At 39.6% G+C, this 72,089-nt stretch overlaps 3 protein-coding genes and 1 pseudogene across 3 annotated transcripts; 3 read left to right on the top strand and 1 right to left on the bottom strand.

Moving 5' to 3' along the window:
- The first annotated feature begins 26,995 nt into the window (after positions 1 to 26,995).
- On the top strand, positions 26,996 to 33,567 carry LOC102018412 (gastrokine-3-like). The gene is made up of 6 exons (XM_005385655.2): positions 26,996 to 27,035; positions 28,971 to 29,021; positions 29,202 to 29,336; positions 31,002 to 31,109; positions 32,256 to 32,397; positions 33,250 to 33,567. The coding sequence occupies exons 1-6, from the start codon at positions 27,024 to 27,026 to the stop codon at positions 33,342 to 33,344; spliced, it is 543 nt and encodes a 180-aa protein (XP_005385712.1). The 5' UTR covers positions 26,996 to 27,023; the 3' UTR covers positions 33,345 to 33,567.
- Positions 33,568 to 37,312: 3,745 nt separating this feature from the next.
- On the bottom strand, positions 37,313 to 44,075 carry Gkn2 (gastrokine 2). Its single transcript, XM_005385654.2, has 6 exons — positions 44,017 to 44,075; positions 41,797 to 41,850; positions 41,225 to 41,362; positions 39,088 to 39,198; positions 38,290 to 38,446; positions 37,313 to 37,472 (listed from the first exon to the last, which is right to left on the bottom strand). Exons 1-6 carry the CDS (start codon positions 44,026 to 44,028, stop codon positions 37,390 to 37,392), a joined length of 555 nt encoding a protein of 184 aa, XP_005385711.1. The 5' UTR covers positions 44,029 to 44,075; the 3' UTR covers positions 37,313 to 37,389.
- A 20,010-nt stretch (positions 44,076 to 64,085) lies between these two features.
- Gkn1 (gastrokine 1) lies at positions 64,086 to 68,659 on the top strand. The gene is made up of 6 exons (XM_013514599.1): positions 64,086 to 64,283; positions 65,634 to 65,687; positions 65,775 to 65,912; positions 66,930 to 67,040; positions 67,615 to 67,750; positions 68,472 to 68,659. Exons 1-6 carry the CDS (start codon positions 64,272 to 64,274, stop codon positions 68,567 to 68,569), a joined length of 549 nt encoding a protein of 182 aa, XP_013370053.1. The 5' UTR covers positions 64,086 to 64,271; the 3' UTR covers positions 68,570 to 68,659.
- Positions 68,660 to 70,138: 1,479 nt separating this feature from the next.
- LOC102026447 lies at positions 70,139 to 70,800 on the top strand (annotated as a pseudogene).
- The last annotated feature ends 1,289 nt before the right edge of the window (positions 70,801 to 72,089 follow it).

Below are 72,089 nucleotides of genomic sequence, written 5' to 3'. Positions count from 1 at the left end.
TTTTATATAAGTGAGCTCTTTTAATTTTCACAACTCCATGAGACAAATACTACTTTGCACCCAAGGAAACTGAGATTCAAATAAGACAGTAAGATATCCATAGTGAACTATGTGTCTGTGGCAGTAGGACTAGGAATTTAACTCAAGAAGTTGACTTCAGAAGCCAAGGGCTGAGCAGAAAGTGAAAAGACCACTTAGAGACACATAAAAACCAGACTCCTAACTCGCTTTTCATTTAAAGGGTAAAAACTGGAAAACTACTGTTCCAATCTGTTGTTGGTGGCAGAAGTTTAAAGTGTTTGAACTAGTAGGTCAACATGTTAAGGAGGTAGACAGGCTCAAAAGAGAGCTTAAGAGACAAATTGGGTGTTTGTTGACTGAGTGAGAGATATAATTCAAAATATGTTTAAAGCTTAACATTTATGAACATCACTATGTAATTCCCCCATAAAAATTCACTAAAATATAGCAAAAACTTAAAGCAATGCCTTTGGAAACTTAACTAGTCTACACAAGTAGCACCAGAGCCATTTCTGCAGTTATTGAAGTCAATTCTACTTAGTATTTCAGCGATACTGAAGTACAATTGTAAACATCGGTAGTAAAATCAACTGAGCCTGGCGAACCAGAGGAAGGGTGGTAAATATTTCAGCTGCTCAGTACAGAAGTTAAGCAGCCTGGTGAAGAATGTGGGAAAGTGGCTGGTAGCATGGGCCCCATCCTCTCAGGGACTAAGCATGTGGGAAAGAAGGAAGAAGTGTGAAGGATATTGCCAGGACTGGAGTGGGAGGCCTTGGACAAACAGCGCATCTTCCAGGAAGAGCATCAAGATTGGTTCCTGCTCTATGTCCTTTGCTACTTACTACACTTTTCTTGGTAAAGAGTAGGAGACGAATTTCTCCAGAGAAAGGAGTTCCTTCTCCTTTCATTCTGGACTTGCTGTTAAAGATGTTGTTTTCCAGTGTCACCCACTGAAGTGTTTTAGTAAATTGCTGGGCATCTCAAGTTTCTCAGTTGGAGACTATAGTCTGATCTTCACTTTTGATAGGTGGAGGTACAAGTGATAGGACCCAGGGCCTTCATGCTGAATTACATCCCCTCCCTTTTTTCATTTTTCACTGTAGGATACAGTCTTGTTAAATCTCTAAATTGCCCAGGATGAGGTTATATTTGTGACACTCCTGCCTTGGCCTCCCAGAATGCTGGGATTATAAGCATGTGCCACCATTCCTGGCTCAGGCTTTATCTTTTTTAACCACTATTTTCAAAATTGGAATGAGTAGCTCACGCAATATTAGGCATAGTGATACCTAATCTCTCTTTTCTGTACATAAATCTACGAATATTTTAAAGTCCCATCTATGCCCAAATGTAAGGTGGTTCCTCCATTTTTCCATGAAAGACTGAAAAAGGAGATCGACTTGGGGACATCTTATGTATGTGCCTTTTGAGAATGTAGGTGAAACAGCTAAATATTTTCTTATTTTATTTCATTTAAACCATATATATTTCAAATGTTATTAAATACAAATTTATAACTTTTTCTACTATCACATTTCCTTTAAAATTTGTATTCAAGTGGCACGAGCTTGTAATCCCACAACTCTGGGAAGCTGAGTCAGAAGGATCACAAATTTGAGCCCAACCTGGGAAAGTTGGCAACTTAGCAAGACCCTGTCTCAAAATAAAAAAGGAAAAGGCTGAGGATGAGGATGTAGCTCAATATAAAGGTCCTGGGTTTAATCTTTAGTATATGTATATTGCACTCAGGACTTCAAGCAAGTGAGCACTTGAGACGTGTTTGGAACCACTGAGCGAGACTTGCAGGCTTCAGCTTGATCATTTCTCAAACATCTGTAACGTCAACTCTTACTGTAAGGCTGACTCCAAGCACAGGTACACGTTGGAGTACCCTTAGCTGTTAGTTTTCTCAATTGCCCCGAGGCATGTACTTAGGACCTGCCTAAGATCACCACATATTTCATTGCTTTTTAAGGTGATTCTTAATAGGTGTTGTTTGTTTTGCTTTGTTTTCAGGGAATAGGATAACATTCTGTGGTTGAGATGGGAAAGTTATCCCTCCAGGAATAATTATAAAATATGATCTAAATTTCTTTGGCTCTTTTGTTTGCTCTATCGGTTCAAACAAATGAATCTCAATACATATTCATCTGAGGTTGTTGAGACTGTTGCTATCCCCAAGCAATATTTCACTGGTCAAAAGAAACTGAGACACTAATTATAGTAGACTTTGTGAAGCCTCAGATACTGTGTCCATAATTTTTTTTCCTGCAGAACTATGGAGAAAATCCTTGTCTTTGACTTAGGCCTATGCGACAGCTGGTTTCTGAAGAGCTTTGTGCTTTGTGACTCTGCAAGAGGGTTTTCATTGGCACTTACATGCAACACTGGGAAGGCTGGAGGATGCCAGCCCAGGATGGAAGTCTGTCTGCAAGATGAGGTATAAACCTGCAAGATAGCCCTGTGTGTCTGAGACATCGCTTCACAATGTGGAAACCAAGCTTTGCTCCAGTATATGGCCATGGCTCTCTCCCTGGCTGTATTCTGGCAGTGGTGCTAAGATTCCACTGAATATCTCTTTAGAAAGTTACACATTCATTCACCCTTAGAATTTCAAAGCAGTTGACATTTAGACCTCTGAATGGGAATCGTTTCAGAATGGACCATGTATGGGGAAAAATGTGGATGATTCCAGAGAAGGCAAAAATAAGGATGTTAGATTGGAAACTAATTTTAGGCACCCTCCACATGCTCATCCCTGTCACACGCCACTGTATCTCTCCTCTTCCTGAATGGTTCACTCATGAGGCAGGCAGAGCCTGATAGTGCTTGTAGGTGTCCCAATGATGCTCTTCCAGAATGCTTTGGAAGAACTTAGCACTGCCCTTTGGTACTCATGACTTACGAGAACGACTTGTATCATTCCATTGTCCAAAGAACAGTGACAAATATCAGGATTCTGAGATAGCTGCAGATGCAGTTGCCAGCACACATTTTGCAAGCAAACTTACAGGGTGGTGGATTGCAAGGACAGAACTTTGAGGAAAAGTATTTATCACAAGGTGAACTCAAGTTCACACATTGGCGTTTTATCAGCTGGATTGGTTGTCACTGGTTTACCCAGAGGTATCCTACAGGACAGACCTGCCTGGCCCAAAGACAGAGTCATAGATGCAATTGAATTCTGCCTGCAGTGCATTAGTCAGGGCAAGACATAATCATATGTCTTACATCTGTTCTACTGAGGTTTCTTATTGCTATTCGATTTTCCTGAGTTTGTATCTTATCTCTTAGGTAGTTTATGGTTAGATATAAGACTGTTTGAGCCATGCTAGAAAGAAAGGAGGTTAATGTGGAAAAGAGATTCTTATCTAACAGGTTGAAGGTTCTTGGTAAGGATTAATAATGACTGACTAGCTGGGGATATAGCTCAGTGGCACAAATATCTACCTGGCAAGCATAGGGTCCTGAGTTCGATTCCCGTACCCCCTCCAAAATAATGACTGACTAAAGAGGGATTTAATGGAAACTCCATCTTTTCAGAACCAACAGGAGCAAAAGGGTAGCGAAAGGACCTAGTGGGAGAGGTTAGAACATGAGGGAGATTGTTCTGTACCACAGGAATAAAAAAAGCAGCTTTGGGAACTATGGTGTACTTTGTCTTTTTTGAAGTTAACATTAATGGTTCCTTTCTTTGCTGTTCTGGTCTATTTATTAAGCATACACTGTGTGATATACACTCAGATGAAAATTTTGTAGCCTTTACTTTTCTTCAATTTCTTCATTACTTCACCTAAAACAGTATCTAAATCATAACACTTTGCATCACACGGACCGTTTTGTATATCACACAGTGCTTCTGAACCTCAAACGCTGTTTTCTTACCTATAATGACATCAAAATACTACCTACTTTATGGAGTTGCTATGAAACTAAATCACAATGCCGACAAGATATTATAAGCTTAGTACTGGTAAATTTTAAGGATGCACTCTCATAATGTAATGAAAATTATTTTTTTTTCTAGTAGACTGAATCTTGAAATAGCCATTTCTGTATGTCAAAAATGATAGTGTGTTGGTAACTTCCTGTGGATCAGTTTAATAAATGCTTTGTTTGCTAGATGGGTTGATGTTGGTTTGCCATTAGAGTTAAGGAGACTCATTTCTTTATGAATGGAAATAAGGAAAAGAACATGGTGTTCCAAGGCAGGAGGGTCAGGCTTATAAATTTTAAATTTAATTAAGCCAGGATTATATTTCTTTGTCTAACTAAGCACTTAAACTGGGTTTCTCTACATAGGAGATGACTAATAAATATTAGAACTGTAAATCTATGTATAAAATATTTGAACTTTAGGAAATAAGCACTGTTTTTAAAATCATCTCACTTTTGGGCTATAAAATTCTATTTCCATTAAGAGCAGATTGACACAATCATTTAAAAAATGGTACACAATAAATATTTTTAACTTAAGTTGACCACACTCAGTTTGGGACAGATCTACCATACAGGAATGATTTCACTTCAAACCAGTGATTCTGGATGAAAAACAAGGCATGGAGATGGTTGTTAAGGGTAAGGGTTTCAGTAATATCTTTCCTCTTCTCAAAAAATGAAGAGAGACAGGCACTGTGGCATGCACCTGCAGTCCCAGCTACTTAGGAGGCCGAGGTAGGAGAATAATTTAAGTGCAGGAGTTTGAGGCTAGCCTGAGACCCATATGACAATCTCATCTCAAAAAAAAAAAAATCTGAAAATTTCAAAGCTCTCTCTCTGGGCTGGGATGAGAGCACCACGAGAAACTGTAGTCCCCAAATCTAACTCACACATTAAACATCACCGCCAGGTCTAAAATTCACCCACCAGAGATGTAACTTTGGCCCCCGGCTGGAGTCAAGATGGAACAGTTAAGGGGTGATTACCTTGGTGCACAATTGCTGGATGGATTCTCAGACAAACCCAGTAAGAAACAAATTCGATGAATGTAAATGTGAATGTAAAACGTACATTAGGAGAGTGTTTAGAAATCCATCCAGACAGAAAGTGGATCAGTGATTTCCAGGGGAAGGGATGTGGGGAGGTGCTGGCCAAAGAGGAGGGAGGTTTCTTTTGTGGTGATGAAAATACTCTAAAATTAACTTGAGCGATGGTTGCACAAGGCTGTGAATATACTAAAAGTCAATAAATTATGTATTTAAATATTGATTTATATAGTATGTAAATTATATCGCAAGCTTCTAAGAACAAAAAAAGTAAAAAGATGTATTTTTAAAAGATGTAATCTTACCATGCGTTCGGCCTCAGCAAGCTTTTTAGTGTATTGCCTTCTGACATTTTCCATGCAACGGGAGCTGTGTAACAAACTACTTTTCAAACTTAAACATCTAACCTGAATATCTTTTTATCCCTATGTACAATTATATAAATTTTATTAAAATGTTGCATAAGACTCCACAATGCATATACCCAGATTTGCTTAGCCAGTCTTAGTATTAACTATCTCAATTATTTATTTTTGAAACTCTTCTTTGTATCTAAAAAGAGAAAGTTATTTGGGAAAAATCTCTGATAAGCAGAACGAATGAACCTACTACCATTGCCGATGGAACAAGGAAAAGAATTGACTTTTCCCTGCTAACTGCACTGTATAATAGTCAGTGTCTAACATGTACACTCGATCCTCTGTGAGGCCAGAGTGTTTCCACTACACCATACTGACCTCCCACAGCAAATCTTCCATGATGCCATCTTTGCAGTTACCCGGCACAAAAACCCATTTCCCTACCAAATTCTGGTGTTAGTTTCATGGAAGATTGGGCTAAAACAAAATTCTCATTTTTCCACTAATTTTCCTCTAATTGTATTGAGGAATTAGGAGAACGCTATCTGCTAATGCAATTTTCACTAAAAATAGAGTGAGAATAGGTTTAATCCTAGGTTTTAAAAGAGAAGTCACCAATGACACGTTTTTTTTTCCCTCATAGCCTTTGTCATGCACAAAGCACGTGCCTAGTTCTCACACTGGAGCTGCCCCACAGTAGGGCAGTCACTGTGTGGGTGGAGACGCTGAGACTCAGGTGAGTCTTCCTTCCCTAGACAGAGCCAGTAGGCGATACAGCTGGGACAAGCACTCAGATCTTCAGCCACTTAATCCACTAATAAATCATCCGAGTAAGTGAATGGATGCCTGCCAGTGTATTATTTTTGATCAGTGCAAGCTTTCCCTTTCCTCTCCAAGAACAGAAGGCAAGCATCTGGCTCTTTACCTCTGAAAGTCTGCTCCCGTCCACCGCCACTGTTAAGCTGAAGAATCTGGGCTCCTTTGCCTGGTGTCTTTCATGGATGCAAGAGGACACAGTCTGTTCCTTCATTTCCAAAAGGACAGCACTATGTATGAAGTTCATAATGAGTACAAGACATGCTATCAACCTTTAGTTTATTTAAAACTCAGTTGCAGGGGAGGTCAGCTAGAAAGACTAAAGGGACACAGATCGAAAAGGTTAAAAAAGAAAAATGAATTTTAGATGTCTCCTTTTTAAAAATGAGACCTAGTGAAGCAGGACCTCCTAATCCTCTCCGCATTCTTCCTCGTGGCCCATCCCCCATGTGTTGCCCAGGGGAGGATCACACCCTTTCCATCACCGCGAGCCAGCCGCCCTGACACATCCTGGGTTCTGCTTCTCTTTCTAGCCTTTCAGCACCAAATATTGGGCACACATTCCTTTAGAGCCTGCAGCAGCCGCCGCCTCATGCAACCAGCGGCCACTCATTGCAGACACACACCCCAGTCCACCGAGTGCGGTGGGATGGGTTATCGCAGAACAAATTCCTGAGGCAGACACTTCCTCTCCTTATCAGGGAATCAGGGGTTTTTATGAGGCTGGGTGGATGTAAGCCTTTCCAATGCACCAGCCATTCCCACAAGCAGACTTCTCAGCAATGCAACCTGGGAGTGAACTCTCCGTGCTAACAGTGACATTCCCAGAGTGGGAGTCCCGACCCTCTCAGAGCCATTTGGTCATGCATCCGTGCAAAGGCTGCCTACTCTTCTGCACGGACCTAGCTCAGTGGAGGTGATGAACAAGGCCAGTGTTCACACTCAGGGAGGGTGCGGTGGTCAAGGCCATAAACATGCAGAGTGCTGTGGCGATCCTGAGCTGTCTGGTACTCAGGGACCAGGGATTATCCGATTTGAGTGACATTCATGGGCTGAGGAATTTGTCTCATGCCTCACCACCCAACGGGTATGCAGCCAAGATTACAACTCAGAGCTGATTCCCACCTCACACTTCCCAGCATCCTCTCTGTGAATTCAGAGCATGAGGGACAAACCACAGAAAGAGTCTCGCTGTGTGCTCCTGTCATTTCTGGCTCAGGTTCTTACAGCTTATTGGGGCTGTCTTTCAGTCAAGTTGTTCCACTTGGGAGCACCTTTTGATGGAAAACTTTCAGAAGTTTTTCCCCAGATTTAGGCTCTTGAACTGGAAGCCAGTTGACATAATCACCATTAAAAACACTGGACAATATAGTGCTATAGTGGAAAAGATCTCTCTTTTATCTTGCAAAATAAATAAAGAAAGAAAGAGAGAAAGAAAGAGTATGTTCTTTCTAGTCTCTTTCTCTCCCACCCCTAACAATTTGATGGCAATTTCCCTAAATCCACTAGATGGGGCACAGCAAAGCCTGTGCCCGTGCCTGTGCCCGTGTCTGGAGGGTACAGTGACAGTGGAAGCCACGGGCACTCGGAGCAGAGTGTCAGATCCTAGAGGGCGTGCGGGCGCCCTGTGGTGGGGAGAGGACAGCGGCCAAGCCGGCAAGCAGAGAGGACCAGCAAGCAGAGCCTGAGTGTAGTCAGGAGGGTCCACGTAGGGGAAGGAATGCTGGTGGCAACTGTGTTTGGCCGTATGTAGAATGATTAACCAAATATGTAAGTATAGTAAGGACAAGAGCCAAATTGTCTCTGTCAGAAAGGGGAGTTGCAAATATGGAGAGTGAGAAACTAAAGTGGATGCCGGTATTAAATTTAAATTAAGATACATGGACTACAGCTTTCACTATATACAGATGTGGATGATATGTAATAAATTGTTGTGCATCAGTATATTAATATACAGTGGGCACATTCACATCTACATTTATCTCTGTATAGTTCTAAATATAAATGAAAGGATAAACCAGGAGAGGTGGCACACACTGTGATCCCAGGACTTGGGAGGCTGAGGCAGGAAACTTGCTGCCTGTGCTGCATAGTGAGTTCAAGGCCAGCCTGGACTATACAGTGAGATCCTGTCTCAAGAAAAACAAAAGGATGTACTTATGTATATATATTCCCCAGTTCTGTCTACCGAAACCTGAGAGCAGAGACACCCAAACAGAAATGAGCACGTCCAGAACCCATATCTCCACATCTGAACACCATTCAGTAAAACGAACCAGAGCTCCTGGGAGAAATGGCTGATTCCAGGACTGGAGCGAGCAAATGACAAGATAGGCCCAGAAGATCTTGGGCCAAGCAGTAAGGACATAGTCCAAGAATGATGGAGCCTGACGAAAAGATACAGAAGCGAGCATGAAGAACTCCTTCTGATCAAATTGGGGACAATCTGAGCATCAAATAAATAATGGTAGTAATGGATTACAATCCATTAAACAAAACAGGATACCAAGGAAGACTTTATATATACAGATATATAAAATATGTAGAAAGTATAATATTCAAGTGACCCAGATGAGCACCATAAGTAATGGAACAAAACCAAGCACTGCACCTCCTCGAGGAGGCAGTGCGAAGGGCGCAGCACCCCTTCCGGGATACTCCTGCAGTGATGAACCCTACATGGATGACAGTCCGAGCCCAGCCATGAGGGAAGAACAATTTAATCACAGACGAGGGATATTCTACCAAGCAACCAGCGTGTAAGCTCCAAATGTGTTGAGATCATTAAAATGAAAGGCTGAGGAGGCCTTCCACACTGGAAGGACCAAAGGACCAAGAAAACTAAGTGTGATCGTGATTCCGTACTGGACCCTTTTTCTATGAAGGATTTTAATTGTCAATATTTGATTAAGGGCTTAAGGATTATAAAACATCAACTTACCAATATTTATTCTTGTGTTGGTTATGTTATATTTATGAGGAAAAATGTCTGAATTTTTAGGTTGTACAAGTAAGGATTTATGAGTAATAGGTATCAGTGTAGCAATTTACACCTAAATAGGTCAAGAAAGTAAAGCTCTTCCTTCCTTGCCAATTTGTATTAGTTTGTAATTATGTCAACATAAAGTTTACACAACTTAAAACTGGTGCACATTTGTTGACATAATATGCAATATATTCTATTCTTTCTTTATTTGTATTGGCATATGAACACAATGTACCCACCAAATGAGACTACTAAAATGAAATGTTGTTTTCTTGGATAAATATTATGTTATTATTCTGAATAACGAAAACCCCTAACTCATAAATATTCCAGCCTTTACCCTTATAAAAAAGACAGGAAACTGATGGTATTGAGTTGACCAGCATTCTGTTTAATTCTGTTTAATATTTAAAATTGAAACACCAACCGAACTTCTCTACCTCTGTTGTTTAGCCTCTCTTGATTTCAGTAAGCAGGTTGGGATAGGCCTCCTGATCCCAGCTCCCTTGTTAGTAGGGAAGAATGGCGTTGGCCCCTTGGAAATCTTTTCCTAGTGGCAACTGACAATGAAACTGTGTAGAAAGTGTGTGTGAGTGTGTGTGTGCGTGTGTGTGTGTGTGTGTGTGTGTGTGTGTGTGTAGGTATTTATCTAATACATGTACAGGGTAGCAATAGAGGAGGGAGAGCTGGTGTCAGGGCCCAGTAAGGGCAGACACTTGATAATGCCTTCCACTTCTAACATCCTAACCTTCTCAAATTTCTTTTTGGAGCGAGATCTAAATTCCCATGTGCAAGATACAGAGCAGCTCTCAGATCCAAATTCTGAGTTTTATAATGCAGTATTAGAATTTCATAACACTGACATAATACAACTGCAAATAGTGAGTAGTGGAATCAAGGCAGGGGCTGACAGGACTGCATTAGTAGCTGAGGGTTTGGGGTGCAGTGGAGGGTCTATCCGCACCAGGGCTGTCCCTTCTATCTTTCTTGGTTAGGACTTCAGAAGAAGAAAAATGCAGGTGTGAATGAGACAGGTGACTCTAGCTGAACCTTTAAAAGAACTGACCTGGACAAGGAGGTGTAGGCCAGCTCTGCATCAGCCAGGCAGAGGCGAGGGGAGTATTGGAGATGAATGTTTGAAGCTCACAGAGAACGCAGTGTGCAGTGATCTCTAATGCTAGGAGAGTACTGCTGTCAGAAGCTGTATCAGCCCAGGTCCTTCCATCAAGGGTACGGGCATGAGAGGAGGTTTTACAGATGCCCCTCAGACAGCAGCAGTGGATGCTGTGGGGAGTCACAGAGCATGCCTCAATACAAGCAGGCTCTTATGAGCTCTGGAGCTTTTCTGAGGGTCTGAAGCTCGTATTTCTGGGGGGCCAGGACCTCTCAGTCATATATCTGGATCCCTGTTTGGAGTCACTGTAGCAGCTTGTGCCGGAATGGTGCAAATAATTACTGGGAGACGACCACCGAACTGTAATGCATGACAAGTATCAGCCTTATAGCCTTACAGCTGATATTTTCTTTTTAGAGTCATAGCTCAGGTTCAGCTGCTTCCTGCAGGGTGGGAATAAACATCTCTCCAGCTCCCCACCACTACCATACTGGCACAGGGGAATTCAAGTTCTGTGAATTTAAGAGGACAAGATTGGGGTTTTATTCCTGAAATCTTTGCCTACACCTGTGTCTTCAAGAGTCCTACCTATTTTCTCTTCCATCAGAATTAGTGTTTCTGTTTTAATATTTAGATCTTTGATCCATTTTGATTTTCATTTAGTGCATGGTGAGAGACATGGGTCTAGGTAAATGGATATGCCTTGAGATCATACTCTTAAATGAAATAAATCGGACACACAAGCAAAACTTGCATTGTTTCTCTGGCATGAGTTACCAAATGTGTAACTAAGGACCAAAGTGTACAAAAGGTATTGTGAAATAGGAAGAAGTTGTTCAAAAGAAAGGGAAACTGGGGGGTTAGGAAGGAAAGGAAAAGAAAAGAAAACAATAAAAGCAGGATAAAATGGAAACAAAGATTTGTAAATAAGGAAGGGAAGAAGGGTTGAAGGGAGGGGAGGGGCTTCATTGGAAAAAAAGACCATCAGGTTATATCATGTAAGGTACAAATTCCATATGGTGAATGTGATCATTACGTATATCTAAATTGTACCAATAAACATAAGAATTTTAAAAAAGACCAAAGGATCTTTGTAAAGGGCCCTCTGTGTGTGTGTGTGTGTGTGTGTGTGTGTGTGTGCGTGTGTGTGAACATTTGACCTTGTGTGCTGTCCTTCCCTACCCTTGCTGCAGACCTGTCTGAGTCACAGCCCTTCCTTCCCAAAGAATTACCTCAAATGGCCTTATAAGGCAACAGCGAGGCTTCTAACTCCTTTTTTAGGGCTACAGGAAATTGAAAGGGCCCGTACCAAAGCTGTCACACTTCCACGGTGACTCAGCAAGAGTCATTTTGGAAAACAAGCCCCCAGTAGGGTGTTCACTCATGCAGCAGCTGCTTTATATTGTCAAGTGATGCCTGGAGCTGCCTGGAACTGTCTGGAGCTTGTCCCCATCATTCCTGTCCACTCTGTTTGTCCCCTGGGGTCACAGACAATAATTCCCTGGTCTTTAGGGGTCCTTCAGAGGCTTCTTGTGGTGACTCAGAAGCAGGTAAGAGAGGTGTTATGGGCATCTTGTGCCTCAGTCCACCAAACTGTTCTCAGGAGGTAAGGTCAAGCTTTTTGAAGCTCGCCAGGTTCCCACTCAACCCCACTCACCCCACCTCCTTGAAATAGTAACCGTGTTTCTTCCCCTTTTCCCTATCTCTGACTAACAAAATTGATTACTCTAGTGAAAGGGAAGAATTGGAAAGGAAATATGCAGCTGACCATCCAGAAATGAGATGAAGATGAAATGAGAGGTGCAGAGACTTTGAACACAGGGCTGATGGCCCCGCACACATTTTCCTGCCACTTTACATTCCTCTCAGATGGTGTGGAGTGGTGAAATCTTGGCATACGAAGACACAAGCTCTGCTCCATGTATGGCTGCATATCCAGAAGTCATCTTGTGTGGGCTTTACTTTACCATCTACAAAATAGGGAAAGATCACCTTCTTCCCCTACTTCAAGGGAAATCATGTAAATAAAAACTTCTAACTTGTGTACAATAAGGATAAGATATCACCTGCAGTTAACCTCAGTCTGTCCAACGAACTCATTCTTCTTTCCTTTTGTACTTCTTGAGCAGTTCTCTCAAAAGCACTAGAAAGACGTTTCGAGCTTCTTTGCTCCTACACCCACCTAGTGGCCGCTTTGTGAATGGCATGCTACCGTTAGGGGAGGGACCAATTTGACAGGTGATCTGTTAACTCTCCCCCAAGTGAATTAATGAATTCAAGACATTGCCAATCAAAAGTCCTTGAGAAAATGGTTCTAAAATTCAAATGGAAAAATAAATGAGCAAGAATAGATTAAACAAATTTGAAAAGAAACAAAAGCAACTTTAGAAAGCAATAGCTATAAAATTTATGGTGTCAGTTACTCTCACAGATAGGTATAATAACCTCCAATCCCCACTTTCTCTTGGCAATATGACTTTACGATGTCCAATCACCTTTCAAAAGTTAGAGCCAGTATCCAAAAGCAGACGGCGTGATAGCATCCAGTGTGATAATCAAAGGGGTCAATGAGATACACTAGGAAATGCAGAATCACATCTGCACATGTAGGAACTGAGCATGCAATAAGGTGATACTGCAAGTCAGTTGGAAAAAGAATTTAATAAACGTTATTGAAGCAACTAGCATTGAAAACCTAAATCACATGTTTACAAAACTAAATTCTAAGTTAATTATCTAAACTTTCAAAGTACAGCTATATTGTATAAAAGGAAATTATTTTGAGAGTAGTAAAGACTTTGTATCTAATTAAAAGAGAAAAAATAAAAACAAAGATACAGAATTTCAAAATGTGATAATAGGACATTAATAATAGCTAATACATTGTGTATTATCTTAAAAGTAGTTGTTCAGATTACAAGACATAGGCATGAAAAATTGATCAAACAATATAAGCACCAACCTGTCTTTTCAATGAACTAATAGAAATTAGTAGTATAATTGTCCTAGCTATTTTGTGTATATCTGTATCTATATATATTTTCTTTTCCCTTCACTCTTGTCTCCTTTCCCCCATTCCAGTTCTTTCTTTTTGAGAAATTTCTTCTCATTTCACAATGTCTATTGTACATTTTGGATTTTATTTACTTTTTTCAGTTTCTTACACAAGGGAGATAATACAATGTTTACACATGTGAGTCTGATTTATTTCACTTATGAGTATGGTCTCTATTTGCATCCATTTACTTATAAAAGCCTTGAGTTTATCCTTTATAGGTGAGTAGTACACTATCGTATAAAACACCTTTTTATATGATATATATATGTTTTATCGTATAAAACATCCTTTTTTATACGATATATATATGTTTTATCGTATAAAACATCCTTTTTTATGCATTCCTCAGTTAATGGGCATTTGGGCTGTTTCCAAGATTTAGCTGTTATAAATTTTGCAGCTATAAACGTGTGAACATATATCTCTGTGGTATGATGTTTTTAATTTTTCTGGGAAAATACTGGGAAGAGGAAGAGCTAGGGTAAATGGGACCTCCAATCCTAGCTTTTTGAGGAATCTCCAGACTGATTCTGGAGGGTTCCTCTTTTTCCCACAACCGTGCCAGCATTTGTTATTAGTTGATTTCTTGATGATAGCCACTCTTCCTGGGGTGAGATGAAATCTCAGTGTTGTTTTAATTTCTATCTCTTGAATGACCAAAGATGCTGAACATTTTTTCATATATGTATCTGCCACTTGTATTTCATCATCAGAGAAGTGTGTGTTCATCTCAGATGCCCATTTTTGGATTAAGTCTTTGAATTTGGGGGACCTGATTTTTTTCAATACTTTATATGTTCTAGAGTTTGAGAAGTCCTTCATCTGAGAGAAAGTTGGTGAAAATATTTTTTCCCACTCTGTGGGTTTCCTTTTCATTCTGTTTGTGATTTCGTTTGATGTGAAGAGACTTTTTAATAAGATGGAATTTCAACTGTTCATTCTTTGAAGTACTTCCTGGGCAGTTTGGTTTTTGTTCATGAACTCTCTGGCTACTCCTATGTCTTCAAGATTTCTACGTACTTTCTCTTCTTTCTCATTAAAGTTAGTGTTTCTGTTTTAATATTTAGATCTTTAATCCATTTTGACTTTAGTGCGTGGTGATAGGCTTGGGTCTAGTTTTAGTCTTTGGCATGTGGAAAGTAGGTTTTTCCGGCACTATTTATTAAAGAGGCTATCTTTCTTCCAGTGAACATGTTTGGCCCCTTTGTCAAAGATAAGGTGGCTGAGTGTGTTTGTAGTTGTGTATGCATCTTTTAGTCTGTTCCATGGATCCTCTGGTCTGCTTTTTTGCAGTACCATGTTGATTTTATCACAGTAGCTTTGTAGTATAATTTCAAGTCAGGGATTGTGATGCCTCTTGCCTTGTCTTTGTTGCCCAGGATTGCCTTTGCTAGTCTAGGTCTCTTCTGTTTCCAAATGAATTTTAGGATTGTTTTCTCTAGATCTGTGGGGTATGCTAATGGTATTTTGATCAGTTTGTATTAAATCTGTATAACAGTTTTGGGAGTATGGCCATTATCACAATGCTGGGTCTACCTATCCATGAGCGAGGGTTTATCTTTCCATTTTTTTATATCTTTTTCGATCTCCCTTTTCAAAGTACTATAACTTTCAATATATACATTTTTACTTCTATTGTTAGATTGATTCCTAAGTATTTCATTTCTTGAATGCTATTGTGAAAGGTGTGGTTTCCCTTATTTCTCTCTCAATGAGTTTGTTGTTTGTGTACAGAAATGCTATTGATTTTTGAGTGATGACTTTGTATCCAGCTATACTACTGAATTTGATTATTAGGTCTAGAAGTCTTTTGGTGGAGTTTTTGGGGTCTTCTATGTAGAGTGCCATATCATCTGTGAATAATGTTAATTTAACTTCTGCCTTTCCTATCCTTATTCCTCTTATTTCTCTCTTTCTTTTTTAATTGCTCTGGCTAATATTTCCAGAACTATATTTCATAGGAGTGATGATAATGCACATCCTTGTCTTGTTCCTGATTTTAGAGTGAAAGCTTTCAGTTTTTGTCCATTTAGTATGATGTTGGTTGTTGGTTTGTCATAGACGGCTTTTATCAGATTGAGGTAAAGGCCATCTATTCAGATTGTCTGTAGGATTTTTATCATGAATTGGTGCTGGACTTTATCAAAAGCTTCTCTGCATCTATTGAGATGAACAAGTGATGTTTGTCTTTGGCTCTGTTGATATGGTGTACTATGTTTATTGATTTGTGTATGTTGAACCATCCCAAATTTCCTGAGATGAATTCCATTTGGTTATGGTATATAATCTTCTTGATGATTTGCTGCATTCTGTTTAGTATTTTCTGGAGGATTTTTGCATCTGTGTTCATTGGGGAGATTAGCCTGTAGTTCTCTTTTTTGGTTGGGTCCTTCTCTGGTTTTGGTATCAGGGTAATACTTGCCTCCAGGACTGAGTAAGAGAGTATTGCTTCCCTTTCAACTTCATTAAAGAGTTTGAGGAGTATTGGCAGTGAACGCTCTCTAAATGTCTTGTAGAATTCAGCTGTGAATCCATGAGGACCTGCTCATGTCTTTGTTGGTAAGTTTTTAATTACATTTTCAATTTCATTAATTGACATTGGGTTATTCAGAATTTTTATACATTCTTGATTCAGCTTTGATAATTCATACATTTCTGGGAATCTGTCCATTTCTTCTGTGTTTTCCATCCTATACAAGTAAAGATTTTCAAAGTAGATTTTGATGATCTTCTATATTTTCACAGGATCTGTAGTGATTTCATCCTTTTCTTTCCTCATTGCATGAATTTGAGTTTTTACTTTCCTTTTTTGACAAGGTTGGCTAGGGGTTTATCAGTTTTATTTATTATTTCAAAGAACCAACTCTTTGATTCATTAGTTATTTATATTGTCTGCTTAGTCTCAATTGCATTAATTTCTGCTCTGATCTTCCTTTGTATGGGCTTTGGGCTTCACTTGCTCTTCTTTTTCTTGTGTATGCTTTGGGCTTGACTTGCTATTCTTTTTTCCTTTTCTTTTTGAGTTGCAGCATTAGGTTGTTTATTTGTGCTCATTCTGCTTTCCTGATGTCAGAATTCACTGCTATAAATTTCCCTCTGAGGACTGCTTTCATTGACTCCCGCAGGTTCTGGTAAGTTGTATCTGCATTTTTGTTTGATTGTATTGTTTAATTTCTTCTTTAACTTTCTCTGTGACTTATTGGTTGTTCAGGAGGGTGTTATTTAATTTCCATGTGTTAATGGAGTTTTTGCAATTTCTCTTGCCATTAATTTCCAATTTCATTGCACTGTGGTTTTATAATATGCATGGGATATTTTCAATTCCTTTGCATTTACTTAAGCATGTTCTATGGGTTAGTATACAGTCTATTTTAGAGAACATCCCATGTGTAGCTGAAAAGAATATGTATTCTGATATTGTTGGGTGGAACACTCTGTAAAGGTCTGCTAAGTCCATTTGTTCACAAATTTAGTTTAGTTCTGTTATTTCTTTGCAGATTTTTTGTCAAGTTGATCTATCTCTTTGTGACAATGGGATGTTAAATCCCCCATTACAACTGTGTTATTGCTGATTTGATTTTTCATGTTTGTTAATATTTGTGTTCTATAGATATGTGCTCCTGTATTTGGTGCAGATATATTTATGATTGCTATCTCTTCCTCTTGCAGTTTTCCCCTAACCAGTATGTAGTGACCTTCTTTATCTCTTTTGATCATTCTTGGTTTGAAGTTCACATTGTCTGCAAACAGAATAGTTACCCCTGCTTGTTTCTGGGTTCCTGTCACATGGAATATTGTTTTACATCCTTTAACTTTCCATCCATGAATTTCTTTTAAGTTAAATGTGCTTTTTTGTATAGAGCATATTGTTGGATTTTGTTTCTTAAACACTGCCTGTCTGCTTCTTTTGATTAGTGAATTGAGGTTATTTACATTGATGGTTATAACTGATATGTATTGGTTTATTTTTATCATGTTCCAGCTGTTGGTTCCCTACTTTTCTCCTGTTTAATTGCTTGCTCTTCTTGGTGATCCCTTTGTATTATTGTTCTTGAAGTTGTGGTCATTTTTAGCTCTTTCTAGAATACCTTGCAGTACTCTGTAAGGTTGGTTTGGCAGTCATGAATTTCTTCAGTTGTCCTTTGATGTGGAAGTATCTTATTTCTCCATTAATTTTGAAAGATAGTTTTGCAGGGTACATCAATCTGGGTTGGAAGTTGTTTGCTTTCATGATGTGAAATACTTAACTTCAGGCTGTTCTTGACTTGAGGGTTTGTGCTGAGAAGTCAGCTGTGATTCTAATGGGCTTTTCTTTGTAGATGATCTGTTTCTTTTCTCTAACAGCTTTTAATATTCTGCTCTTGTGCTAAATTTCTGGGATCTTGCTTATTATATGTCTGGGTGTAGATTTATTTTTATCATGGGTATTTGGAGTTCCATATGCCTTATTTATCTATATGTAAGATTCTGTTCCCATCCTTGGGAAATTTTCTGCTATTTCTTCTACAAATGATCTTTTTATTTCATTTGTGTTGACTCCTGCCTTTGTTCTATTGGTGTCCTATTGTTTTTCTTTGCATTGTCTTGCAGTTGTTGAGTTGTTATTTCCTGATCCCTTATCTCTAAGAGACTTTTCCTTTCATGATCACTAACTGCAAAGCTATCTTCAAGGCCTGAAAGTCTATCTTCAGTTTCATTCAAGCAGTTTTGCCAGCTTTCAATGGAATTTTTAACTTCCTGGATATCTCTTTGAATCTGTTTCGTGCATTCTATTTCTTTCCTATATTGTTCATTCAAGGTTTCCACCATTTTTCCATGCTCCTTTATCTTTTTTATCTATGTCTTCTCTAGATATCCTGAACAATTGCTTTAATATGACTGTCATTTCTTTTTTACCTGAGAGATTATTTCTGATCTGGTTTCCTCTATAGCCTCATGGAATTGTTTCTTTATTTCAGTTGCTATCATCTGAGAAATTCCAGGTAAGTGTCTTCCAATTTCATCTATGTGGATATCTGCTAGACTTGCTCTGGGTGGGCTGCAGGTCTGAGATTGCATTTTGCTTCATCACTTTATATTTCAAAAGGAAATTATTTTGTTTTCTCTAGTGACCCTTTTGAGTTTTTGTAGTAGGTAGCTATATCCCCAGTACCAAGGCCTCTCTAAGAAAAGTCTGTTCTTCAGGAATATCTCCTCTGTGTAGGAGGCTCTTGATTTGTGTCTCTCCCAAGATCCTACCTTTCCAATTAATTAGAGTTGGATTTTGTTATCTGTTTGGCTCAATTCCCAATCCTTTGGTGTTGGGCTGTGGTGAGGTTATTACCCCAGAGCTTCCCAGTATTGTTACAGAAAGGAGAACAACTGATTATAGCAGATATGACATCCTGGCAAAAGTAGTATAATTTAATAATAAGGAGAGCATCAAGCAGTTTAGAAACTGACAAACTGTGGTAACTATTGATTTTGTACTTTAGACCATAGGAGCAAAGTCTATAGTTATATAATAGAACCAATCATAAATTAAGAGTTTGTATGCAAAGTGTTTCCTTTTGATAGAGTGTTTTTACCTGTGCTGAGAGGGTAGTGTACAAACCGAAGATAACTGAAAAGGAAGTAGAAGCAAGGCTGGAGGACAAAGGATGGTCAGGCAAGGTTTGGGAAACTAGAGAAGAGAGTAGAAAAGAAAGAATGAAGGAGTAATCAAGAGATTGATTGGTCTCTGGGTTTGGGGAATTAGTTTCCTGTAGCTGCAGTTCTCCCCATTTAGAAAAGAGAGAGAAAAAGAAAAAAGAAAGAAAGGAAAAGCAAAAAAGGCAACTGCAAAGAAAGTAAGATAAAAACAAAATTAAATTAAATTTTTAAGAAGGGGTTGGCCCCACCTACCTGTTTCTCTTCTGGGTATCTTTGTCCCTAAGGACAGTGCTGGCTCACCAAACTTACCACATAGTGGCTTGTACTTTAGACTCTCCCATCCCACTAGTCTTTCCTGTCCAACATGTGTGCCCTAGTCAGGGTCTTACTGTGTGGCTGGCTTTCCCAGTTGCCCGGACCCACTGATGTAGGGGGAGGGGGAGGATTCCTCCATCAGGGTTAATTGCTAAGTCCTAGGTTCTTCTCAGCCTGACTGCTGGGTCCCATGGTGACAGTAGTAAAGACATTTCAACAAAATATTTTAATAACCCTAAATAAAATAATTGACATGATTGATTACACTAGAATAGGGAATTTCTGTGCCATAAAAGACTGCAAATAAGTTAATAGATATGAGAAATTGTGACAGGAAAATTTTGCAACATAGTATAAAGACATCCTTATAATTAATTTTTAAATGATTCATTTAAAAAGGAGCAAAATATTAAAAATGAGCAACTCACACAAGAAAAGAAAATGGCCAGTAAAATTCCAAAAAGTTACAAATTTTCACTAGTAATCAAGAAAATACAAAATAAAACATCCATAATGCCCTGATGAAAATGGAAAATGTTTCTAAGACTCTTAGTGAGAGTCTCAGGAAAAGGACACTCTCATTTTCTGCTGAGAGGAATTACTCAGTGAAAACACACTATATCTTTACTATGCAAAATGCAGGAGGATAAAGTAGATCTCACAGTACGACATAGTACAGTCTCTAAGACTGAAAGGCATGTGGAAGCAAAATATATACCATATGATCTTACTTATGTGAAACAGAAATTGCAGGTTTTGTATGGATCTGTAGAAGCACCATATGTGCCTAGGCACACATGCACACAAAAGGTCCTAATATATACCTGCCTAACAGACTATGGTGATCACTAGAGAAGTGATTGAAACTGGGGTACTAGTCAAAAGTGACTTTCCTTATCATTCATGTTTTAATAGGGTGCAATACTTGTGTAATTAGAAATTCAAAGACAAAAACAGTTGATATGACAGCTAATATTTTTTGATGATAGGTATAATAATCTCTAATCTCTACCTGCTCTTGGTAATATGATCTTGAGATGTCTCATCAGCTTTCAAAAGTTAGAGCCAGCAACCAAAGCCAGACAATATGACAACTTGTTACCACTATCCAACTTTGTTCTGATAAATTCTGATAATAACCCTATTAGGTAATACTGGTGGTGTTTCTACAGTGAAGAATGAAGAATCTGGGATTCATACAAGAATTGCAAATTGCAAATGATAGGAAGGAAGGAGAGAAGGAAGGAGAAGAAAGCAAGGAGAAGAAAGGAAGGGAGAAAGGAAGGAACAAAGGAACAAAGGAAGGAAGGAAGGAAGGAAACAAGAATGTCGTATGGAAAAGTAGTTGATTTCATCAATTATTAAAGAAATAAATTTGAAACAAAGGTAAGATATAATGCTCTAACTACTAAATTTCAAAACTAAACATAAAAAGTAACAATTGTTACTATAAAATTTGTATTCCAGTCATACAATATGACTGGAAGTGAAAATTAATGTAATATTTTAGAAAACAGTTTGGCAATATATAACACACCTGTATCAGAATGTGTCTGAATATTTGGACATATATTTTGGGAGTTTATCTTAAAGAAAAATAGTAAATAATAATCCTGTTTTCACACAAGGATGTCATACATGTAATTAGAAAAAGCAACCTTTTCCCTACCAGCATGTGACTGGCTAATTTAAACATACAAAAGTGAAAAAACTCGACACATTCATTTATAAAAATCATGTTAATAGATGAATACCAGGAAAGGTCACATAAAAATAATCATATTATTAGAGAGTCAACTTTAATTTCAAGGTGCTTAGTAACATTTTCATTCTGTTTAAAAATTTATTGGTAGAAGGGGAAAATGTTTTATGTTTTGATTCTGCCTGGCATTCTCTTTCCTTAGGTCCCAATATTTGCCAGGCAATCTCACCACATAATCTGGCACAAAATAATTTACTTTCTGCTCTTGTGGGTCACGATGGCAGCAGGTAACGAAATACCAAGAGCCTTTCAAGACCTCATCATGACCGCTCCTGTGCCACTTGGGGAGGATCCGGGCCGGAATGTCCCTGTCTCTGCCACGCATGTTTGACATTCTTCCCCAGCAGGGCTTGTCTGCTGGCAGCTGAGGCCCTTGACAGTCAGTTAATCTATGGTGGAGTTTAAAGCCAGAGTCAGCAATTGGCTCATTCTGTTATCTAGATTGAGGATTAACACCTCTATTGATCTGATGCACAAAATGGCTCAGAAATCCCCCTTGACAAGTTCTTGCTTTATCAAGAAACCACTTCAGTCTTACCCACTTAGCAAATCAGAGGTGTCCCTCTATATACTGAAATCAGGTAGATCCAGATTCTGCCCCTCTGCTGAACCTCAAGATACAAGGCAGAATAACTAATCTCATTTGTACCCCTTCCCAGGGCCCCAGGGGTTGGGATGGATCTGACCTATTCCAAAGCCTCTTCTCAGACAAACCTGGTTTCTCTCTCTCCCCCTTATTGCATATTAGGTCCTGATTGTTATCCTCTCTCATGGCACTCTTTTCTTTTTGTGAAGGCTCTTTTGAAAAATTTACTCTTTAACTCACAATTATTTATTATATCCCAGGTATATGCACTGTGTTATAAATTGGGATTAAGCAAGAAGCAAAGTAGACAAAGTTCTCATCTTCATGGAGATTATATCCTAGAGTAAAGTAAAGCACATAGTATGTTTGGCTGTGATCAGATGGATTGAAAGATTAAAACAAAGAACAAGGATAGAAATGTCAAGAGTGATAGGGAAGTTTGCAGTTTATTTATATAGAGTGACCAGAGAAGGCCTGATTGAGGTCACAGTTCAAAGGAGTAAAGCATAAGGATTCCTGAATGGGAATGTTCCAGACAGAGGGAACAGACTATGCAAAGGCCCTGAGGAAAAAGTTTAGAAGTGAAGGTGATTGGCAGGGGGTTGAAGGCAGAGAGGTAGTAGGCTCTGATCCCAGAAGGTTTGCATGTACTGTAGCACATGTGCCTGTATGTTGAGCACGATGAAATGCTGGAGCTGGATTTGAGTCAGAAAAGCGACACAGCCAGCCTTCTGCTTTAACTGGGGCCCTCTACTAACACCTTCCCAAACATTCTCAGTAAGAGATGGGGATGGGTGAAACAAGGGCAGTAATAGTGGAGTTCATTCTAACATTTCCTCTTGGTCCCTTCAAAACTGCTTACAAGTCGAATAGATTACACATTCAGGACAAGTTCAATGTCTCATTTCACCCAGTTGCCAGAAAGTTCTTCAGAGAAAAGACTTGGTCTCATTCATGTTTCAGACTCCCACAGCAGTCAGGGTCTAATTTGGAAAAGACACTCTGGGGATGTTTCTTCACTGAGTGAATCAGTGAGTTTAGTGACTCGAACACTTTAACATCTCACTCCTCATCTGGGCCAAGTCCACACCTCCACAGCCATATTTTAAATTTCCTGTATTAGGAAAATGCAAATCAAAGCCACAGTGAGATACTATCTCATACCCACTCAGATGCCTACAGTGAAAAATAACAAGAAATGGTAAGGATGTGGAGAAATAAAGCCCTTACATGCTGGTGGGAATGTAAAATCATTCAGCACCCGTGGAAAATAATTTGGTAGTTTCTCAAAGAGTTAAGTATAAAATTATAAAAATATAAAATTACTATATCGCTCAATGATCCCATTCCTTGAAATATACATACAGGAAATACTAGCTATAAAAAGAAATGAAGATATTACAGTATGGATGAACTTTGAAAATATGCTGAGTGAAAGTAAAGGATGCATATTACATGATTCCATTTGTATGAACTACCTAGAAGAGCGAAGTCCTTACGGATTGCACAGGATGGAAAGCTTGGGAAACATTGTAAGCGAAAGCATTTCTGGGAGGAACTGGACAGATCCTGCCTCAGGATGTGCACGAATTGCTTCATGCACAGGTGTTACAGTGAAATAACATACCTGGCGGTGAAGTCTAGGAATCCAGACTTCCTTTGAAGTAAGATTCATCCAAGTGATTGGAATATTGACCCTAACCCAGCCTGATGGAGATGCTGTGAGGGAGCTGGAGACGAGGGCCTTACCCTGCCTTGGTCTCCTCATTTCTGTCCATGCGTTATTACCTGTCAGTACACATGCCACCCTACTACCCAAACCCAGGTCTTCACTACCTTCTCGGAAATAGCAGTTTTACCAAAGTTACAATTCTCAGAGGCCAAAATGTACTGCAACAATAACTACAGGTAAGATTGTGTCATCTCATGAGTCAGATTTTCCAAGAACCTACTTTAATCAGCTTGCTGTCTGGCACATTACTGAAAGTTAGCCAAATGGGTAAAATTTTACCAAATTCTTGACTCAAGTTAAGTCTTTTTGGATGCATTCATACAGGCAGGGGCTCAAAATGCTAATCACATCTCTTTGTAAAGAAAAATGACCTGGTCTTGAAGTTTTCCTTGAATAAAAAGTCTGATAATAATCACATAAAGCTGTGTAAATGAAGATGTCAGTTGCCTAACAAGATAGGGTACGATAAGAACTCGGATTGCCCATTTACCTGGAATGGATTTTAGGAAGGAATGGGGGAAGCAAGCAAGATAAAGAGATGAGTAACTCTCATGGGCTACAGCAATATAGAGTTTGCTAGAATACTTGCTCAATGGGGCCTTATGTGGGAAAATATTAAGGTGTATTGTCCCAGAATGACAAAAGAAAGGACATCTGGGAAAACTGAGCCAGAAATGAAAGAGATAATACAAGCACAGAAGGGTCTGGGCCATTAGGGACTTGAAAAATAGGGTTTAGGTTACTGAACGTATATACGAGTGAAGGAGGTACAGAAAGCTGAGAGGATTAGATCAGAGGGGTAGAGAGGCAACCACAGGAAACAGGTGGGTATAATCGTGACTGAATATAGGAATCACTACAAAGCAACTGGCATACCATGAAGGCCAGATACACTGCATATCAAACACAGTGGAAAGAACTAATTAAAAAAATGATCAAATAAAACAAGATGGAGAGATTGTTGTTGGGTCATAAAAACATCATTGGCTTATTGATTTACATTTTGTACTTGCTTAGAGATCAGAGAAGCGGTATAGATAAATAAAGCATGAACAAAGCCTCACTAATTAAAGAAAAATCCTCAAGTCTGATACCCACTAAATTCTGCATAGGTGAAAAGATTAGTCAAGCATAAGTACGATTACAAGGATGAATACAGATGTCTGGATGCTAGAATGAAAGTAGTCATGTAAAATAAAAATGAGGAAGTCTCTGGTTGGTTGCAGGCAGTAAATTCATTAAGGAGGAAATCAAAGCACATATAACAAACACCAGGCAGGACAAGAAACCACAGCAAAGGCGTCTTGCTCCTGCCAAAGTTTCCAGGATGCAAGATAAAAGGTAAATGGCTCTGCAGAGGGCCAGCTTCCACATTTCTTGTTCTTCACATCTCTCCCTGAAAGCCAAGGACAAAAATATTGATGCCTATCTGTTAGCCTTGCAATTGAACTTATAATTGGAGCTTATAAAGAGGATCATTTTTTTGGTCAAGAGTGTTATTCTGTTAAGAGTTTGTCTTCTTCATTCATTTTATCATTAAATGTTTGATTCCATTATTTGCCGTTCAGTTCAAAACATTTACTGCATACTCCTTACCGGACATTGAGCTACAGCAGAAAACAAAAGTGCAGCCTCTAACCTCATGGAGTTTACAGTTAAGGAACATAAATATGCAGTTTAAGGGCCTCGTCACAGAACTATTGAAATAAATGTAGGAGAAATATAAACAGCAAAAGTAAGGTACAAGCAGGTAAGCGTGATTTTTCCAAAGCAGAGATCATATTTTGATGGGGATGAAGGAAGTCTACAAAGAGGATACTGATTAAATTAGGCTTGAAGAAGGGATTGGAGGAAAAAGTAAGAGAGCCAGATTTGATCGTGGTCCCCGTATGCATGGAGACACTAGCAAAATTAGTCACTCAAGATAGTTATCCAAAAAACAACAACAGATGGAGACTTTTGTTCCCCAGGATGCTTCTCTTTTAATCTACAGCTTCAAGTTGATGATCTCTGAAGGGTAGCACATTTGGGGGGAAAACATATGGTTGGAGCACTAGAAGTCCATAGACCTGAGTTCAAATTTCAGCTCTGCACTGGCAGATCTGGTTAGCGTACAGGTGTGAGCTGGACTTTGAAATGCAGAATTAATCTGTTGACTGAATTTCCTCATCTGTAGGCGTCGTTATCAATCACTGTTGCTCCAACTCACACAGCTTGTCATAAGGGGCGAGTGAAATCACACTAGCAGGGTTGTTTGTGAGTGCTAAGCTGCTTAATAAATATACATAGTTAACGTTTACTTGGGGTTTTCAGCCAATCACAATCCTTCCTGTTTTCTCTCCTAGTGATTTCTGCAGTTTTCATTAGAGGGGTTGTAATACATTTAAATAAATATCCCATCTTGTTTTCAAATCTGATGGCCCTATAAACCTCCCTGCAAATGCACTGGGATTCAAAATAAAGGGCTAAGTGTTATTTCCTCCCCACTGACTCTGCCTATTTAGAGACAAAGCCTGCTATTTGTTCATTTCTGAAATCCATTTGCTTAGTTCATTTTATTTACTTATGTAGTCAGTGATAACTTAGGGATGTGGTCTGTGCCTGCTGTTTCTGAAATATCGAGAACAATGGAGACATGAGTAAAATATTCTGTGAACCCTAGGTGACCTGAGAGTGTCCAAACTCCATCTCTTTGATGTTGCATTGGTCAATTTTCATTTAAGTGCTGTCAGTCCTGGGCTGCCTGCCTTCCCTCTTGGATCAATCCAGGGCCCAGCCCCCCTTGTAGAGTTTTTCTCTCACAAGAAATATCTACTTGGTTTTTGCCTTATGGAATTGATCCAGGTAGCTGGGTTACCAAGAGTCAGAACTTGGGAAAATTATACATGAAAAGGCCCAAATCAGTGCCCAAGTTATTATATGAAGACATAGTTCCCCTATGTCTCAGGGGCTCCAGGGCTGGTGAAAAGATCTTTTATGGGGGGAAAAAAAAGGATCTTGAAGTGAAACAAAGCTACATAGTAGGAACAGAATTCCAGACTATCAGGAAATTCAACCAGAGGTGGCCATTTGGAGAGGTGAAACAAGGTCAGCTAGGTGGGTGGGCAAAGGGCACTACAGAGCCAGCCGCGTGGTTTCGGTTTTGGATGAGAGTTGGACCAGACTGCTTTTCAGTCAGTCTAATCTTGTTCGATCTGTCTCTTTGGACTTCATGAGGTTTCTCCCAACCACCTTCACAGTGAGAAAAAAAAGACTTTTCTGAAATTAAAAAAGTAGAAACACTGAGTTCATTGACTGTGTTTCAGGGCCATTCTGTGGGATCTACTGTTGCAAGTCTTACCTTGGAGGCTGAGGTCATGGATATGCCAGCCTACAAAGACTCCTTCATACCCTGTGTTTGCCTTGGAACCAGTAGGAATATCAGGAGAAAAGGGAAATGTACTCAGATGTAGTTAAAGAAAAGTGATAACTGTAATTACACAAGCTTTACTTTTTTTCTCCCCTGACTAATATCTGGCTCATGGTTAACTGCTCCCAGAGCCCTTATCATGGCAATAACTAAATGGTCTGAGACTATATAAACCAGATTTAGAAAGCAAATGAGACATAGCAAACCCTATTATGCATGCAGTTGCGTAAGGTCTGTGAGAGAGACACCATGAACCACCTTGTAAGTATATTTTCTCATTTCAAATGTAGGTGCTTATGTTCCCAGAGCCAAAATAGCCATGGAGAAGTTCTTTTTCCCATCCATGGACACTTTGGATTAAACCCAAATAGAATTTTTAAATCTTAAATCTTATTTTGGCATATCATCTTTCTGTTGGCAAGTCTCTGTTTTGAAATATCTGAATGAAGGGCCTTCTTCTAAGAACTAATAACTAACTTGTTAAAGATCAAGAATCTTTGGGTGTTAAGTAGATACTCGTATTTTGGTCCACCTTCTGTTTTTTTTTACTTTTTAATAGGTAGCTCTTCACAAATTTGCATGTCATCCTTGCATAGGGGCCATGATAATCTCTGTACCATTCCTATTTTAGTGGTGTTTATGTTATTTACAAATCACCAGGAAAGAAAAGCTCTGGATATATTTCATATGCGGCAACAACTTCAATAGTTTAACAAGACAGTGTAGCCCTCGCATCTCACGTATCTTGTCGGCTGACCTCACCCCACTATACTTATTATTCATCAAGCAGCTGTTTCATTTCCCTTTGAAGAGGTATTTCACTTTTTATTATTGGAACTGCATGTAGAATATTGCATGGATGGTGTAGGGATGGGGCAAAGGGATGGTCCTGTCAATTCCAGCTGATGGTGTGAACTCTGGATCTGGGGGAGCCTTAAGCCCTGTAGATAATAATCTATTAGATGTGAGCAAGAGTTGATTGCTGAACTTTCTTACCCTAGCCTTTTTCTACCCTCACTAATTACTTCTTTTATTCTCTGATGCCAGACATTCCCTCAGCAGGCAGGGCAGGACACACTGGAAAAAAATGATTAAGCACAAATATTTTAATAGTTAACATTAACATACAATCTATTTCAAAAGGAGGTATAAAGTGGTCTATGGCCTTTTATTCTGAGGCAAGGAGGGAAGAATGAACGGAAAGGAAATCAGTTTCCAGAGGGGTGGTGGGTGGACAGAAGAAGTGCAGGGCAGCCAGGTGATTTGGAGTCTGGGTGAAGAGTTGGACCAGAGGAGCTGCCCCAGAAGGAGAGAGGAAGGTAGAGAAAACAAGACTGAGAATCTGGATTATAAGCGCGATTACGGTTTAGTCTAGTATGGTCCTGCCTGTGTGAAGATCACGTGGTGGTAGGGTTGCCTGAGATTTCGTCCAGGGATTAGCAGCAGAAGCAAGAAAGGTGTCCTTGGGTGCGTGGTTCACTTTTCCCCTGAGTAGTCTGCGTGTCTCATTCAGACGCACTGAACCACAGACTCCTGCTGTACAGTCAGACCCCATGGGCAAGAGAGATGGTGAAGATCACAAAGACGGTGAATGTTTAAATTTTTAAAATTTATTAAAGTAAAAGACACATTGCATTAATTCCCCTCAAAATACTCCCCCTGGCTTTGAACACACCCATCACTCTTGCCACTCTCTGACGAGTTCTGGAAGCTTTCTTCTGTGAGTGTCTTACTGTTGTGGCTGTCTCGATGACCCACAGCGGTCACCATGCTTCCCTTTCCTGGTCATTTTGACTTTGAGGAAGAAACAGAAGTTTCACAATGCCGGGTACAGTGACTAAGGTAGACGAGGATACACCATGACGTTTTTATGAGCTTTTCTATTGAATGGCACTTGGTGGCAGTGTTCATTGTATTTCTCATCATACCTCACAGATATGAAAGAGGACTTCCAGAACTGCTTCAGGAAATAGCAAGAACAATGGGATAAGTAAGTTTGAAAGGAGAAAAGTATTTGGTGGGGGCAGTTAATGGCAATATGTCTTTTACTTTAAAAACAATTTTAATTTAAATATTTACCATCTGTTTAGGTCACTTCTTGTATTAATCATTGTAAGAAAGCTCTGATAGGGCTTTAGGATTCTAAGCTCATCTGAGGCAAAAGAAAAAGGCCACTAACATGTGTTTCCATTTCAGATTACAATTTCCATCCTAGTGCTCTCCCTGTCTCCATCTCTGGCTCTGACGGTGAGTAGGGTGGAGAGGGTACCATCTGTCTAGACCTCTTCAAGCACAAGTATTCCAATGATGATAATCAGGCATGGCGCCCCTCAAATTTCCTGCAAGCATCCCTAAACCTGCAGGGTATGGACAAAGTACAGATTCTGAACTTTCAGATTTCCTCATTGTTGTTTGGTTTTCCCCCAGAGCACCAATGACAGCTATCTTCTGGATGGATCTGTTGGAACTCAAGTCATCCATGTCAATGCCTTCCGAGGTATGGTCAGCATCCGAGACAGCAATGTTTTGAGTGAATGGGATGGAATCTTGGACTACAAGAATGTAAGATGTGGGATACTGGACATGTTAATTACTATGCCAAATAAAGCTTTATCTGCTCCAAAATATAGCAGAGAGACGAGAATGCCATCTGCTTTGACCTTCTCTAGGTCTAGGCCATCAGTGGGAATGAGTTTCATAGGTAAGGGACCAAGCTTACCTGCAGCTAACTTCTTCCTGGGCCAGAGAATGTAGGAAGAGCTTCGCTGGTCCATGAGGATCCTGCATCCTTTTGTGTTCCTATGAGATGTTCACTTCACATGACCACTGAAGGCCTCAGTATAGAGAAAGTCATTTAAGGAGCCCCCGTGTCTTTTTTGTTGTTGTTGTTCTTTTTTTTTTTTTGTCTTTTTGAGACAGGGTCTCACTATGCAGTTCAGGCTGGTCTTAAGCTCATTTTGTAGCCCAGGCTGGCCTTGAACTCACAACGATCCTTCCGCCTTGGCCTCCTGAGTGCTGGGATTACAGGCATGTGCCATCATGCCCAGCTTTCTCCATTTCTTAGAAGAAAGATATGCCGTCGAAGTCATTTTGTCTCCATTCCAGATCTCAATGTTTATTTCAAAAGAAGAATAACATATTTTCATTTTTCAAAATCTGGCTGCAACTTGCCCATCTCTAAGTAGAAAGATGTAGCAGAAAGGTGCAAGATTAGAGGGTGGCCTTGGCCTCCACCATGCACTTTGCGGGCCTCAGTCACCCCATCTGAGAAACAGCACCCACTGCTACCTTGCTCACCTGGCCACCCAGCGGCCCTACCAGCCAGCCCCGCCCAACCACCTCGATCACTTCTGGCTGCAGGGAACATGTCAGGTGGCCAGCAATGCTCACATACAGTTCCTCTGCACTCTCCCCTGCGCCAGCCATGCTGTCGTCCCCGGACATCTCCCTTGCTCTTCACCTCACCCGCTCCCGACGTCCTCAGTGACACGTGTGCCCGGTTCCCCCTCAAGGGCACACAGTCCAGTGATTTCTAATTCTGTTGTGGGCCTGCACTTTTCTTCAACAAAATATCCCACAGTAGTCCACGAGGAGGAGCATAAGAACTCGGAACATTTCCTGGAGGACTGATTTGTGCAGCTGTGCCTGACACTCAAACTGAGGGAGGCCAAATGACAGGCTCAGGGCCCCATGCAGGGGGCGCCTAGGGCTGACCCCAGCCTGGAATCTGCACATTCTAAGAGAATGCTGCAACTTGCACAACACCCTCAGGAGCAGCTGGCATCTCATCTCAGCCTCTCACCCGCAGGACAGCTCCGGGGGAGGGAGGGCTGCTTTCTTGCTGTACAGATGAAGCAGCTGAAGATGCGGGTGGAGCACTGAGAGCCCTGATAGCTGCTGAGCAACAGAACAAAAACTTAAACTCAGCCTTGTTACTGGAGCTAAGTCCCTGCCCTCCAGTCACACCTGTTCCCAGGCAGAATACCCGGGGAATTCTGGGGAGTGAACTCTCTCTAGCAAGAGTATAGGGGACAATGACATGGGGCCCTGGGGAGCCACAGCAGTATACAATGCCAGTCCTGACGATCACCTTTGCTCTGGTGTCCAGGGCAACACACGTCACAGTAGGAAGAAAGCAAGGTGCTAGCGTCTAGGGACAGCGGGTATCCCGTAATACCGAGACTAACTGAAGGCAGGTCTCTGTTGTTTCTGTTGTGTTGCTTTAAGGCCCTCTTGGCAGCTAAGCTATTTAGCAAGATGGCCTGCGTCCTGGCCAAGATGGACCAAGAGGTCTTCCCAAGTTTGGATGACATTAAGAAGGCCATAGTCAAGCAGGTAAGTGAGACCAGCTCATTCTGCTGGTGATTTCTAACTGGCATCCACCCTCTGAGCACAGTGCTTTGCGCGTGGAAGGGGGGTACTTAGTTCATGCTCATCCTCTTTTTTTGAGACTGCGTCTTGCTGTGTAGTCTAGGGTGGCCTTAAACTTGTTATATAGCCCAGGCTGGCCTTGAACTCATAGCGATCCTCCTGTCTCAGCCTCCTGAGCGCTGGGGTTACAGGCGTGCACCACCACAGCAGCCAGCTCATCCCCATTCCTAATGCCTATAAAATCACACCACTGTGCAAAGGACAGAGGCAGTGCAGGGAATGCTGAGTCCAGCCAAAGTTGCCTTCAGATCAAATCATAATTTGGTCAATGAAAAGTCCATGCAATGACCATGTTCTGAAGTGTTCCTTAAGGGTTCAAGCCGCATGTCAGTGAGTGTAAGTTGTTGACTATAAATGGTAGAGGCTAGAGTCAGTTCATGCAGTATTCATATCCCTGAACTTTCTGTCTTTTCCCGCCCACAACCATACACCACTACACACACACACACATACACTGTGTTTAATGGAAAATAAGCCCAGGACCATGGATGCTCTTTGTTCGCCTCTTAGAGGACAAAGGGAATTGCTGCTAACAGCAAGTTAAAAACCAGCAGCAGCTCCTTGGCAAATTGCTGAAATCTCTGTCATTTGCTTAAATAACCTACACAGAGCTTTTAGATAATACATGTCTATGGCAGGAGGCTTTGCTGACTCTTGGAGAAAAGCAAAATTTTTACTTCGAGTCACATATAAATAAAGCAACTTACTAATTTTTAAAGAGCAAAGTGCCCCATTTGTCTGAATTAACAAGAGAAAGCATAAATAGTTTTTAAACTATTCCACATTATCCGAATGAAGGGAAGACAAGAAAGGAACACACAGATTATAGTTTTTTCTGGGGGAATGCTGCCCTCTTGTGGCTAGGTAGGAGCTTACACTTAGCAAAAATCCCAGGCCAAGTTTGGATTCATCACTAGTTTTGACAATTGAATCACCCACAACCGCTGTTGCCAGGTGCCCAAGGCTCAGGACCAAGGAGTCCATTTCTCCCTCTTCCTCTTTCTTGTGCCATGTCTTTATCTCACCATTTTAAATAACACCTCTTCCTAGGCTTCCACCCATTACCCCTCCACCCACGGCCTGACCTACACTGTTCTACCCAGCCGGGTTAAGAACCTAGCCCAGTACGGGACGCTCATCAAGGACATGTGCAGAGCGTTCCCCACCTACTTTGCCCAGCAGCAAAAGGAAGGTATGTTATCAGTTTATCTAGGAAACCAAGACCATGGGGACTCAAAAGGTGTAGTGGGAGTTGTCGGTCATTGACAAATTTTAATGAGAGTTAATTCTGCTTCTGTGTTATTGGCATAAGAATAGCCCAGCCTATGGTGTATTGCCCCTGCTGGCAGAGATGATTTCTTGACACCGGAGCTCCTTGAATAGGGAGCAGTTCACTGTATCAGAAGGTCAAAGCCTGTCATCTCGTCCGAGAGGTCTGACTGTCGGTGGATGCCCTCACCCGACTCAAGGCTTCATTATCCGCTGCCTAAGCAGCACAGTGCCCACATCCCACCGCTAGAGAGAGGCTTTGGGGTCCTCAGTCCTTCTTGCTCTCAAGCTTCTTGTGGGGAGGCAAGACCCCAATATTTATAGAACACTCTAAGAAAGGGGCATCTCAGTGGCTGGCACCCTGGCTTGGGATGAGGTGGGTATCAGTCGAGATCAGCTCGGAAAGATGGCGAGATCTGCCTACTTTCCAGAAGTAGTCAGTAAGGTCTCTCCCTCAGGATGGCCAGTCATTTGTGCCTTCATATGAGTGTGCCAACAGACAGGGCTTCTTTGTAGCAGGAGGAAAGCACAGAGAGCTTGAGGGGCTGTGGGATTATGGAGTATAATCAAGGATCAGTAAAAGCAATAGAAGAAGAGGGTGTGCAGCTACTTATTCCCAGGACTGGCAGGAGGGGTGGAGAAGGGAAGCTTTCATTTCAACCTCACTGTCTCTTGCTAGCTGAGCTCTCCTGAGCCCACATCTAACTTAGGTGCAACTTATAATGTATCTGCTCTGCTTTGCAGTCTTAAATTGATCTTTTTGCCAACTTCACAGGTACTGCCCTGGCGATTGACCCTAATTCCTGTTTCGAAGTCCAGCTTCTGTCCTTCTTGGGACTCTCCATCTGTGGTGAGATCCCTGGGCTCTGAGCCTGCAGGTCAGCCATGTGAAGAGAGGACCAGCCTGCCCTGGGCCGCTGACCAGAGGTCGGTGTCCAGGGACCCAGCCTGATCTCTGCCTGTGAGAAGCTGTTTGTGTCAGTTCTCTCCCTCTGCCTTTCCACCCAGTGCCAGTCTCTGTAATCTCAGCTCATGAGTGCACTTTCTCCCTGTAGGTTACCATAATAAAGCTTCTTTCATTACTGGTCTAGCAGACGGGCTCTCCCGGCCTGCACTGTTCTTCCTCAGCAATGCACATCCAGGATGTCACACACAGGCACGGCAGAAGGCCCAGCTCCTTCGACTCTCCTCTCCAACAGTTTCCTTTGGGATGTCCCCTGAGGAATCCCTGGGAATTTGGGGCAGTAAACAGACACCAGGCACAGCAGACGGGACTCTGCAGTCCAAGGCTGTGACTTTGCCTCCTGAAAACTGGAGCCAAAATTCCAAAAGACCTATTCTCTGGTGGTCCAGCCTGTACCATGAGTGTCTCTAAACAAGACCCAACAGAGCCTTTTGGAACTGATCTAATGCCTCACACAATACCTCCTGGAGCAGTTGTCTCCATCACAGATTAAAATAGGACCTGAATGTTTAGCTCTCCTTCTTTAACTGCTTCACTTTAAGGGGGAAGTCGTGTTCCCTTCACTAACCCTCCCTTGCTAGACAGTTACCTCAGCCCACTGATATAGGGGAAAGAAACTCCCTACCCGCTAGATGTCTGTACAAGTTCTTGTTCTCTAAAATTGAAGGATGAACTCTAGGAACAACAGAGGTTAACAGCAGAATCTATTTATTGGGGAAAGAAAGCTATATTTATTGGGGGGAAATGCTTTTGTCTAAGAAAGACAGATGGGGTCCCTATTGGGCTGCAGAGAACTCCACTTTTCGAGGGAATTTTATAGGGCAAATCACAAGATGAGGCGGGTCCAAGGTGGGGAAAATTACTATCAACTAATAAGATTACAAGCATAATCATTAGGTAACATTGATCCAGTGGGAAATCAGAGGGTGGGCAGGAACAAAATGATAGTCAAACAATGAGATTATGGGTATAATTGCTCAGGTAGTATTGATTGAATGGGGGTCAAATGGATAAGCAAGTCACATAGCAAGCGAGCAAGCGGGAGTGGAAAAGAACAGGGGCTTTTCCTGGAGGGGTTGGGTCAGGGGCTTCTCCGGCTTTCCCAAGGTGATCATACACACCGAGAATATCAGTCACTGCTACTATGGGGGTGTGTTCCTTTCATCTTTTGTCTTGAAGTCTGGTCCTCAATGGATGCACCTTCCCCACTGTTGCAGTGTGTCCCATCCTCTGCACTGACTCCCCTCCCTCGAGGGCCTAGCTCTATTTGTTTGCCTATATTTCTATCTAGCCTAGCTGTTTCTCATACTATCCTTACTAGGTCTGCTTCTCAGCTGCCCCAGGGACAAGCTGGCTGGCCCCAGTTCAAGTCTCTAGCTTGGGTTGGGGAGGCGCACTCACCTGGCCTAGGTAGCAGCCACCCAAGTGTCTACTCCCTGCATGAGCAGAAGCAGTACCCTTTGCTCTGCTTGGGATGTTCTCCTGTCCTTGTTCTGCTGCCTGCCTGGACTGGAGAGCACCCTGCAGCTTAGCCTGCATCTCAGAACTCGGTGTGGCTGAGCTGCGCACTCAGGCAGCCCCAGCCACCCATCGCAAGTGGAGCTGTGTCTGGCCTCCTTGGTCCTGAGGAAGGACCGCAGCCCAGGGTGTCCTGACCTGCATCCAGGTGCCATGAAGCCAGAGCACAGGACTTTCAAGGCTGCTCTAGGCTATAACAATCACCAGTGAGTTTACTTCCCGGAGCTCTGAATTTTATTTTGTTGTGTTTTAAATCTTAAAAATACATCAACATTTTTATTGAAGCATAACAGGCAATGAAGTGCAGACTTTAAGGGCACAGCTCAATACATTGTGCAAATATGCCCCTTGGCGTCATCATGCAATGAAGACGGAGAACACTGCCAACACCCCAGAGACTTCCTTCATGCCACTGCCCAGCTAAATTCCACCCACACCTCAGACCAAGGGGGTGGAGGGGGCAGTGGAGGAGCCCGGTGAAGGGCTCTCAGTGTTGACCCAGTCACCCACTTAGGTCGAGTATTTGGTTCTATATTTTCCAATCCTGGGATCTCTGCTTCAAGAAATTATATTTACATCTGCCTGAGGTGAACAAATGTGAAAGTGACAAGGCACTCTCTGTGAGGAGTAAAACTTCAGAGGAAGCAAGAAACCATCTAAGCCCTCACCGGGCTTCCTGTATAAGTCTGTCTAGCACATTCATCTTCTGGATCATCACGTGCTCTCTTCAGCCAGGTAGCTCCCTGCCATTCTCCCAGAGTCCTGGGTGTGTTGTGTCGGACCATCTTGCTCCTCCTTCCTCACTGCTTAAGGAACTCTGGTCTACAGGTTGAGCACTCCATAAAGTAATAGACTTGATACCTACTTCCCTTGGGCCCTAAGAAAGCGCTAATTATGAGTATATATATATATAACAAAGCCCCTACCTTTTTCAAGCCTCCATTTGAACACATTCCATTTAGACATACACCTGGTATGTGCCACTTTTACAACAGGACTGATATATGAAAAGGATAACTACAAGTTCCAAAGGAGATGGCCAATCATAACACTCTTTCCTGTACCTCATCCCACCCAGAATGTGCCCATTGTGAGCCAATTAGTGTCACCTTGAGTTATTTTTAGGTTAAAAGTAGTTTGAAATAGAAGCAAAAGGGTTCCTTCCTCTCTGGCAATGCAACTGGGAAGAAGAGGACTTTGCGGTTGGCAGTCATGCTGGTGATCTTGTCAGGAAGAAAACCAGTGTAAGATACTGCAGCTGACATGTGGGAAGGAGAATTGAAATACAGGGAAAGACAGTCTGGCTATCATCAAGCACCTAGTTCTAGCTACCTGCAATTTTTCCTTCCAGAGCCAGTTATATGAGATGACAAACTCTCCCTCAGCTCCAGCAAATCTGAGTTGGGTTCCATCACTTGCAAATACCAAGGTCCCATCTAAAGTATTCTACCACTGACTTGGAAATTTACTATACCCTCCTTTCTATTGTAATGAATTATTTTTATATAAATGCATTGTTTCCCTAACAAGAAAATAAATTTCTTCACTGAGTTAGCTTTCTCCCAGCACACCTATCCCATGGCTAAGCACATGACAAGTGCTTAGATGCCAAACAAGTAGATGTACAGTATTAGGAATGGAAGTAGTCAGTGGCACATAGAAAGCCTTGTTAAAGCAGTGCCCCTTTGTTCTGAACTTGCACTGAGCTGGCTAGACTACACGAGACCCAGCTATTTGATCTGGGAATGTGCCCACATGGTGCAATTTGTTTGAAATTTTGGAAATCATTTTCCTGCTGTGTATTGGCTCGGCATTCCCAGTTGGGTTTTCATTCCTGTTAGGATTTTCAGGCCATCTTTTCCTGAGAGTTCTGTGTTCCTTTTTCCTCTTCTGCTCACTCTAGTTCAGCACATAACAGTGTTCATTAAGTTTGAGTCTCTTGCTTTGATGAGTTAGAAGATGCTTCCTAAGCAGCACATGAATGGACCTCAAAGCTGAGACCTTGTTAGAGGGGATATTTTCCTTCACTGTAACAGTCAGGCTGTTTCCAGGTCCCTGTCTGTCACTGGTCAAGGTCATGGCTTCCTGAGCCCCACAGATGGGAAGCTGGTCTGGCAGGCAGATGCCAACAGAGATAGGGATTCACGTCCTGCTGCTTTGGATGCATGTGACCAACTATATTATCTGGAAGCGTTCACACAGTGTGCCCCTTATTTGAAATCCGGCACTTTTTTCTTCTAGACATCACTTGGTTTCCCTTTGCTTCTTAAGAAAATAATAAACACCCAGATATCTGTAAATATAGCATTCATGTTTTATTACTGAAGCTCACAACTTGATGGGATATTGTGTAAGATTTAATCTGGCTTCTCAATGGAAGCCAAAGGTATATATTTAAAAAAAAAAAATGAAACCAGTAGGCTGACCATCATCCTAAATGTGAAAATCTGCACAGATGGAAATTCCCAAGATGCCCAGGAGCCCAGCCTTTGCACAGCCTCCAGCACCAACATCATCTGGAATGAGGAAAAAATGTTAAATAAAGGACATTAAAAATATATTCAGATGCAACAAACGAATGCTTTTGGCACCTCTCTCGCATAAGGGTTATACTTGTAACTTCATGCTACCCAAACTTTTAGCTATACTTACATGGCAGAGAATAACAGCATACGGATTTAAGTAAGGTTAATAATTCCTGGAAGTGTTGGTAGGTCGATTTTAGTTGACTCGGTGACATCTTGTGCTGATGGTATACTTTTAATCCTTTATAAGTGCTGATGAGTGCTTAAATTGTTTTTCTGAGCAGCACTAAAAGTAATAAATGCAAATCCTTCTCTTCTCTACCTACCTTCCACCACTCCAGACAATTCTCTTTGTCATATTCATTAGAAACTTTGTACAAAACCTAGTAATGACTGCAGAGCTCTGTTACCTGGGTGAAACAGAGCTTTTATTCCCTGTCAGCACTCTGCCTGCTCTTTCCTGGGCCAATTCTACTTCTGATCCTGAGGGCATTTCACCGTGACTTCCTTATCATCTCCAAAAGATGCTGTTCTAAGGGCTCAGAAGACTTTCTTTTTATGTGAAATTCTTACGTGGGAAAAGAATCCATGGTTTTCCTCTACACCCAGAAATCCTTTCCCATCCTGCACTTTGTTTTTATTTGTCTAATTCTCCACTAGACTATGTGTTCCATGGAAGCAGAGTTTTATTCCTTTCTGTATTCCACCCATTTAGCACAATTTCCACACATACTAGGGAAACTGAGTTGAGTCATGTTTTCACTTATGTGTAATCTAGCAGAAAAGATACAGTGAAAGAATGACTTACGTGACTTTTCAACCACTTTCCCCTCATACAAAGGGATGTGCTTGCAGAGGTTCTCGATAGGTGACCCGAACAGGAACCAGTCCACTTTGGTGATCAGAGACTTCAGCGGGTTGTACCTAACCCAGGTGTACTTGTCAGAGGCCATGGTGTTCAAAGTCTAATCAGTGTAACAGAGAATGACAGCATTGAATTAGTCGGCGGATTTTGTGTACTTTTTTCTAAAACAGGGCTACTTTTCCCTTTCACACTACTAAACAGAGGTTTAGGGATCTCAAAACAGCCCCTCCTTCTGACCAATCTGTCCGCAGGGAAGCCTTTATTATCAGAGAAGCCTTTATTATTTTATTCCTGGGGGCAATGAAACCCAGAGAAAGTAAATCTCATGCCAAACATGACTCAAATGGGAAGTTGTGAGGGAAGCTGAATCCTAGGTGTCTATTCTCGGTGCAGCGTTTGTGTATTCTCACTCTGTTGTATGGTTGCTTTGCGTCTATGTGTCACTGAGTATTATAGCTTGACTCATTTATCTCCTAATCACTATTTCTTACAGCCTCGCTCTGAGAAGAGAAGCTGATCAGTTCTTTCTATGACACTGGAATTTATCATAAGTTCATGATTTAGAACTGTATGGTGGAAATCAAGCCAAGATGTACCACTCAAAAGAAAAAGGGGGAGACACTTTGATAAGCTGATTACTATACACAATGTTTTTCCTCACTCTCTTCCTTTCTCCACAGGCATCAGACTTGCATGGCTCAAGAACAAAGATTTTTTTTTTTAAGGATGCTTCATAATTACCTGCCTCTCATAGATGTACCGTTGGAGTGTGTCCAGAGCAGGGATGGGCTGATGGTCCATCTTTATAATGTAGCAGGCTTTCTGGGAAAGCACTCTGGATGCGATGTATCCCTGAGCATTAAAAGCACAGTTACAGTTCTTTCCCAGTGTCCTGGATTCTAAACTTGATGAGCATGTCTGGGTCTTAGAGGAAAGGCTTGAACATGCACTGTGAGTAGATGTTATCATTCTTCAGTCTGCAGTCAACTCTGTCCATTAAGCTGCTTCGGCATACCATGTCTGTTTGCATTGTATTTGTCATTCCTACTCCTTTGAATTGGGCAAACCCACAACTTGTGCTTATCCTTCATGTGATGGAATCAGAGTCTGAGGTCTGGGGTTTGAAAGACTGGAAGAAAGCAGCTCTCTGTCTCTTTTGATTGATTTTTTTCTGCTTTTTCCCAGTGAAAAGTAACATACAACACTCTTTAGGACAGTGCTGACCAATATCATGGTTTCTAACCACATGAAACTATGTGTGTTTGTTAGTATGTTTTCATTCTTTTATCTTTAAAACAAAAAAGAAATTGACATTCAAATTAGATAAAATTTAAAATGTACTTTTTCCATCACACATTTTGAAAACTCAGTGGCATGGGCTTCTCACTGGAAAATGCAGATACTGTATGTGTATACACCACACGTCACAGTCTGTTGGGCAGCGTTGCTGTAGAGGTGTCCCCTGCATACCTACACTTCTCTCACCCCCATATGTGCATGCTCTATCTATTCCCTCCTCCTTTACCATCTTCTACCCTTCTCTTGCTTTCTCATCCTTTCACCACCTCAAACCCAAGTAGGCTACAGAGGGATCAGTGGGAAGCAGGTGGGATTAGAAAAGCATTGAATGGTTAGGGATGTCAAAGCCAGAAAGGTCCTAAAGCCATCAAATTTTTAACCTGGGTAAAAATTTTCTCTGCAGAGTTTTAAATAATGATATATCCCCATTAGATTGTACACAACTGAAGTCCTTATAGTTCCTATAGTCCTTATAGTTTCTAGCTTTCTGAAATTTCTAAAAATTTCTAGCTTCTGAAACTTACAAATATACTGAGTTGGCTAAATCTGAGGATAGCAGAAGGGGCTTACACAAGATCGTCACCATTCTTTTCCTAAATCTACTTTGAGGATCTCCATGACATTTGGTTAAAAGCAGTTTCAGTACCAGTTCCTTTTGGATTGTATCATTTAAATATCTATGCTTTAGAATGTGCCTTGAAACTTCCAACACCAATGAGAAGGAAGCAGGTGAGGAAGTCTGTAGAGGGAAAGAAGAAAACCATGGGTAAAGGTCCAATGAGTCTGGCTGCGACCCACTTAGATTCACGGGGCCCATAGCTAGGCCAAAGCAGATTCATAATTAGTATTTGTGAGACAAATGGAAAACTAATAAATGAAGGAATGAAAAAATAAACTGTCAGAGCAAGTTTCTGCAACTTCTTGTTAATATGAATAACTAAAACTTGGAAATTACTTCTTCCAGGTAATATTACCTATATAATAGAACTAAGTGTATCAGCCGAGTGTGGTGGTACACGCCTGTAATCCCAACACTCGGAAGGCTGAGGCAGGAGGATCCTTGCGAGTTCAAGGCCTGCCTGGGCTACATAAGTGAGTTCAAGGCCAGCCTGAACTGTACAGCAAGACCCTGTCTCAAAAAGACAAAAAAAAAGAACTAAATGTGTCTAGTTGCTCTGGATCTCTGCATTTTTTGTGATTTTCTGTGATTATTCTTTTTCTTCATAATATTTTGATTTAGAAGTGTTGATTTATTCATTTATTTCTTTATTTGAGAAATAGGAGACTCTAAGTGCCAGGCATGGCTCTGATCATTCTTCTTCCTGAGCCTACAATGGGACAATGGCACCTCTCTTCCAATTTCCACCTGAAAAGGTCAAGTAAATGCATATTTTTCCTATCACATTTATTTCTTACAAATGCTTTTGCTTGTTCATTAGTCAGTTCTTTTTTATTACTGAAAGAGAGAAGAAGCAAAATTGAGAAAATTCTTAAGGAATTGCAAAGATAGATCTTAGAATTTAAGTATGTAGTAGGTGCATATCCCTCTGCCCTCTATAAAAGTCTCCTTGCTGCTTACATGTTTATAGTCAAAAACCGTGGTAGAAGAGCATGACCCCGCATGGATGTTAACAGTTGCGATATTTTTTTCATTGTCAACTTCCACTGTCTGCTGCACATGACCGCCATTGCTGCTTGGGCTGAAGAGGTTAAAAACCTAGAAATATAACAAAGACACAATGAGTTTTCCACAAATCCCATTCATTTGAAAGGCAGCTCTTTCAGCAAAACAAAGCTCACTAATTATTATGAACAAGTAACGGAAGGCCGCAGCTTCTCCACAGGGATCCCAGGTCCAAACCCATGTTCAGATAAGAAGCCAAAGCTTTTCTCCATAGTTTACCATATTACACAAGGGAGAAGCATTGATATCCCAGGAGAAGTAAGACTGACCTCATTTTAAGGCAATGGGTTGCATTTATAAAGATGTTGTGGTTAGACTGAAATATAACCGCCTCATCCTCCTCATCATTTTATTATTAGCTATTTCTGGGGTTCCATCCCAAATAGGGTTTATGGACTCTCTACTGTCCTACAGATTATTTTTTATCTTCCTTTTCTTTTCCCATTGTTTCTAAGGAACCAGCTCACCTCGGATCCATGCAATTGTGTCCCAAAGCTGGCCAGCGCCACCAGAAATGCCACCTGAAAAACAGACCAGTCACATCCATTCTTTCTGGTTAGTCACTGAGGGTGAGAACAGGAGACACTGGTGCGTGGTCGTGTGTGATTAGCAGCCCATTTCTGACTTTGAAAGCACACACATGTTTGCTTATGGAACAGGTATTTATCGAGTTCAAGCCATTTGTCAGACACACGGCTCCACTCTGCCACCCATGTTGCCAGTTGTTCCAACATCACTACCATCCAGACAGCAAGAAAACTTACAGCCGATGAGCAGAGGAGGACTCATTTTACCCTAGGAATACCCTGCTAGGATTCACACAGGCTTTAGAATACAGAAGAAGAGAAACCGTGTCCCCTAGAGAAAAAGAAAAGAAAATCTCCAATTCCTTGATACTGGCGAAGTAGACTAGACCCACAGTAATTATATGAGTGATAAAGACAGTGAATTTCTAAGAGAAACTATGAAAATAGGATGCTTGGGAGCATGGTTAACTTTTGAGGCTGAAGTCAAGGAAAAGCCCCATATCCTGCTATAATGCAGGCCTTAGTGATACTGTCAGGCAAGTGCTGGGCCAGCAGGACATGCACTTGACATGCAGGTAGTTCTGATATTTTCCTGTGGGTATGTAAGAATCTGACCCAGCCTGCTGCCCCAGTTTTTTGTCCTCTCTCCTGAACATCATAAAGAACTCTGCTATCACTGAAAGCTGGTAGAGGGCATCAGGGACAGGGCAGACACTTTTAAGAACTCTCAGTGAGACTTTTCTACTTCCTCTTTCACCCTACTCCTAGTTTTTCTCTTCTGTTAATGTGAGTAACTAAAACTTAGAAATTACTTCTTCTAAGTCATATTGCCTATATAATAGAACTAAGTGTGCCTGAGGATGCAGCATCTAACAAAGGTAGATATCCAGCCTGCCCACTGGCACACGGGCACACCTTCCTCTCTCAGGCCAGCTCTAGGAACCTCTAGGGCTCCTGTGTACTCCAATTAATGGATCTAGAATAGAGGTTTGAACAAGACGATAGCCTTAATCATATTGCGAGAGAGAGCTCAGGTAGTGTCCTCTGTCCCAAAACAACCTCTCATTCAGCACCATGATTCATACACCATGGGTAAAAATTTGTACTTTAAGGTAGGGCCTTCTCCTGGAAAATCAAAAGACCCATGGGAAAGGAAACTATTGAGGCGGACATCCTTTCTGACTATGACAGGAGGTACTTAGCATTTTGTTTTCTCCCTTAGCAACTGAATGAAAATAAGGGATAGAGAATTGGGGGAAGGGATTCCATTCTGGATCAGAACATGGTCCACTGTCCATTGGGCATTGCAGTGTGGAATGATGTCTGGGATCCGCCGGAAGACTAGAACAATAATGGAAAGAATGCTTGCCTTAAGGGAGAATTTAGACATCATGGGTAGCTACTGAAGGCACTACAGCTGCTTAAATTTTGTCCAATTACTCCTGTAAGGATCTAAAATAGATAAATTAGGGGCTGGGGATTTAGCTCAGCGGCAAAAGCGCCTGCCTGGCATGCGCAAGGTCGTGAGTTCAGTTCCCGGTACTGGAGAAAAACAAACAAAAAATAAAAATAAAAAAAAATAAAAAAAATAAAATAGATAAATTATATCCTAAATTCTCCATTTACAGGCTTGGGAAAAGTACATTCTTCTGTGCCTCAGTCTGCTTGTCTGTGAAATGAGTACAATTCTACTTGATTTACAAGGTTGGTGCGGTGGACAAATGAGGTCACTCAAGAGAAAGGCTTAGCCTATGGTTTAATATGCATCTGGGCAAACATAGCTGCTATTATTACTGCTACATATGTTATTATCTTTAAATTACCACTTTTTTTCTCTTTCATATAGTAAAAGTAGTTGCTCTAAAGTGCCTACACACTCCCCAAAACTCCTAAGGAAGTATTAAATATCCTCCAAAGCAAATCTTCTTCATATTTTCAACATTGTGTCTTACTTTTTTAGTAAACGTTTAAAAGAAGACAATGGATACACAAATATCTGACTTAATACTCATTACTATCCCTGACAAAGATAGTATATAGGAGCTCAGAAGCAAGCACAGTGTTTATCGAAGACCCCTGAAATCCATGGCATTCTGGATATGATCATTTTTTTGCAAGTAGCCACCACATAAGTACCAAGAATTATGAATAAATACTCACAAGGATTTTCATTTTGCCTGAAGGGAAGACTGTGCTGGAGCAAGTGAAGCAGCCTATTGCAACTTCTACCCTTTATATTGGTTTTAAGATGTAGAAATCTCTTTTCCTGGTGATCATACAGGAAAAGACCATGTCCATATCTCTGACACACCCTAGTAAATTCCTTTATCAGGATTGGGAGTCAGCCACATCCACTATATCAATAAAGTTCATAAGTCAGTAATGAAAATTCCACACTTGGTCACTCTGTAAATATTCTCTGCTTATCTTTTCTGTGCTGAACTTGTGAGTTCAGTTTTTACCCTTTAAAAGTATTACAAGATGCTTCTCTTACAGATATGTTTCCTATCCACATGTGAGGATATATTCCTGGAATCTCCTTCTGAAAGTTTAGTTCTTCCTTAAGCTTTGAGTTGTTCCTCTAAGCAGTCTCTTTTCATCATCATCCTGCTTGTTGAATTTGTCCCCTGCAGGAAGGACAGGAAATTCAGAGTTAAGGAGGATGGCTGGGAGCCCTGCTTTGAGAATGAGCATCCTTGTGGTTTTATTTCTTCCTTTTAGAGGTGGTGCCAATGTCCGGAGAAACATGAGAAACAAGGCTCAGAAAGCTCTCTGCCCATTCCAGGGGCAGCCAAATGTTTACCTTGAGCTTTGTCCAGAATCCCATGAAAACAGTGACTCATATATTTCTAGTTGAGGACACTGAGAAATTTTCAGATTTTGAAAGGGGAGAGAGACAGAGGGAGAGAGAGAGAAAGAAAGAGAGAGAGAGAGAGAATTTTTAATTTCTGAGTTTTAATGCCACAGTTAGAAACGGCTAGCTAGCATAACGTAAGGAAATTTTTAAATGCAACTATAAATTGCAAAATTGTAAAATTTTGAGAATAAACACCATACACAAAGAGATAATATACTTAATGTCCTTGTTCTACAGCTGAAACAACTTCCTAACTAGCAACTTTCTTTTAAATGGGGGATTTTAAAAAGTGGATATGTGGACAATTTGGAGGTTTACTTAGTTAAGTGGAATTCCCCTCCCACGACTGTTCATCTGGGTTGGATGTAAGCTGTGCTGCTTTTTTCAGTCGTGAGATCCCTGTAGCAGACAGGTTTGTGGTTTCATAGTATATTTGCAAATATTCTTCCATTTCTGGCTCCAGAGACCAAACAGCAAGCTGGCAAGGCCCTCGGATATTAATACTGATGGAATACTACGCCTCTACTTTTCTCCTATCTCCAGTAAGTCTGAGTCTATAAGATGTAGTGATGATAATAATTTAGCATTTATGGAGCATGTAATATGTCTGTACATTTTCTAAATACTTTGCATATATTTATTCACTTGATCCTTGTAACCCTATGATTCCTTCTACCCTGTTCCATTTTAGAGAGAGGAAAAAACCAAAGCGCAGGACTCCCTAGAGTCACATAACTTCTTAGGGGAGGAGTTGACATTTGAACTCAGCTGACTTCATTTTCCACCCTCTTAACAACAAAAAATACATCTGCTTGGGTTAGTTGCAAGGTAAGTGTCACATCTTGGCTTCCTAAATTGGAAGCACTAGCAAAGAATCTTCTTCTTCCAGAAGGCTCCTGGCCTGAAAGATAAACTTGAAAGTAATCAGAGCTATCCACAACTCAAGAATGTAAATTTCAACAGGTGGAATGAGAAGTTATGTTTGTCAAAGTTTTTACAAACAAAATTCATGCCTAAACTGCCCCACTCCCTGCTGAGGGGGTGAAATTGCTGAGTGTGCCCACACGGTGGGTCTTCAATGCAGTAGGTCTGAGAAGGGGCACAGGCATGTGAACTTCTAAAACTTTCATGGGTTATGCTGATTCAAATAGCTCTTTCAAATCCCATCTAGCTCCCCATAAGGAAACTGAGACTCAAACAGATTAGGAACTTGCCTGGTGAGTGATCAGTTAGTGGAAAAATGAGGCTATGTCCATGCTTCTGGCTTTGGATCTCCTAGTCTTTACTACCTAACGCATTGAAACTTTTGAAATAATACTTAAATGAATGAAGGAATCTGTATTTACTTATGGACTATATGACCATTACTTTGCCGATATAAACAATACTAACACAGATTGTTTTGCACCTGTTCATATGTCCTGGAGTGTATGTCCTGCTTGGATTACAGTGAATACATGAAGCAAAGAATTTTCCAAAAGAACTGACCCAAATTACACTTGCTCTGGTATCACTAATTCACACATCTTGCAAAGACTTGTTTTCAGATTTATTATCTTTTGATGAGCATAAAATAATATCCATCATGGTGCTAACTTATACCTACCCGATGGTATTGGAATTAATATCTTCATATAGCTTTGACCATTTGGGTTTCCTGTTCTCTAATTTTCTGGCTTTTGCCCTTTGTTCATATTTCTAATTTATGTTTATTTTTAATTGCTATACAGGAGTTCTTTTATATTATGAATTAGTATTGTTTAACAGAGAATGTCCTAGTCTATAACTTGTCTTGTTACTTTGTTCATCATGTGATTTGCTATACAGAAGCTTTGAATTTTAATGTCAAAATGAGTAATATTTTCTTGTATAATTTGTGCATTTAGTCTTGCTTATGAAATATTTCCAAGGTCTTTAATGTATTTTCCTACATTTTTCTCAGTCTTTTCACATTTAATTTCACTACTATTTTTGACTACTGTGTTAGGTTGCAATTTTTTTCCCATTTGGGTATCCAGTTTTCCCAGCATTTATTATTAAATAGTTTAGCCTTTTCCACCAACTTATAAAGGTATATATGCATACTAGCTTGATCATTGTTTCACTATTTTATTAGTATATTTATTTATCTAAATGATAGTGTTTCCCGGTCTTAACCCATTTATGTACAGTGTTCCATTTTTTGAACGCCCATAGCAATGAAACATAATAAAAGAGTTTCTTTTTGAATTCTTGTTCCTTGAATTTTTCTACATTATGTATTTCTTGAAAAAAAATTGGAAAATTGCAACTTTCAGCGTAACTGGGTTAGTTCCACTGTTTCTGCACATAAGTTTTAATGTATTTAATATCTGGTAGGTCAAATCTTCCAGACTGGTTATTTTTTAAAAATTGTCTCTGCCATTCTTATGAGTTTTCTCCATCGTTTTCCATTCCATTAATTTCTACTCTGCTTCCTTCAGAATTACTGTTATTTTTCTAACTTGTTGAATATTCATTTGTGTTAAATCTCTTTTGCTATTTTAAGGAAACTATTCAGAAATGTACACTTACCTCGATATATATTTTATGTGAATCCCATGACTATTTTATCAGTTCTTAATAGTTCATAATTTCCACTATGATTTTATGTTTAACCCACCAATTGTCAAAGAAAATCTTTTTCAGTTTTTTTGAGTAAAATTTTTCTGTTTTCTTTTCTCACTTCTTTCTCCCCCACCTCTCTCTCTCTCTGCCTCACTCGCTCTTGCTCTCACTCTCCTCTCTCATTCTTCTTTTCCAACCCTCTTTTTATTTGCCAAACGTGTATCTGCATGCACTTTAATATATCACCATTTTTAAAATAAAATTAGTACATGTTCTCTCCAAGAGAATTTTTTCTGGAAATTGTTATTGCTTTTAACAATTTCATTCAGTTCTTCAGGATTACCTTGAACTCATCCTTGCTTTTTACCTCTGCAATGTTTTTCTTCCCAGACCACCAGCCCAAATGCTATTCCTTGATCCCTCCACTGCACACTCCCTATTGTAGTAACTTTTATTAGTGAGAATGTTAGCAGTAGATTCTACAACAAGGAGTGCCCAAATCTCTGTGATTTGACAAAGTAAACTTGTACCCTTCATTCACATAAGTGTAAATGATGTTAATGATAGGTAGATCACCTACGTTGATTTTACTACTTTCCTACAAAGTAAATTTCATTTTCTTTCTTATGTGGCTTCCTCATCTTCAGTATGTGGCTTCATGGCTACTCTGGCATTGTCCAGATGACAGAAGAAGACCAACAGCGTGGAGAAAATATATCTGTTCTTGATGTCTTCAGACTGAGTGTGAACACCTCTGCTCATTGTTCTTTGGTACAGAGCAGTCATGTGGCCCCATCTAGATGTGAGGGCAATGGAGCTTATCTCTGTGCCTAAAAAGAAACCAGTCCATATCAAAATACCAACATTGTGTTCCTGCTTTGTAGCATCCCATTATTTCAACCTCAACATTACTATCAGTCCATGACTTGAAAGCATCATATTGTTAACATTTTGTTTTGTTTTGTTTTCCTGTACCAGGAATCGAATTCACGATGTCGTGCTTGCCAGGCAGGCGCTGTGCCACTGAGCCAAATCCCCAGCCCCCAACATTTCTTTTCATTCACAGACTTCTCAAAACTACCCATCAAGTATAAGATAAAATTGAAAACGTTGAGCTTGGCATTTAACTCACTCTACGGTTTTGTCCCGGAGGAACTTCCCTAAGCAGTATGAGAGAAGGTGCTGTATTTTGGATCCTGAATGTCCCATCAAGGCCCATGAGCAGAAGGGTTGGCCCCAGCATACTGTGCTATCCGGAGGTTGTGTACTCTTTAGGAGGTGGGGCCTAATGGAAGGAAGTTACGTCTTGGTGGGGGCTGCCCTTGTGGGGGATACTGAGACCCTGCCTCCTTCCTCTCTCACTCTCTTTGCTCTTTGGCCATCATGAGTTGAACAGGCTTCCTCCAACATGCTCTCCCTCTGTGGCAGGCAGCGCCACCACAGGTTCAAAGCAATAAAACCAAGTGACCATTGACTAAAATCTTGGGAACCATGAGCCAAAACAAACCTTTCCTCCTTCAACTTGAATGTACCTATTTCTTCACAGTAAAAGAAAGTTGACTAACACAGAAGAAAATATTCTAAAGGAGGAAAGAAAAAGTGACTGTAGAGGTAGAAAGAGGTTCATGTACAGGTACTAAATTGCCATGAAGGACACTCACGCCCTTCCCATTGAACTTTCCTGCATGTTCTAAACTCCTCACTTTCATCATGTTATTCTCCTTTCATAGTCCCGCTATCATTTTGCCTTTCTTCCTCTTCTTCTCTCCTTGCCTCCTTTATTACCTTTCTTCTTCCTGTTCCCAATGACTGCCTGCCTTATGCAAATCATTGAGAAAATATTCTGAGAAAGGTAAAAAAATAGAGGAGAGACACTGAATCTCTGCTTTCAAGGAATCTGCTGCCTATTCTAAAACACAAAAACTATTGAAAGGTAGTAAATATGATGTAGCAGGAGAGAGGCACAAGTAGGGTTATATGATAACCTAAAATACAAAATATACTGAACACCTCTGTCACTGATAAACAGCAACATATTGATAGTCTCATTGTTTTCCATATTATAAAAAACAGTAACTCGTTTTCCCTAATGACCCTAAATTCTACTTCTGAATTATGCCAATTACTAATTACCATTATGCCAGTTACCTGGGTCCCCTGCTCTGCCAAAGTTCTACTCTGAGATGGTGAATCATCCTACAAATTTATCACCATGTCATTTTTCTGCCATACCTCAAGCAAGAGCTCAAAAACTGCTAAGATCCTAACTGTATCTTGAGATATGGATATAGTTATTTGAGAAAAGCTTATGTAAATTTTACTATAACCAAATTAAGCTCCAAATCAATTTTTTAAAAAATCAAATTTTATCATGTGCAGGTACAAATTCCCTATAATGAAAGTGATTATTATCTATACCTAAAATGTACCAGTAAGCTTCATTAATAAAAACACTGCAAAAAAATAGTGTACATGATGTAAAAAAAATCCATTTTTAAAATCTGAAAGAAAATACAAGTAAACTTTGATCTGATTTTGTCAATGCAAAGGACTAAGCCTGAATGTTTTGGAATAAATCATAAGAAACAGAAGCTTAACTCCATGAAACATAAATGATCATTAATTGTTTTTTAAAGGGAAATTTTAAAAGCAAATTTCAAATCGAGGTAAATTATCTTTATTCCCTGTGAAAAACACAGGTAGTATTTTCAATTTATAAAAAGTTTTTTAAAATTCCCAAGGAAATAATTGATGCTTAATTTTTTGAATGGGTGAAGAACCTGATTCAAAAGAGAGAACAATAACAGGAGAATGGCTGCAGATATAGCTCAGTGTCATAAGCATCTGCCTCGCAAGCATAAGGTCCCAAGCTTGATTCCCAGTATCAAAAAGAAAAAAAGGAGATCATGGAGAGGTAGGACTCAAGGAACACCACACCTAGTTCTGAACTCCCAATTCCCTAATTTTTCTCTATGTGCACCAGCATCCTCAGCTGGAAACAAAAGCTAACAGAGCTCCTCCACAGAGTATCTTTGTGAACATTGATGAGTTTGTATACATAAAACACTTAGAATAGTTGCTAACACAGAAGAAGCTGTTGATGAGATTTATCTGATATTATTATCACTTTTTACTAGGCATAAAACATGTCTAGCCTAATAAAATTATTAGAGAACTAATAATTGTTAGAGAACTACTAAATTAAATTGAAATAAATCTAAGATAATTCTTCCTTTATTTTTTTAATCACTTAAAATAATCTAGGGGCTGAAGAGGATATCACAGTGGAATTAGAAAATATTTTGAATTTAACAAAATATTTTGAATTTAAGTGTTAGCCTATGGAATACACCAATATATAAAAGTACAACATAGTATTTGTATGATGTAGATGCTTTTAGAGAAAAATTCTAATGTTAAATGCTTATATTAGGAGAAAAGATCTCAAATAAGTGAATTAAATGACTACTTTAAGAAATTTGTAAATAAATATCAAATTAATTCCAAATGAAGCACACAGTAACACATAATAAAGCTGCAAACAGGAACCAATGGAATTGAAAATAGAAAAGAGTAAATCAATGAAAAAATGATTTATTGAAATGGTTAGTCAAATTGGTAAATCTTCAGCCAAACTGTACAAAAAAATAAAAGAATAAAATCATTCATATCAACAATACAAAGGGAATACCACTATTCATATCCAACAAAAGGATAATAAGGAAATTATAGTTTTATGTACATAAACTCAATAATCAAGATAAATTACCAAGCTTCTCAAAAGATACAGTCTATCAGACTTCACCTAAAAGGAAATAAATAACTTGAGTGGCTCTAAATTAAATTTTAAAATTTATAGATAGAAACCCCACAAAGGAAACTCCAATCCTTGTAAACAAATGGCTTCATAGATAAATTCTATGAAACATACAAGGAAGAAATACCAGTTTTATGCTAATTCTTCTAAAATGCAGGACAGGAGAGAACAATCCTAAATTCATTGTTGAGGCTGGTATTACTGTGATACCAAAACTAGATAAAGATAACACGAGAAAAAAAAACTAAAGAATATAAGTAAAAAGAACCTTCAAAAGTGTTAGTGTATGGAATACATCAATATATAAAAATAAGAATACATCATGACCAAGTGAAGTTTTTCCTAGAATATGAGATTTGTTCAATACTTAAAAATCGACAAATATATGCCAACTGAAGAGAAAAGCCATGTGATCATCCTGATAGAATGAGTTTGACAAAATTCATCATACACTGATATAACAACTCTCAGAAAAATAGGAAAAGAAAGAGTTTCCTCATCCTGATAAAAGGGAATCTATGAAAATCCTTCTGCTAGTGTTGTATCTTAAAATTCACAAAAAACTAATACTTGGACTTATCTTTTGATCTTCTGAAGATCTTATCAAGAATGTGAAAATAAAAGCCACAGACCGGGAGAAAATATTTGCAAAATAGGTATCTGATAAAGAACTGATATCTAGAATATGTTAATAAATCTCAAATTGCGTAACAAGAAAACACAAATTTTAAAGCAAGCAAAAGATCTGAAAAGAGGATTTATCAAATAAGGTATGCATATAGCAAATAGGTACATAAAAAGATTTTCAGCCTTATTGTTAATTAGGGAAATACATATTAAAATTATGATGTGATACCACTCTGCAGTCATTAGAATAGCTAAAAAAACAACCAAAATTTTTAAATGGAAAATTCCAATTGCTATCAAAAAGGAAGGAACTGGGACAATCATACATTGCAATGGAGATGCAAGATGGCAAAAATGTTTTAGAAAAGTTTGGCGACTTCTCAAGGGTTTATATGTAATTACTATATGACTTGATAATTCCACTCCTAGGTATTTACCCAAGGGAAATGAAAATATATGTCCACATTAAATACTGTATGTGAATATTTGTAATAAATTTCTTTATAATCATCAAAAGTGGAAAACAACTCAAATGCCTTTCAACTGGTGAATCAACAGATAAATTGTAATACCTTCATGTAATAGAATGCAATGTGGCAATAAAAACAAACAGCCCAATAAAAAAGGATACTACAAAAATACTCATAAAAATGAGTATTTTATGAGTATGAGGATACTCATAAAAATCTCAAATGTATTATGCTGGAATGAAGCCTCTGGCACTCATACACAAATGGTAAATACAATACAACCCCTAATTGGATTTACATAACATAATATGTCATGCAAGAGACCTATATACCTCCATTTCTCTCCTTCATTACATCATGTGCAGCTTTCAATAAAAAATTACAAGGCATGGTAGAGGGCAAGAAGGAAAACAGAATTTGAAGAGACAAATTAAGCACCAAGATTGGACTCATGTGTCACAGATATTGGAATTATAAGATAGGGAATTTAATATAACTATGACTACAATAGTAAGAGCTCTAACGTAAAAGGTAGACAGCATGAAAGTAAAGATGGGTAGTGTAAGAAGAGTAATGATGACCCTAAGAAATAATCAAAAGAAAATGCTAGAAACCCAAAACACTAATGGAAGTGAAGAATGCCTTGATGAATTTGTTAATAGACTAGCCACAGAAGAGGAAAGAATTACTAAATTTGAAGATATGTCCTGAACTGAAATACAAAGAGAAAAAGATAAAACATAGTATACAAGAACTCTGAACATTTTTAAAGTGTCAGATATGCACAACTGGAATACCAGAAGGAGCATAAAGAAACAGGGACAGAAGTATTTGATCAAATAATGACAAATTATTTCCCCAAATTAATAGGAGTCACCCAACTGTGGTGCCAGAAAATTATACAAAACCACACAAGATAAATACCAAAAAATCTATATCTAGGGATGTTATATTCAAGTTAAAAAAAAAAAAAGACAAGGTGAAATCTTGAAAGATGGTAGAAGTGGGTAATCATGCCAATAGAGGAAAAAGGATAAGAATTACAGTGTATTTTTTTCCGAAATTATGCAAGAAAAAGAAGATGGAGTGAAATATTTAAACTGTTAAAAGAAAATAAACTACCAACCAAGAAATCTGCATCCTGCAAAATTACCTTTCAAAACTGACAGACAAATAAACACTTTCTCAGAAAATCAAAATGAGAATTTACCACCGGCAAATCACCCATGCAAAAAATGTTAAAAGAACGTAGATCTTCAGGTAGAAGGAAAACATAAAGGTCAGAAACTCAGAACTATATGAAGAAAGAAAAACATGAAAGAAGGGATTAAAGAAAGTATTTTCATTGTTCTTCATTGATAAATATCCAAAGTAACAGTAACTATGTGCAGTGAGATTATAATGTATGATAAGAACAAATGAAAAATCAGAAAGAAATTGGGGATATTCTGCCTTTGAAGAAGTAGTGCTACTTAAAGGCAAATCTAGATTAGTTGTAAATGTATACTGAAGACTCAGCAATCACTAAAACACTTTTTAAAAACATGTAGGGCTGGGGTTGTAGCTCAGGGGCACAGTGCCTGCCTGGCAAGTGCAAGGTCCTCAGTTCGATTCCTGGTACCAATAAATAAATAAAAACACAAATATACAAAGTCTATTTGAGAGGCTAAGAGAGGGGAGAAAATGGAATTACATAAATAGCTCAATTAAAAATAAAGAAGGTTAAAATAGAAGATACAGACCCAAAAAGCACAGGGAATAAAAAGGTTACAGAGATATGAATCCAAAAATATCAATAAACACTTTAACTGTGCATGCTCTAAATATACCAACAAAAACAAACAGATTTTCAGAGTGGGTTAAAAAAGTAAGATTCTACTATATTTGATTCTACTGTAATAAGCCTGCTCTAAATATAAAGACATAAGTAAGTTAAAAGTGCTCTAGGAGACTGAGGCAGGATGCTTGCTGCTTCAAGCCTAGCCTGGGCAATTGAGCAATTTAATGACACCCTGTCTCAAAATTCTAAAGAAATTTAAATGAGTTGGGGCTGAAATCTGGGGCAAAGATCCTGGGTTCATTCCCCAATACCACAAAAATATAAACAGTAATGTAGGGAGTGAAGAGAAATTTACTGCCTAACGCCAATCACAAGAAAGCTACAGCAGTTGTATTAATTTCAGACTGAGCAGACTTCAGATTAAGGGAAATTATCAGTGATAAAAATAACTTACATAATTATAAAAGGACCAATTATCCCAGAAGATATAGTAATCTTTAACATTTACACAACTAACAATAAGTGAGGCAAAAATAATAAAGTCAGATAATCTCTAAATGCTGTGAATTTTTTTTTTTGTACCAGGAATCAAACTCAGGACCTTACGCTTGCCAGGCAGGCGCTTGTGCCACTGAGCTATATCCCCGGCCCCTAGTGCTATGAATTTAAAACTGTTCTAGAAAATAAAACGTATTTTTTTAAAAAATTCATGAAACTGCAAAGAAAAATAGACACTCTTTTATAGCTGGAGACATAAGTGCTCATGTTTTGGTCAGTAATAATTAAGTAGAGAGAAAATCTATAAGGATATAGTTAAATGAACAACACTATCAATAAATTGGATATAACTGACATTTACTGAATATTTCATTCAACAATGCAGGTTTTTCTCTTCTATAAAACATTTACCAACATGAAGTTGTGGGCCACAAAACATGCCTTACCAAAATTATAAGAATAAAAATCATACATAGTATATTCTCAGACCACAATGAATTAAATTATGAATCACATAAAGATAACTGGAAAATCCCAAAATATTTGGAGACTGAACATACCTCTAAATAATATGTGGACCAAAGTCTTACCAGGAATTAAAAAGAAATATGCTAATCCATATGTCATGGCATGTGCCTATAATTCTAGTACTCCTGAGGTGAATATTTCTGGATAGTAAAATGATATGTATTAGTTATTCCTTTATAATTTTTGATGATTTCTACAACTTCCTGTGAATTATTTTTATTACCAGAAAAAAGTTCTAGATTTTTTTAAAATGACATTGTAAGGGCAATGGGGAGCAATTGCACACGGTAAGAGAAGAGTGGGTGAAGAATCAGCTTGCAGATCACTGAGGTACCTATCGTATGGAATCATAGCTACAAATGTCATTAAATAAATTGAAATTATAGGAAAGTCAACATGTTTGAGAGTGGTTGGAAATGGTTTGGTTCAAAGTCTATTTGAATCTGAGACACGGTTACTAAGTACAGCAAATAAACACAGTAAACTAAAGCCTGCAGCTTGGTGGTGTTGGATCTGTTTAGGATGGCTCGAGTGTCCAGAATAAGAATACAGTGGATGAAAGGGGAAGTTCAAGAATACAATCCAACCCCAACATTGAAGGTACAGAAAAGACACAACTGATTGCCTGAAGGATGGTAGAAGGCATGGATGAAGTAAAAATGAGACAAAGGATGTCACTAAAGTTAAGGGACGGGATAACTTCAAATCATAAAAGTGTCAAATAGTACACAGAAGCCAAGACAGATTAGTATTGAGAAGAGCAACACACAGTGATTCCAGAGTTAGGCTCCCCATCTCACGCACTTTCAGCCCCACCACTATGCATTAGCCTTCATTTATCCTGAAGCCAGACTGCGCTGAGCTGAGCTGTGACTGGTAGGTGAGGAAGTGGAATCAGAAAATTCACGATTCTTTTCAGATGTAGAGAGGGCAGAAAGTATCCGCTCCTGATTATGAGGAAGGTAGAATGGAGGGAAATAGTCTACATTTGTTTTTGCTCTGTCTTGATAATATTGGGAATATCTGACGATACAAAGCAAAATGAAAGAGTAAAACAACAGGAAAAGACTGAAGCTTGTGAGAAAGAACAGCCATACGGTGGAGGAAGGTAGAAATCAGAGATAGAGTTGTTAAGAACATACCCCTTCAGGATGGGAGTGAAGGAAGATAAAGCAAAGGTAGATTGGAATATGGAGGAACGAGAGTTTAGGAAGCATGGTTCTCCCTCTCTCTGTTTCTGTGTCTGTCTGTCTGTCTGTCTGTCTGTCTGTCTCTCTCTCTTTCAAGGTACTAGAAAATTAAGGGTAGACGTGACATAGAGAATTGTATAGACTGGCAATGATTTGAACAGTCATTGAAAGGAAGAGGAAAGACATTGACTACAATTAAGAAAAGCAGAATTGCATGGTCTAAGAAGTAGCTTTGAGTTTAAAATTTTATCACTGGCCATTAGAGAAATGCAAATTAAAACAACACCAACATACCATCTTACTCCAGAAAAAAGGTCCATCATCAAGAAATCAAACAACAAACGCTGGTGAGGCTGCAGGGGGGAAGGAACTTGTCCACATTGTTGGTGGAAATGTAAACTAGTATAACCACGATGGAGATTTCTCAAAATTAGTTTTTTGAAAAATCTCCATAGTGGTTATACTAGTTTATACTAATGCCATAGAAATTCCATTTTACCCAGCTATTCCCCTTCTAGATATCTTCCTAAAAAGAGCAATACATGCTTACCCATGTTTTCAGAAGAATTTATAATAGCTAAATCTTGCAAATGCCCTATATGCCCATCAACAAATGAATAGATAAAGAAAATATGGTATTTATACACAATAGTGTACTACTCTGCCTTAAAGAAGGATAAAATTGAGGCCTTCCCAGGTAAATAGATGCACCTTGGGATCATAATGTTAAGCGAAGTATATCAGACACATGAGTTTAAATATTACATGGTTTCTCTTTATGAGAAACACACAATATAAATAAAAAGCAAAATAAAAGATAATAGGAAGCAGGGAGATCTTTTTCAAGTGAGATGGGGAAATAAGAAACGGAAAGAATTGGAGGGAAAATGGATGAAAAAAGAAAATTGAAGAATAAAGTGGAAAAAAGAAAATTGAATAAAGCTTTGCAAATGGGAAGGAGAACAAGAGTTGGAGAGAGTAGGGAGGGATGGGAGAGGAGGGGAAGGGGACAAAAAGAATTAAGATGCGTTGTGCACATTACCAGCTGCCCACAATAAATGCGGTCATAATGTACTTCAAACATGTACTACTAAAAAGGTCTTTTGTATTTTAACTCCCACGTAGAAGAAAGAAGGAGAAATTCTGGGAAATTGTTAGGTGTCTTCTAGATTTGAGGAGAATGGCCAATATTATGGACCTCACTTGTATTTGAATTTCTGTTGGAGTCATCTTTTATTGCACCAAAGTCGCTGGCAAGAAGCATGCCAGATACACAGGCGTAAGGGAGGCAGGAGGAAGCTCAGCCCGGTAGATACCCAGGGAGGCCACCGTACATCCTCTGTGTACAGTCTATCTATTTTTAAGGTGAATCATGAAATCCTAACACCAAAGGGTATTTACATTTCTAAAACATACATACTTGTTTATGTACCTCCCTTTATATGTGCCTGATGATCTCGTAGAAGACTAACTCAAACTTCAAGGTGTGTAAATTATGAAAAGATAAATGAAATTGCTTTCTCAGAGAAACACCCATGGCCACCAACTTAAATATTAATCTACAGGGAGGAGCTCCAGGGTACTGGAACACATGGGTGTGGAAAAAAGGAAGGTGCTCTCAGACATGCACGGAAGGATTGCGCCAAAGAGGAAGGACAGATCCAAGGAGCTATTTGGAGAAGATTAAAATCTCTATAATAGCTCCAGTTCAGTGTGTAGCAAACTGTGGGCTCTTGATACATTGGATAATTCTGACTCAATTTTTCTCTATCTCATTATGATTAAATGAGATATTTCATGACCATAAAGTTGAATCTGAGAGAATTGGGAATGCTATAAAGAAGTCTCCCCGTAGCCACTGGACCCCCAATTTGCACCACCTGACTCTGCTGCATCCCTTAGGCTGGAGGAGCACCACCCCCCATATATCTGTCTGCCCCTCAGTGCTCAGCCAACGCTGCCTAAAGGCACTGCAGCCTAGAGGGGTCATGTTATTCTGAAAATTCATCTGTACTGTGCATGTGGAGTGCTGCAAGGTAGAAAGAAAACAGCACAGGTACCAAATTATGTGAACTCATCCTTCTAGTCTGCCTGCCACGTGACCTTGGACAAGTTACAAAGCCCCTCAGGACCACATCTTCTTCTCACTTTGCTTTGCTTGCCAAACTGTTCATGTGTCTTGCATCCCATCAGGCCCTTTATGTAATTTGGGGAGCCCAGCACATAATGCAAATATTGGACTCCTTGTTCAAAGAGCAGGGAAAGCCCTTGTCCTTTCACCCATGGATCTCCAATCTGTGATTATGTTTATGATTTGTTCATTAATGTCACATTCCCTGGGGCACAGGATGTTTGCAAGGTATGCGCAGACCCACAAAGACATCTGAGACGCCATGTAGCACGCAGGTCATGTGTTCAGTCCTGGTCCTTCCTGTGCAGAGCATGGGCCCTTGAGGACTGCCCTGATCACATGCCCACAAAGCCAGCACTGACTTGGAGTATAAGCGCTGACTATGCTACCTCTTTAAGTCTTCCGTAGCACTTGTGTTTAATGCGGTGTTGCATTAGTTGCAGCATGGTGAATTGCTATTAATTGATTTGTTCCCAAATGAGAAAATGAACATGGAGTTGCAGGCCCAGAGACCCACTGCTGACCTGCAAATGAAAAAAAATTTTTCCTGGTTTGGATTTGGTTTTTATTCAAATCCAGTGGGACCTCTGAAGAAAAAGAACACTCCAGCATGTATCCCCGTAGATACATGTTAGGATGCATATCCAGGAACTGGAGAGCAATGTGGGTAAGAAGAGAGCATAACTAAATAATCATGGGTGCTCAAAATTCCCTGAGGCAACTCTGGAGATCCAGTGTCTTCTTCTGAGGACGTGTTCTTTCAGAAGTGAAAGGAGTACACATATGTGTATGTGCCCTATTTGAGATGCAGAAAAGGAAACCAGTTTCGATCAGCCACCCTGCAGAACACTTAGTGATTCACTAAACCAAACTTCGTTGCTCAGTGGCTTTTTCCTTTGGTCTCTTCTTCTAGCCAAGCTGTGGAAACCAGTGTTGTGCAGGGGCTGCTGAGTTCTCACTAGACCCCGGCTCCATCACGGCTCTGCCCAATCTATCACCCTAGTTCTAGCCATCTGAAATTGGAATCTCATGTTTGATTTAGCAGGTTGGGCTTTTCCAAGTCTGAAGGCCAAGACTGAGTGAGCACACTTTAATCATGAGTGTTTTACATCCTTGCAACTAAACTGCTTCAAGAAGAGCGGTGAACAGGGCATAATGATATTATTTCTCACTTACACAGGAGGTAACTATACCGCACCATCTGACTATCACTTTATAATTCCTATTCCTCTTACGGGTGCATTGTCTCCAAATCCTTTACAGAAGTACGTAACTAGGTTTGACTGTTCTTCGTGATCATGAAAAATGAAGTCACTGATCAATGTTCTCTTTATCTCTATTTTCATATATTTTCTACAAATGATGAAATTACTCAGGGGACTTTCTGTTAGCAAAGTTTTTCCCACTCCTATTTACAACACTGCAGCAGTCCAGATAACATCTAATTTGACGCATGATCTAACATTGCTAGCCTCTACAGGCTCGCACAGTTTTGGCAAGAACAACTGCACAGACTTATATAGCGGCAACAGAAAGGCAGAATTGTATGTATTCTGCAAGGCCCTGGTCCCAGAGGGAACAGCAAAAATGAAAAGCTCAGTGAATGCCTTTTGAAAAAGTTCCTTCAACTTTCTTGTAATTTGAAAAGAATTTCTCTCCTATACAAAAACAATTGTGTCATAAGTTTGGGTTTTCTGGAATCTGACGCCAACAATGATTATTAAAATATCAATTTATGTGTTCTTATAGCTATTTTTTAGATGTGACATTCCTCACCACAAGTACATAAGGGGGACTTGAGACAAATACAAGGAGTGACCAAAATATATGATGAATGTTTAAATTTTTAAAAGTATATTACAAACACGTTGCCATCAATCCCCCTCAAAACACTCCTATCTCACTTCAAACACTTATCCCATCATTATTGCCACTTTTTGAAGCACTTCTGGAAGTCCTCTTTCATGAGTGTCTTTAGAAGGTATGATCACAGATATGGCAAATGCTGCTGCAAAGTACCCTGCAATGAAAGGCAGGCTCATTTAACCATTACATTGTGTCTTCATCCACCTTCTTGGCTGGATCTGGCACTGTGTGACTTCCAGCTCTTCCTGAAAGTCAGAATGACCGTGAAAGGTAAATGGTTTGAATCAGTTTAGCATATGGAGTTCCAAGACAGACCCTTAAGGAGAAAAGACTTCCAAGTAAGTGAGTTCCAAGTGAGGGGGGATATTTTGAGGGGGAATTAATGACGTTGTGTCTTTCACTGTAATAATTTTTAAAAATTTAAACAGTCATTGTATTTTTCAATATACCATTACTAGAAGCACCAGGGCTGTAGCCACAGGAGCTTTCAATAGATTCTTAGCTATTGTTGAGTAAACAAAGACACAGAAAGGGGCAGAAGTTTTCGCAGAGAGGAAATGGGTTCAGACTTCACAATGAACCACCTGACTTGGGACCAAAACAAAAGCCATCAAACTGGGACACAGACTATTCAAAAAAACTAGCAGTAAAAGCAGGGAGACTAAGACAGAATGTCTGCATGAAGGGACATATCCACACAAAAATAGTATAAGGACTAGCAGGTTAAAAACAACTAAGCCCTAAATATCAAAGAATAGGACAGCAATTCAAGGGAAGATGAGATTGCTAAAGGCTGGATAGGTGTCAGCGACTGCTAAATCAGCCCGTTAGCGGGCATGTACAACAGTGGGAATGTGGAATGGGAACATTTAAGATAGAAATGTGTCCTTCAGGTGAACATTCCCTTCCACTAAGTGGGAAAAAAATAATACGAAAAGCCTGCTTTCTGGAGGAAAGCTCTGAACCTCTCTCCAAATCCATATTGTACATGGAGGGCATCTCATTTATTCCAAGCAAAGGGAGTCTTCACTCAGCCTGACACAACAGGGCGTGGTGTAAATGGGAATCATGGGTGTGTGTGCACTGTGAGATAAAATGATGACAGCATCTGGTTTTGACATGGCCCAGCTTTAACCTCTGTGGGCAGGGTAAAGTCTATTTACCTATGGGCTGGCTGGGCTCACACTAAACCCCACTATCACCTGAGATCCCTGCATGTGTCACCGTGCCATTGTGGGGCAGCACATCTCCTCCCGGCACCAAAAACCAGAAGTGGGTACATACAATGCACTTTGTATCCTCTAGGTTGGTCATCTTATTTTATGCAGTTTAAAATTTTTAAAGGGACATAGTGAGTATCACAGATGGAGCAACCTAATCTAGCGCCTATGGAGATGACAAAAACCATAGACCTGTTCTGTCTTCCTCTCAGGAAAAGGCATGAAACCAATGAAATTTAGTTCTCAGGGCAAGAAGGAGAAAGAGACTTGCTCATGTTTTTGGCCTTGGATGAGACCAAGATTTAGGCGAGGGTTGACCAGAGAGAGGGAGAGACACAGAAAGAGAGACAGACAGACAGACAGACAGAGAAGAGTGACAAAGACAATGACAGAGACAGACAGAGAGATAGATAGAGGGAGAACACAGCACAAAACTCAGGGGATGAATGCCTTTTGATTTTGAACTATTGAAATGATAATAATGTTGTATAAAGGAAACAATTCTTCTCTTTTTTATCTATAGGAAATCTAAAGCTTCAAGGGGAAAAAGCTGACTCCCTGAGAGAAAGAAATACAGATTAGGTCTCTTGACTCCTACATCGAACCAGTAGGTCCCAAAATGAACTTTCAAATCCAAGCTTCAACCTCAGAGGCAGCATGATTGCTGCTTCCCCAAGGATGGTCTCATTAAGCATGGTAACAGGTGTTATAAAAATAAATATAAGAAAACAGAACATAACCATGTTTTGTCATCAGTTAACTTTACAAGAATCTGGGTGCCACAGTGCGGCATGGATTTCTCCTCTGTAGAATCCTTCGCATGCTTGATATGTGGATATAAATTGTCCATCTCCAGAGAAACCCTGCCTGTCTGCATGCTGTCATCTCCATTGTGAACCATCTACCAAACTGCATTTCATGCATCCACTGTCCATAGAACACGCCACCCTCCACAGTAAGGTACGATGGATGAACATGTGCTGAGTATTGCACCATACACCAAGATGACCACTCAAGGCTGAGTCTGAAGGCAGAGCCTGTGCTCTCCACTCTGTGACTTGTAGTGATGAAACATTTTCTAAAGCAGATGAAGACTTCCTCACACCTGTTGGCCCACTACTCCAGGCCTATTGGCCTTCTGCAGCCAAAGAGTGAGTTTCAAAGGTATTGGTAGATATGTTAAAAATGCAAGTGGTATCTTACTGTAGCTGCCTTTAATTCACTCATACCAACATTTTGGAAGAGATGATACTGTCATCTCTTCTTGATACTGTCAGGAGTGGGACACATGCCTTTAATTCCAGCACTAGGAAAGCTGAGGCAAGAAGATCACAAGTTTGAGGACAGCTTGAGCTACATATCAAGACTCTGTCTCCAAAACAGTGTTGCTACTGGTCCAACATTTATAACCATGTAATTTCTTATTTAGAATCCCTTCCATCACAGGAGCACAACTGCACACAAGAAGGCTTCCAAAGGGAAAATTTGTAGATAAACAAGTAAAGATAAAGTTTTCTTCTTTAGTAAGTTTGACTCACCAGCTTCAGTTTGTAGGAAAGGGCAGAAAAAATAATGATGTTTACCTCTAAGACTATCTAGAGCTTTTATCTGTTTGCCCCAAGTGACAGTTTCTACTCCCTCCCTCTAATGAAAATTTTATTATTTTAATGTACTTTTTCAAAATTAAGGAACTTGGAACCAAATAAAAACTGTTCTTTATACCTTCAATGGTGAAGTGTGTTCATCTGGGAAATGGAGAAGTGTTAGATGTAGCAGTATCTGAAATATGAACAGCAATTTACCAATTAAAGACGGGCAAGGGGGTGGCCCTCCAGGGTCAGAACAGAGCATGTGCGAAGTCAGACAGGTGTAAAATGTACTGGATACTCTAGGAATAAGGGAACTGGTGCAGCAGCAACACAAGCGCATGCTACAAAGGACAGAAACCACTTGAGAAGCCAGAACACCCATTATAAAGGACCCTGGGTGCCTTTCCAATGAGTGAACTTTGTCCTGAGGGCACCAGTGAAAGTTCCTAAGCATAGCACAGCTGTGTTTATTGATATAATGTGCTTTAGAAAGACAATCTTAGAGAAAATGCACTGAAATCTCAGAGCCCTGACCACAGTGATCAATTACACAATTGCGGTGAGAGTCCAGTGAGGGGAGCCTGTGGCCAGCCCATAGCAGAAAGGCATTTCTGAGATGTAATGACAAGGTTTGGTACTAACTGGATTTGGGGGTGGGAAGAAACTGCTGACAGCAGCCCCCCAGTTTTCTAACCCAATATGTGACGCTATCATTGAGAGGCCTCAGGAATGCAGAAAACAGGATAGATTTGGGGCGAGTCACTCATAAAACCTCTCTACCCTGAGTAAAGCCATTACCATGGGATCAGGAAAGGTAAGACAAGGACATTGTTTCCACATTCCTACAAAGCTGCTATCTTGAAAGTGAGATACACATACAGTTCTTCATCGATGTGCTTGTTTGGTTTTAAGGATTATGCTTTTTCCAAATCTGAGCAATGTCAGTGTGTGAAATACCCACACCTATAGCCTCAACTGGACCAGAAGTTATCACACATCATGAGTTTGCTGTGATACATTCAGCAACACCGAGTGATGAGTCAGATCAGCTCCATGTCAAAGTGCTTTGTTAACCAGGCATCCAAAAGCTTCCCGGTGCTTGGCACAGATTCGGGAAGGGAAGAAAGATAAGTCTTTGACTCCACCCAAGCACACCTGTTTTAAGTAAAGCTGGACAGGTACAAATATGAGAAGTCTGCTCGTCCAGATCCATACCTGCCTGCTCCTCTTCTCTGCTCCTCTGCATTCCTGAAGACATGAAGGCCACAGTAAGTACATTTCTAACTTTGAACTTAGTATCACATAAGTGGAGACTGTTACTATCCAGAGATACTGCTTCTTATGGCAATGTCACCATAATGTAAAAATTTGAAAAAAAAATCTCTTTCCTTTTTACAGAATCTGGCATTTATAAGCATCTCTACACAGAAAGGTATCCTAGGGGGATCCGACAGATATCTGAGCATCTTACACCAAGCTATCTTTAATAAAATTACTTCCCACATCACTTGATTCAGCTGTCTATACAGGGCAAGAGACTCTAACCCCTAGAATGTGCTTGATATTTCCTCACTCTTGAATTCCTCTTTTTGCCAAAAATCCTGATCTTGTTCAGGCCAGATAAAAAGCTGATTATCACAACCTGTCGGTGAGAGATTATGTGTCACAGTCTTTGCTTGAAATGGGTGATCAGGTAAGCAAGGTTGGCCTCAGGCCCTGGCTGTGGCATTTCTTTTGGAAAGCCTCTGAGGTATACAGCTGCTGCAGCGTCTCAAATGCAGGTCCACACAGAGGCCTGAGTGCAGGGGTGGACCCCCTATCCAGCCAGTGGTGCTGGAAATGGAGCTTTTTATAACAGGATGCAAAGGGACTACAATCAGATGAATATTTTTGTGTTTCAGTGTGCTACACTTTGTAATATCTACAGCTAACCCTGCCTTATAATGGGGTTTCAAGTGTAAAATAACTATCTGGAAATAATAGCAGGAAGATTTTTTTTTTTTTTTTTTTTCAAAAAAGAGGAGAGGGCCCTAGGTATGAGTTGAAAGATCTGATTGCTCTCCTGGCCTACTGGGAAGAAGAGGTATGACTCTGGCCAAGTCTCTTAACCTTTAAATTTCAGTTTCCTATTCAGTGAAAGGATTACATTGTACTAAATATTCCCTGAAATTTCTTGCACTTCTGACTTCCTAGCAGCCTACTTTTAAGCCCTTTTTAAGTCCTTCTGAAACTAATAAAAATTCTTCAAACCAATGAGAAAAATAATATTTCTACTATTAGGAGGATATCATCTCAAATCAAACTGGAAAATTAACTTACATCATTTTCAGATGTGATTTTTCATATATGCACCTACACACCATGCATGCTATTTATTTTAAAATGCATTCTTCATCAGCTTGTGATAAGCCCTACAGGCAAAATGAAATTATTTATAATGAACTAATAATTTTATGTCATCTATAAAATTTTCCATGGTACAAGTACAAGGTAGAAAAAGAAAACAGATCACCCAACAAATCAGAAAATCGGTGGATATTTTTTGTAAGCATGGATAGAGGAAAGAAAGAGGCATCACTGTGCCGTGTGACAGTGGCCAATGTTATTTGTGATTTCAGATGCTCTTCATTGGGCTTCTTGGACTCTGCATCACTCCTGGTTTTGCCAACTATGTAAGTTTCACTTTTTAAAGTGTATTTCCAAATGGATTCGCAAAGAAATATGACATTAAATCACACCCAGTCTCTTACTAACTTCAGAATATCAACGTCAACGATGACAACAATGTTGCTGGAAGTGGGCAGCAGTCAGTGAACATCAATAATGCCCACAACGTGGCCAATGTTGACAACAACAACGGGTGGGACTCCTGGAATTCCCTCTGGGACTATGAAAATGTAGGTAGCCAATGTGCTGTTTCCATTCTTTCAAAATATGGTGTCTTTTTTTTAACAGCAACAACTAAAAGAATATGACAGCTAACCAGAAAAAAATAATAAAAATAAAACCTCATTACACATAGCATAATAGCTATAAGTAAAAGAAATTGTTTTGCTCACTGAAGTTTGCTCCCTGCATAGAATTACTTAGTACTAATAAGTATGGAATAATCAATTAAATACAAGCCAGTAAACAGTTATTAGGATTCACTACGTGCAAGGATTTATAGGGATATTAGACAAACATGAACAGCCTTTGTTGTGGCTGCAAGTAGCCTCAGTAATGATGAAAGAAACACCTATATAATATCACCACTGCCAGAACATAGTCCGTCTCACTTTGTCTCCAATTTCCTTCTAAAATAACAGACACTGACATTTCACCTGTGACTCAAAAAGACCAAAGGAAACGTAAATTACAATATTAACTGATAAGAGAAGGGAAAGCAAAACACTCGGCAGTAGCTCAGAAGCCCAACTTGCAATTACCAGCTGTATATTTAACCAACTTTACACTTTTATAATAAAAAAAAAAAAAATACACTCTATATTGTTACACTGGGATCATCTGAAAAAGTAGAAAACTAATTTTTGTCTTACTTGCCTCCTTGAAATGTAAGGATCAAAGGAGACTAAAATATGATAGCTTTCTCAAGTTTATTTCAGTAAAACATGCATATGTAGACTAACTCTTACCATGATAGAACTGAGAGTAAAGCTATGAATTTGATTATTCTTTCTCTCTCTCTCTCTCTCTCTCTGTCTCTCTCCTTACCCCTCAAAAAGCTTGCAGTCTGTCCACATCCCTAGACATGTTAGTAATAGATATGATTTTTCAAGACGATGCCAAAGCTAGGGCTTTCATCTCAGCTCATGATCTTGGAGTTCCATTTCCTTCTGTGGATGAAACTGACTTCTGATAAGAGAGGCTCCTTGGAGAACATGTACCTCACTATTTACTGCCTTCTCTAATAGGGCTTCGCTGCAACCAGACTCTTTGCCAAGAAGTCGTGCATTGTGCACAAAATGAACAATGACGTCATGCCCTCTCTTCAAGCCCTTGATGCTCTAGTCAAGAAGAGGCAGGTAAAAATAAAAGTCTTTTTATTTTTGGTGAGAGGAGGTCAAAGGTCATGGTCATCCCCACTTGACTGCAGGGGAAGAATAACTGAAAAATAATTTGTGATTATTTGGAATTTAAATGTGACTGGGTTTCCTATATTTCACCTAGCAACCATAATTGAGATAGATGAGAATAGGGATCTATGATTTTTTGGAAATGTTTGCCTGAGTTCATATTGTTGTAATAATAAATGGGTAGCTTTCATTGACAAGACAGAGACAATAAGCTATATTCTGACAGCTTGATTATCACATAGCCCAACCCAAGGAATTTAAGCAATCGAATTAGGTCAAATAAATACATTTAGAATAAATCAGACCTTTGTTTTTACAAGGAGCAGATTTTTTTGGGACACTTAGAAGTATTGACATATCCACAGAAAGAGTTGGCTCTTCTTTCACTTTGTTTATTAAAAAATTGTGGTCAAGCAATCACCCTGTTTTGGCCTTGTGCCCCTTAGAAAATCAGCAAACCGGGCGTGGCACTCATTCTTTCTCTATCTTCTTTTCCATGTGTTTTCTCCACATTCATGGAAAGGGACCAGGAGGCCCCCCTCCAAAGGTTCTGAGGTACTCCGTCAACCCTAACCAAGTTGATGATCTGACCAAATATGGACAAAACATTGCTGGCATGTGCCACGGGCTTCCAACCTACATGGCTGAAGAGATTCCAGGTGAGCACTATCTACTGTGCATCCCAGGAAGTATTGGTGGAGTTATCTGACTACCTTGGGCCTGTCTGTAGAAGACACCAGTCATGTAGGGAATATTTACCACAGCTAGCACTTCTTTAGCACTGTTTTATGTGCTTTAAATATGTTAACTCATTTCCTACTCACAGAAATCTTGTATTACAAGTTCTTTTGTTAGTCTTATTTTATGAATGAGGAAATTGAAGCAGAGACAGAGAGAGATCACAAAGCACATGACTGGGTCAATCCCAAATGTTCTGGCACTACATTCTCTGCTTTTAAACTTTATAGAATGTTGCCTCTCAAGAGTGCATCTATGGCAAACTCCAGACATATTTAAGAGAACGCATGAATGGCTAAGTAAATGAACGTCAGGAGAGTCTATTCTATTCTGTAGCTCAAACACTTAGTTTCTGGACATTCAGAAACAGCTTACACAAAATGTGTCCCCTAATAACCAAACCAAGAGCAACCTTCCAGATTTCTGAATTGAGTGATTTTATCTTGATCGATGGACACATAGGAGAGACAGAGAGAGTCAGAGACAGAGAGACAGAGAGACAGAAATAGAGGCAGAAACAGAGAGACAGAGTGATCTTGAAATCAGTGCCTATCTAGTTTGGAAACTGTGACACACCTTCACTGCCCATTAAAAAAGAGTACTTAAACAGTCACTGATATAGACTACTTTTCTTTTTATCAGGACCAAATCCACCTTTTTACTCAGAAAAGTGCTACGATGCTAATATACTCTGGATTCTGAACATTTCCTTCTGTGGATCAACCCTGCAAAACAAATAAAAAAAAAAAAAAGGAAGCCATTAAATCATCAGAGTATGCTGTTAGGAAGGAAAAACATGGTCTGATGATTTTTGTCCTGTCCTTCTGATAATGTTTTCTGCTGGTTAATTTGGTTTCTTTAAGGCTCAATAAACCTATTTAGTACTGAATTCAGTTTATACTAAGATTTCTTATTATTCTTATTTGGAGTCCAAGGGATCATAAGTGCACGGTGGTGGTGGCAAGTTATTGGAGTGCAGTAGACCCAACTGTTAGCCTTGATTCAAAACCTGTCCCCTATAAAGAACCCCTTCAGATGCATCAGATGTTTCTAACCACAGCCCTGGGAATCCTTCCAAGGCCATCGAGTGCTGTGAAAGCTGCTCTATAGTTGCTGTGTAAAATAACATTTCAGATTAGCAAGAACAAAAAGCCCCTCAAAGTAGCCTAAGACAGAAAGGGAGGTTTATTGCAAGAAGGTAGAATTGTGTAAATCCAAGGGTATCAAACAGATGGGAGCAAGGAACTCTATGGACACCAAGACCTACACTGCTTACCTCAGGCCCAGAAGCTGCTTGTTATTAGTTCTCTGGTCCTCTCTAAAACCTGCTTCCCTCTTCTTTTCATCCTGCAGATAGCTTTTTCTGTCCTCAAAGGAGTTGAACCAAAATGTCAGCTTCATCCCCCATATGTCTTTCCAGTTCAAGAGATTATGTCATGTTGAATCTCAGCGCCCAGTTTTTCTTGACTCTGTTTGGTTCAAAACTCCACAACCTCCATTTGTTGATGGCTAAGTAAAAGAATGCCAGGAGAGTCTGTTCTATTCTGTAGCTCAAACACTTAATTTCTGGGCATTCAAAAACAGCTTCTGACAGCTTGATGATCACATAGCCCAATCGAAGGAACTTAAGCAAGGAGAGTGGTCACAAGAGAGTGGTCACATGGTATCCACACAGCACTAGGGTTTGCATTTCAGGAGAAAACTGTCAGAGAAGAAGACTGCAAATGTGTGTTTCCATATGAATCCGCAATTCATTTTAAAATGTTGCACTTTAAATCTCGAATGCTAAAAATGGACATCTCAGCCTTTCCATGTACTTTGGGATGAGATATACCAAAGTAACCCTAAAAGTCAAAATTAAAGGTATTAATTTCCACAACTTGAAAAATACTAATATTATACATCAATTCTTAATAGCAGAAAATTTGTATAATTTACTTTATCCTAACACAATTTCATTACTGTCCACATGGAGTGAATTACCAGATTAGCAGTATTTTTTAAATATTCCTAAGACATGGAAGGCTGAAATCTGTCAAAGACCCATCAAAGGTTACCAAGACACTGCCTTACTATAGGTTGAAAAAACCTGTGACTTATAAACCATACACAGCAGCACAAGAAGGACAGGCCACCCAGCTCCTTGGTTCTGCGGACCACGCCGGGGCCTCGCTGCCAGGAAGCGGTGGCCCACAGCTCCGCGCAGGGTGGGTTCAGCTTTCTTTACCTCCAGAAAGAAAAATTCGACACCTTGCCTCCTGGCAGTTCATTTAGGAGTCTGAAATTAGGGGTTTCTTTCAAATTTGGACATGGCTAATCGAGGAGCAATGAGACCTAAGGTGCCAAGTACTAGAAATAAAATATTCCAGTTCAAACTAGTACTTCTGGGAGAGTATGCTGTTGGCAGATCAAGCCTAGTGCTTCATTTTGTGAAAGGCCAATTTCATGAATTTCAAGAGAGTACCACTGGGGCTGCTTTTCTAACCCAGACTGTGTCTTGATGACACAACAGTAAAGTTTGAAACATGGGATACAGCTGGTCAAGAAAGATACCATAGCCTAGCACCAATACACTACAGAGGAGCACAAGCAGACATTGTTGTATATGATATCACAAATGAGGAATCTTTGCAAGAGCAAAAAACTGGGTTAAAGAACTCCAGAAGCAAGATAAAATATCTTGCAAGCAAGTCCTAACATTGTAATAGCTTTATCAGGAAACAAGGTTGATCTAGCAAATAAAAGAGCTGTAGATTTCCAGGAAGCACAGTCTTATGCAGGTGACAGCAGTTTATTATTCAGGGAAACATCAGCTAAAACATCAATGAATGTAAATGAAATATTCATGGCAATAACTAAAAAGTTGCCAAAGAATGAACCACAGAATCCAGGAGCAAATTGTGCTAGAGGAAGAGGAGTAGACCTCACTGAACCTAAACAACCAACCAGAAATCAGGGTTATAGTAACTAAAACTCCAGTTTGAGTGAGCTGGAATCTTCTGCTTCCTAAATGTTAATAACAGTGGAATTGGAGCATTTAATCAGCCCAATATGACTCCCAAAAACCAAGAGACTTATGAGAGAGTCAAATTTCTAATACAAAATTATTTTAAGTGTTTTGAACTTGATTTTTAATAATATGCATGTTTCAGCAATAGAAAGGGAAAATGAGATCTGTGTGTAATTGTTTCACTGGAATGCTGGAGGTAATCATTTCTCATCATTAGAAATAAAGACAAATGACTATCTGGACCCACAGTTAACCAAACAGTTTCTCCAAACTGGGACAGTAGTCATGTGCAAAAAAATTAGAAATTATTAATTTGGTCTTTCTGAAAAACATTTTTAGAAAGATATAAATATATTTATGCTTAGCTGCAGTATTCAGGCAACCTTTCTTTGGTTATCTAAGGTATACATTCCACATTTGAGTAAGTTAACCACAAGAAAACAGCCCCACAATTCCAGGAAGAAAAGGAGTATTAATAGCATCTAGGTTATAGCCCATCTTACTATTTTTCTAAATGTGATAAAGAAGTCAAATGTACTCCCACCTTGTTTAGCAATATGAAAACTGAGAAATGCATTTTAATGAATAATATTCCTTTCATGTGAGCTCTTCAAAAAAAGAAGCAAACCAGGTATCTGAATTTTTTTTTCAATCTCTGCAGGCCATTACATAGGTCTTGTTTGGAGCAGGGAAGAGGTTTCTGTTCCCTTTGAACATAATACAGTCAGTGCACTAACAATTATGTACATTCAAACCTGATTGTTTTAAATTTTATCTTCAGCGGTACTGTAAATAGGGTGCTGCACTGTAGCCTCCATGTTTATTATTTTCTGTAATATTTAATAGTTGCTTAAAAGTCTACAAAGTGTACAGTTAATAAAACAGCTAATTCTTCCTCTCACCCTTTGCAAAGAAGGGGCTTCAGTTCCTACATGGCCAGAACCATAATAAGAAATATGTCTGTAATTTGTAACGTAAATATTACAATGCTAGTAACATTTATCTAGCAGCCTTGTTTTCCAAAGTCCACTTTATTTTGATAAGTTCCATATATTGCACTAATTTTGAGGTATTTTCATTATATGAAATCTACCATGTGTCAGATGATTTAATGTATTTAAGTGTCGATCTTTTAGCAGACCTCTTGTACATTTTACAGTAATTCAGAAATAGCAAGGAAAACAGTTCACCAGTGTTTAGTTTTATATTGAGGTGCTCGGGTTGGAATAAAGTGGTAAAAAAGCAAAAAT

Source organism: Chinchilla lanigera, unplaced genomic scaffold, assembly GCF_000276665.1.
Source record: "Chinchilla lanigera isolate Chin_1 unplaced genomic scaffold, ChiLan1.0 scaffold00023, whole genome shotgun sequence".
Taxonomy (NCBI): Eukaryota; Metazoa; Chordata; class Mammalia; order Rodentia; family Chinchillidae; genus Chinchilla; species Chinchilla lanigera.
This window is presented reverse-complemented; position numbering and strand designations above follow the sequence as displayed.

Coding starts and splice junctions, on each gene's coding strand:
- LOC102018412 (XM_005385655.2), top strand. Junction 29,022..29,201: donor CTCCATCTCTGGCTCTGACG/GTGAGTAGGGTG, acceptor GTTTTCCCCCAG/AGCACCAATGACAGCTATCT. Junction 29,337..31,001: donor GAATCTTGGACTACAAGAAT/GTAAGATGTGGG, acceptor TGTTGCTTTAAG/GCCCTCTTGGCAGCTAAGCT.
- Gkn2 (XM_005385654.2), bottom strand. Junction 38,447..39,087: donor GGTACATCTATGAGAGGCAG/GTAATTATGAAG, acceptor TACACTGATTAG/ACTTTGAACACCATGGCCTC. Junction 37,473..38,289: donor GAAAGTGGTTGAAAAGTCAC/GTAAGTCATTCT, acceptor TCCTCATTCCAG/ATGATGTTGGTGCTGGAGGC.
- Gkn1 (XM_013514599.1), top strand. Junction 65,913..66,929: donor CCCTCTGGGACTATGAAAAT/GTAGGTAGCCAA, acceptor CTTCTCTAATAG/GGCTTCGCTGCAACCAGACT. Junction 67,751..68,471: donor CATGGCTGAAGAGATTCCAG/GTGAGCACTATC, acceptor TCTTTTTATCAG/GACCAAATCCACCTTTTTAC.